This window comes from Rattus norvegicus, chromosome 4, assembly GCF_021556685.1.
Source record: "Rattus norvegicus strain SHRSP/BbbUtx chromosome 4, alternate assembly SHRSP_T2T, whole genome shotgun sequence".
Taxonomy (NCBI): domain Eukaryota; kingdom Metazoa; phylum Chordata; class Mammalia; order Rodentia; family Muridae; genus Rattus; species Rattus norvegicus.
The window spans coordinates 89,400,369-89,472,457 of NC_141537.1; the positions used below are offsets into that span (position 1 = coordinate 89,400,369).

General features: G+C 39.9%; 1 protein-coding gene and 1 long non-coding RNA gene across 2 annotated transcripts; both read left to right on the forward strand.

Moving 5' to 3' along the window:
• The first annotated feature begins 17,631 nt into the window (after nucleotides 1-17,631).
• Tigd2 (tigger transposable element derived 2) lies at nucleotides 17,632-20,723 on the forward strand. The gene is given in 2 exon segments (NM_001305180.1): nucleotides 17,632-17,896; nucleotides 18,054-20,723. A coding segment is annotated over 1 exon segment (1,581 nt). The 5' UTR covers nucleotides 17,632-17,896; nucleotides 18,054-18,834; the 3' UTR covers nucleotides 20,416-20,723.
• Nucleotides 20,724-27,022: 6,299 nt separating this feature from the next.
• LOC147994879 (uncharacterized) lies at nucleotides 27,023-40,788 on the forward strand. Its single transcript, XR_015686627.1, has 4 exons — nucleotides 27,023-27,089; nucleotides 35,652-35,759; nucleotides 36,711-36,855; nucleotides 38,410-40,788. It is a non-coding gene; the product is annotated as an uncharacterized LOC147994879 (long non-coding RNA).
• The last annotated feature ends 31,301 nt before the right edge of the window (nucleotides 40,789-72,089 follow it).

A 72,089-nucleotide genomic window follows, 5' to 3' on the forward strand; every position in this document is an offset into this window, starting at 1 on the left:
ATACCAATATTATCCAAACTATTCCACAAAATTGAAACAGATGGATCACTACCGAATACCTTCTATGAAGCCACAATTACTCTTATACCTAAACTACACAAAGACACAACAAAGAAAGAGAACTTCAGACCAATTTCCCTTATGAATATCGACGCAAAAATACTCAACAAAATTCTGGCAAACCGAATCCAAGAGCACATCAAAACAATCATAGACCATGACCAAGTAGGCTTCATCCCAGGCATGCAGGGATGGTTTAATATACGGAAAAGCTTCAACGTGATCCATTATATAAACAAACTGAAAGAAGAAAACCACATGATCATTTCATTAGACGCTGAGAAAGCATTTGACAAAATTCAACACCCCTTCATGATAAAAGTCCTGGAAAGAATAGGAATTCAAGGCCCATACCTGAACATAGTAAAAGCCATATACAACAAACCAGTTGCTAACATTAAACTAAATGGAGAGAAACTTGAAGCAATCCCACTAAAATCAGGGACTAGACAAGGCTGCCCACTCTCTCCCTACGTATTCAATATAGTTCTTGAAGTTCTAGCCAGAGCAATCAGACAACAAAAGGAGGTCAAGGGGATACAGATCGGAAAAGAAGAAGTCAAAATATCACTATTTGCAGATGATATGATAGTATATTTAAGTGATCCCAAAAGTTCCACCAGAGAACTACTAAAGCTGATAGACAACTTCAGCAAAGTGGCTGGGTATAAAATTAACTCAAATAAATCAGTTGCCTTCCTCTATACAAAAGAGAAACAAGCCGAGAAAGAAATTAGGGAAACGACACCCTTCATAATAGACCCAAATAATATAAAGTACCTCGGTGTGACTTTAACAAAGCAAGTAAAAGATCTGTACAATAAGAACTTCAAGACACTGAAGAAGGAAATTGAAGAAGACCTCAGAAGATGGAAAGATCTCCCATGCTCATGGATTGGCAGGATTAATATAGTAAAAATGGCCATTTTACCAAAAGCAATCTACAGATTCAATGCAATCCCCATCAAAATACCAATCCAATTCTTCAAAGAGTTAGACAGAACAATTTGGAAATTCATCTGGAATAACAAAAAACCCAGGATAGCTAAAGCTATCCTCAACAATAAAAGGACTTCAGGGGGAATCACTATCCCTGAACTCAAGCAGTATTACAGAGCAATAGTGATAAAAACTGCATGGTATTGGTACAGAGACAGACAGATAGACCAATGGAATAGAATTGAAGACCCAGAAATGAACCCACACACCTATGGTCACTTGATTTTTGACAAAGGAGCCAAAACCATCCAATGGAAAAAAGATAGCATTTTCAGCAAATGGTGCTGGTTCAACTGGAGGTCAACATGTAGAAGAATGCAGATCGATCCATGCTTATCACCCTGTACAAAGCTTAAGTCCAAGTGGATCAAGGACCTCCACATCAAACCAGACACACTCAAACTAATAGAAGAAAAACTAGGGAAGCATCTGGAACACATGGGCACTGGAAAAAATTTCCTAAACAAAACACCAATGGCTTATGCTCTAAGATCAAGAATCGACAAATGGGATCTCATAAAACTGCAAAGCTTCTGTAAGGCAAAGGACACTGTGGTTAGGACAAAACGGCAACCAACAGATTGGGAAAAGATCTTTACCAATCCTACAACAGATAGAGGCCTTATATCCAAAATATACAAAGAACTCAAGAAGTTAGACCGCAGAGAAACAAATAACCCTATTAAAAAATGGGGTTCAGAGCTAAACAAAGAATTCACAGCTGAGGAATGCCAAATGGCTGAGAAACACCTAAAGAAATGTTCAACATCTTTAGTCATAAGGGAAATGCAAATCAAAACAACCCTGAGATTTCACCTCACACCAGTGAGAATGGCTATGATCAAAAACTCAGGGGACAACAGATGCTGGCGAGGATGTGGAGAAAGAGGAACACTCCTCCATTGTTGGTGGGATTGCAAACTGGTACAACCATTCTGGAAATCAGTCTGGAGGTTCCTCAGAAAATTGGACATTGAACTGCCTGAGGTTCCAGCTATATCTCTCTTGGGCATATACCCAAAAGATGCCCCAACATATAAAAAAGACACGTGCTCCACTATGTTCATTGCAGCCTTATTTATAATAGCCAGAAAATGGAAAGAACCCAGATGCCCTTCAACAGAGGAATGGATACAGAAAATGTGGTACATCTACACAATGGAATATTACTCAGCTATCAAAAACAACGACTTTATGAAATTCGTAGGCAAATGGTTGGCACTGGAAAATATCATCCTGAGTGAGCTAACCCAATCACAGAAAGACATACATGGTATGCACTCATTGATAAGTGGCTATTAGCCCAAATGCTTGAATTACCCTAGATACCTAGAACAAATGAAACTCAAGACGGATGATCAAAATGTGAATGCTTCACTCCTTCTTTAAAAGGGGAACAAGAATACCCTTGGCAGGGAAGAGAGAGGCAAAGATTAAAACAGAGACTGAAGGAACACCCATTCAGAGCCTGCCCCACATGTGGCCCATACATATACAGCCACCCAATTAGACAAGATGGATGAAGCAAAGAAGTGCAGACCGACAGGAGCCGGATGTAGATCGCTCCTGAGAGACACAGCCAGAATACAGCAAATACAGAGGCGAATGCCAGCAGCAAACCACTGAACTGAGAATAGGACCCCCGTTGAAGGAATCAGAGAAAGAACTGGAAGAGCTTGAAGGGGCTCGAGACTCCATATGTACAACAATGCTAAGCAACCAGAGCTTCCAGGGACTAAGCCACTACCTAAAGACTATACATGGACTGACCCTGGACTCTGACCTCATAGGTAGCAATGAATATCCTAGTAAGAGCACTAGTGGAAGGAGAAGCCCTGGGTCCTGCTAAGACTGAACCCCCAGTGAACTAGACTGTTGGGGGGAGGGAGGCAATGGGGGGAGGGTTGGGAGGGGAACACCCATAAGGAAGGGGAGGGGGGAGGGGGATGTTTGCCCGGATACCGGGAAAGGGAATAACACTCGAAATGTATATAAGAAATACTCAAGTTAATAAAAAAAAAAAAGAAAAGAAAAAAAAAAGAAAAAAGTTTGCATAGCAAATAGTACGCACAAGCACATCTAATCTATGCTTAAAATTGTTTGAAATAACATTTTTATTAATAAAATTACAATACAGTAGATGTTAACTGAAGTTTTCCTTTTCAGTGCAGGTTCCCCAGACCTAGTGTTTCTTGTGAGACTCTGAGATGGCCTTCATTTCTAAAGTGGCAGAGTATCTGCATATTACTTAGAAACATCTTTCTTCAACATATGAAGTTCTCTTAGGTCTAATTTAACATTGATAAAGTTTAAACACTAGGTAAAATGTTGTCACAAGAAGAACAAAAGCCTGCAAATGTTTAATATGACATCTTCCCCTAACATGTTTGACTCAAGGGCAGCTAAGTCCATGATGTGGAACCTGTGCCTCTGTGGATGGCAGCTGTTTGCTTTGGAAAAACTCTGATTTAGAGTTTTCTGTTGCTAGAAAGGAAAAAAAAAGCTAACTCCAGTTTGCAGCTAGGGTGGCTTAGCTCACAGCAGTGGGCATATGCACAGTAGTTTGCATCCTGGTGGCTACCAGAACATGCTATGAATAGAAGAGACTATGCCCTGGAAGTGGAGAGAATCTCACTATACCTGTATATCTCTAGATGTTGGTCATCTCTCCTGTGCTCCACTAATGCCTCAGTACTCTGGCTACCTTCTGGCAAACCATAGTCTTCAGATTGCCTTTTCTTTGTCCCAACATATACCGCCCCCACACACAGAAACCGATGGCATTATCAGCCTACTGAATATAAAACTTGAGACAACATGGAGATTCATGTAAGTAGCCAGACAGCTGCAGCTTCCTGGTCCCCTTTTCTTTCTTTTTCTGTAAAAAGGTAGGTTGTACCAACAAGTTTTCTGGACAGTGTTTACATTTTTCTATAGGTAACACTCTGTAGCAGCTGGACTTGCCTGTGATGTGAGGATGATAGTTAAGGGAAGATAGGTAACTTTTGTGTTCTTGGAAGCACTGAAGACCTCCTGTTGAATGGTGCCTCAATGCCTTAAACGCATCTTCAAATGCTTGATCCGGGTTGTACAGCTCAATGCAAATCATTCTTTATTAGTTAGCTGAAGCATCTGTTTAGGATGAAGCGCAGTGGGAAAGTACGTCATGGCATAAAGAAAAGCTCTAGGTTTAATAGCAAGTTCAGAGCATCCATGTTCAAGGCAGATAACCATGCTCCTTCAAGGTCAAATATTTGTAATGAAGTTTAGTTGTTTCCTTTCTGTTTCCCCCTTTACTTTCCCTTTCTTTAACATCCCCTCCTTCCTTTCCCTTCCCATTCACCTCCCCTTCCCTTTCTTATGTTGGGGACAGAGCCTTGTAACATATTATTGACCTGTGTTCTGTCACTAAGTTATATCCTCAGCCCAACAGAAGATAATTTTGTATGTAGGAAGAGAGATTTATATATCATCTGGATAAACATAATACTCTGGGGGACTCAGGCCTGGACTGGCCCTACAGAGAGCAGAGATCACCAGACTTTAACTACATCTGCTCCCAGACTTTTGGGTGGAAAACAGGTACACATCCCTTCTATTGAAGAGACAGTCTGTGTGTTTAACATTTCCGGTTTCCCTGGTGCTCATCTGTGACCTCCTGCCCTCACAGTGAAGTGTCCTAAGAAAAATCCTAGTATAAATGGAAGTTTATACTATTTATAACATAGTTATATTATTTATACCATTAAAGTAACCACAGTTTAATATGACTACAATATGTTCTTTTCAATAAGTAACAGGAACTATTTGGTAGTCATAGAAAAATAGAACTTACTTAGAAGTAAAAAAATAATAATTTATTTAAAGAATACAAAATTGGTTTATATTCTAAAATAATAGTAACATCACTATCTCTTTGTAAACTTGAATATCAAAGGGATGTTAGTCTTATAATTATTTCATTCACAGAAACTAAAATAAGAGGAAAGAACCACTTAAGCTTGAAATAGGAGCTATATTAGGTGTGTGCATCTGTGTACACATATGGATAAAATAACACATGCTTCCATAGTATTTGAGGACAAACCTTGGGGGTCAGTCAGAGCTTACATGTCATGGGAGCAATAATCAAGTGTCCAAAATGCTGTAGAGAAGTGAGGAAGGGCAGGAGCTGGACCCAGACCTACTGAGTGTTTTGGCAGTATTCTCTTTTATCTTTGTACAAAGGATAGAACAATTATAGTAGGTAACGAATACCCAGTCCTGCTCCACAGTGTTCAGGGTCACTGGACCTTCACCTGTTCTGTCCTATATGTCTATGGATGTCATTACTTTACTGTAAAGCACTTGGTGAAGCCACTCCTCCAAGTGACTGTTCTGCCTCCACCTAGACTTGCCTTCTTTTGTGCTCCCACTATTTGTGCACTTCCTCCATGTCCTTGTCCTAAGTGGTTAGTCACAAAGAGAACTGATCAGAAGACAGTTGCTAACTCTGACCACCTATATTCAGAGACTCTATGGCCCTTACTTTGTCTGACCTTGCCCTTCTTCAGTTGTGCTGATGAGTGTACTGCCCTAAGAATTCCCAGTAAAAACAGCTCTGGGCTGATCCTGGGCAGGTCCACTTCTGTGCTGCAAGAAGATACACTAAGGGGTTGAAAAATACCTTGAAAAGCAGTAATCAGTGTAAACAGAAAATAAGGATCTTAGAAAATAGTGTAAAGTGAATAAAAACATTCATAAAAAAAAGAAAAAAGGATTGGGGATTTAGCTCAGTGGTAGAGCGCTTGCCTAGCAAGCGCAAGGCCCTGGGTTCGGTCCCCAGCTCCGAAACAAAGAAAAAAAAAGAAAAGAAAAAAGAAAATCAAGACTAGGGGTGTAACAGTTTAATGATGGAGGATTTGCCTGGCACATTTGGTACCATGGTTTGATTCTCAGTAATGATAAAAAGGAAGAGGAAACTCTTTTAGCTGGGCACTGGAGGCTGGGGTAGGAAAGTTATAAGTTTTAGGGAAAAGAGCCACATAGCAAGCCATTATCCTAAAATATGGAACACACACACACACACACACACACACACACACACACACACACACACACACACAGAGAGAGAGAGAGAGAGAGAGAGAGAGAGAGAGAGAGAGAGAGAGAGAGAGAGAGAGACAGACAGAGAGAGAAACGGGGGGGGGAGAGAGAGAGAAAGAGAGAGAGACAGAGAGAGACAGAGAGAGACAGAGAGAGACACAGAGAGAGAGACAGAGAGAGACAGAGAGAGAGAAGGATTTCAGGGGCTTCACTTGTCAAATCCTAATAAAAACTACTAGGAAAGCAGGTACCTCAGTGGAGCTCAGTGATCCTCCACTTTGCAAAAGGCACACGATGCAGAGGAGCCAGAATGTGTGCCTGGCGCCCTCAGAGGCAGGAGTAACACTCAGGAAGGCCCATACAGAGGACACAGTTTTAATTCCTCATCCAAGTAGAAATCGGTAAAAATCAAAACAGGCTCTGCAGAGATCAGTATAGATAATACAATTGGAAACAAACTCCATGTCCTTGTGGGCACAATGCCTGTTTCTATGTCTGCTTTTCTGTCTGTCTAGCTGAAATGTAGACTCTTCATGCTTCCCAGGCTTATTTGGAATTCCTTCTACCTCAGCTTCTCAAATACATGTGACCACAGGTGAGCACTTGTGGAGAGGATATCTTGTGTATTGTATGGATTCATCACTTGTCAATTAAAAGGTTCATGGTTTATGGCTTAGGCAGGAAAGAGAGGTGGGGCATCTGTGAGCAGAAAGGATTCTGGGAGGGAATTCTGACAGGAGATTCACAGGGAGGAAGTGACTAGATGGATGCATGGTACCTGAGTACCAGTAACCAGCCACGTGGCAAAATGTAGGCTAGAATAAACAGGATGTTTCCAGTTATATCTAGTCAAGAAAGAGCCTAACTATGTGACCAAGGTATCTGTAAATATATTTTGAGTCTGAGTCTTATTTTTGGGAGCATGGGGCTGGACGGAAGAACCAGATATAATTACAACAAGGATCATTATGCCCAGCTTTCTTGGTCTTTTTAAAACAGACATTCACTCAGAAGTGTGGCTCTGGTTTCTGATATTTGGACCTGAAGGTTTTTATGAATACAGTAAACAGAATGAGTCTCAAAAGCTTTGAGTGGTGATTCAGTCATTGACGCTCTCACAAGTAAAAAAGAATGTCTTTGCATATGGCACACAGAATCAACTGACCAGGTCTCATGAGAACTTGAGAGATCAGAGAACCTGTAGGGCTCTGACCTTTGTTCTCTGTATATTTTATGGCTGAGTAGTTTGGTATTTTTGTGGGACTTCTAACAGCAGGAGTGGGGGATAACCCTTATTCTTTTGCTTACTTGTGGGACCGTTTCCCCCCTACTGAGTTGCCTTGTACAGTCTTGATATGATGGGATGCACCTGGTGTAGTTGTACCGTGCTATGCCATGTTTGACTGATGTCCTTGAGAGGTCTGCCATTTTCTGAGGGTCTAAGGGAGTGAAGGGGTATGAGGGATAAAGATAGGAGAGGTGGGGAGAGGTTGGGGGAGAGGAGAGAGGAAACTGATCAGGATGTAATATGGGAGAATAATAAAAAAATTACCAAGAAAAGAATGTCTTTGCTTTCAAAGCCATCTGTCAATAGGACCAGCTAAGTAAAGGCACACAAGTAAGAAAACCTCCATACTGAAGGTTAGTAGTAATCTGTAGATTGGCATACAAGGGCCACCCTCAGGCTTAAGCTCTTGGTCCCTCAATACTATGTACCTTCTTCAGTGCTGGCAGTTTTAGAAGGCCCAGGAGGACACTAATCAGGAGCAGCTGTTTGTTAAGATCCTTCCATCTTCATTTGTAACTGCTAAAATCAGAGGTCTTGTATTTCCTTGAGGCAATCCTCTATAAAAATAAATGCCTTGAGCTTAAGGCACTGGGAAGGATACTCAGACCATACGGCTATTCCAGTCAGAGCTTCTACTCAGTGCTTTGACCTGGAGCTAATCCTACAACATCTAAGAAAGAATGCACAGAGTAAAAACCACCCCTTATCAAATCAAAGGTGTGTGTGTGTGTGTGTGTGTGTGTGTGTGTGTGTGTGAGAGAGAGAGAGAGAGAGAGAGAGAGAGAAAGAGAGAGAGAGAGCCTGAGATGGAAAGACATCCTGAGATGTGTCCTTCTAGCAAACGAGACCATGTTCAAAGACAAAGGGGTTGTGTCAGAGCCTGTGGACAAGTTTAAATCAAGTCTCCATAGGAGTAACAAGTGTAAATGATATCAATCTGTATATACAAATTCAAGTCCTTAGTGTCTGAGAAAGGGATAGAGGCATGAAAGGTTCTTGTTCCAGAAGAATTAGAAAACTGTAATAGTAAATTATCTAAGTACAGTTGGTCAGTGGATACAAGAATTCAAGTGAAAGACTATTGGGACAATGAGATTTTTAGTTGTCAAAAGGAAAATGAAAGTTATTTTATTTTAAAAGTTTCCCTTTACTGGTACGTCTGCCTTTAATCAGCTAATCCTTTGCTCTGATCAAGTTTCTCATCAGAAATCCCGAGGAAGTTGGCACTGCATGTTCCTGACAGGATGCAGAATAAACAGCTCATTATTTACAGAGTGTTCTTTCCAAACATGTTGAGGCTGATAACAACCAGCCTCTACACGGAACCTCCAGTCACAGGAAACACTCCAACTAGGGGAGTAGGTTAGAACAAACCCCAGATACATATCATTATATATTTGTCCAAAACCATAGAAAGCTAAACTAAAAGTGAACCCTAATATTAAGCATGGAATCCAGCATTAGCTATTATAACAAATGTATGATGATCTGAACAGGAAAGGTAGACATATAGTATATACAGTAACTGTGTACTTTCTGTTCATTTTCCATAAACAATCACTACTCAAAACAGTAAAGCTTACTAACTAAAACAAAAGCCGATTGCTTTCCAACTCATTTTAGCAAATTTGAAATTTTTTTTTGTATTACAAGGACTACGATTGTTTTTGTTATAGAAGAAATATAATGAAAGAGCTAATGTGGTCCGCATGCAACAACAGTCCTTTTCCTACGTGCAGGCTCATGTAGCTTGCCCAGATCTTTCTGCGTAACTTAGACAAACTCGAACTTCTTGAAGTTTTGACTTTCCTCCCTCCATCTTCAGTAGTATTCTATATCTTCATAAGGAGCATACTTGGGATAGGAAAAATGTAATAGCAATGATCGTGCCTTCAAATATTTCATTATAAACACAGAGTATGTATAAAACACACATAGAAAGGCACACAAGCACAGACACACTGGTGCAGAGATGCCCACAGACTCAATGATGTTGACTTTCATATTCAAGTGTTTAGCACAGAAATTTCACTTTACTAGTCTTTCAATTTTTGTGAGAATGACAGTGTTTTCATTAGTAAAACTTTAGAAATAATGGGTAGCTCTTGAAAGAGACTTCCTGATAGCAGAGTTGTGTCAAGATTGCTGTTGTCCGGCAACAAGCAGGAAGGAAGGGAACACATTTTTCTCAAATAGGAGGAAAAACCATTATGGAAATATTCTCCCAGAGAGGCACAGCCAGACTAGCCTCATAGGGCTGACATCTTCGGAACATCCTAATATCTGAAATTATGAAGCCTTCCTTGGCCAATGTTCATAACAGAACATTAGCCTTGCTGATCAAGTATGTATCTTTAGAAAGATTCAGAGACAACAGTAAGGAAGGCTGGCTCATACCCAACACAATCACTTCATCAGAGTCAAGCAGGGGGCACATAGAAGCCAGAGAATACAATCAGATCCTTCTCACGCTCAGCCTGCTGACTTACAAAAGTTTATGCCTATAAAGTCCATATCATTGACTGATATATTTCAATGACAACACACACATTGAACTTATTCTATATCTTATCTTATTCTATAAGATAATGCATAGAGGCACGTCTTTCACACAGGAAGCAGGTCAGTGCAGAAATTTTTTGGACTGGCTGATGTAGGATCTGCCACTACCCTTATCTCCTCCTCCTGCCCCATAATAGCATACCTATGGTTCTTTTTGAGAGGGTGAGAAACAAAGTGCCCTACTCGTCTGTATTCCTTGTTGTGTATCCTTGCAGACCAGATGGCTGAGGGTATGAGTTTGGTCAGCCAATTGTAAGTGGCAGGTGTTGGAGCTGTCATCACAATCCTTAAAACTGACCATTGGTGCAGTAGAGGCATGACTGACTGTTGTGGATAACTGATCCCTTTCTGGTTGGATAAGAAGCCTCCCCCAGATAGATGACTGCATAGCTGACACTGTAAAGCTAGCTAAAATGTCATGGCTGGGGAGGAAAGACTTTGGTGTGGGGAAAAAAGCAAAACAGAAGAAAAGGAGCTGAGTGGCATCATTCATGAGTTTCTGCTCAGGCTCAGTGTGAGCGGCTGCTTCATGCTCTTGCTGCTGTGCTTCCCTGCTGGAGTGGATTGCACATCCAAACTGTTGACTGAAACAAACTTGATATTTCTTAATGTCAATTTAATTCCATAATTCCATAAATAGCTTTTGTTAGAGCATGTTGCCACAGCAGGTAAATAGTATACAAGTTAACTCTGCACTTCATCGCACACATAAACAGACTGATAATTCATTCCTGAAAGTAAAATGGGTATCACGTCATGAATTTGTCAAGCAAATCTAGACTATTTAAGCATGTGCAAAGACACTCCAGACTAAAGAAATGGTGCAATATCTCGCCTAACACGGCAATGGCTAAGGCCCCACTGTTCTGTCCTTTGTACACAGAGATCTTCTAACTGCCCCAGGAGCTTTGTGTTGGCTGTTACCACTGCTGATGTTACTGACTTGAATTTTTATCCACCCATCTTTCCATTCATCAATCTAAGACATAGTTCTACACAGCTCTTGCATGACTTCATAGGACCACACCTCCCTTCTGCAGTCCAATTTGACACCAAGGCAAAGCTCAAGCCTGTGATCAGGAAATTGGCTGGTGCCCCCAGTAGATATCCAGTAAAGTTCATTATCTAACTCCCCTGGAGATTTTTGCATCTCTCAGCTGTCTACTTCTCAAAGAGGTTGGAACTCTGAGAATTCCTTGAACCTCGCTGCCATCTCTTTAATCATGTATCCATTCTTCAACCTATGCATACAGAGATATATTTCTCTGTGATGTATGAGCTGAGTTTACAATTAAGAATGGAATAAAAGAGCCTGTGTTTGCTAATTGTCAGTTATCAAGGAAAATCATAACTATATGTCAAATTGCAGCCAATGAACCAATATGCGTTATGAAATCATTGTTATTGAATAATTTTTTACTCTGTGGAAAGACAATACATGACTAAGCTTCTGACGTAGCATGCCCATGACAGTTTGTGTGTGTGCATGTACATTAGCATGCATTTTGTAGCTATATCCTACCAGTTTGGCACTGCAGTTGTCATCTTGAAGAGAGCAGCTACACACGACCCTCATGAAGTTGGGACCACTAAAATTCATTCATAGTGGATCATCCATAGTGGAGATTGCTCACCAGGCTCATGAAGCTCTCACAAGCTAGGACTCTTAGAGGGTAGTTCATAGGGTTCACAGGTCTCATGGAAGTCTAGAGACTTGAAAGTCTTAGAGTCTTTTTTTTAAAGATTTATTTTATTTATATGAGTACACTGTAGCTGTCTTCAGACACACAGAAGAGGGCATCAGATCCCATTTCAGATGGTTGTGAGCCACCATGTGGTTGCTGGGAATTGAACTCAGGACCTCTGGAAGAGCAGTCAGTGCTCTTAACCACTGAGTCAACTCTCCAGTCCAAGTCTTAGAGTCTTTATGAGATCCACACTAGGCTTTTTCCCCACCTTCATGACATTATAGAAGGGGTAAACAATCGACTGGGAGCAAACATTGCTCTTTGGAACTGCACTGTCTGGAAGTTGTCTGGAGGGCTTGCTGACCTTTGTACAGCCTGAGCCTTTATAAGTAACTCAAATCAATTCATTAGTTTACCATGCTGGACTTGGGCATTTTGTTGCTCCCCTTCTTTCTGGAGTGAACAGATATTTCTTTGTTTCGTGAGGAGAAGATATGAGGAGAAGATAAACAATATATTTCACAGTTTAAGCAAAACTGTAATGCTTATACCCCGCCTTATAGGTCTTAGAATTGTAATAGGTAGATGTTGTGCATTTTCTGCGTGTTCTTGAAATGAGAAATTAAAATTATATTTTAGGAAACCTGTAGGGGAAATAAAATCTACCCTTTATCCCCCTGCACCAAATTCTTTTGTTTACCAAGCTGGAGCTTTGGGTGTTTATCAGTGAGCAATACTCAATAATTCTCCAGACAACACTCTTGCCCACTTACCAGGGACTAAGCTCTGATTCTTCATGGTATCAGTGCCAGGAGTAGCCATGTCACATAGAATGACTGAAAAATAAAGGAGATGACAGACTTCAAAGAGTCTTTACTGAAGGACGAGACAGCTGACACAGAGGCAATGAAGCTTGTTACAGAAGATTTTAAGGACCCCAGGTGGAGAGCTTTGATTGTATAGAACTTAGCTGCAGAGCATAGCCACAGGGTGGAGTGCAGAGCTAAGCAGTCAAGTAGAATCATCCAGGTAGAGCACAGGGTCAGGGGCAGGGCCAGGGCCAGGTCTGGATGGATGGAGAGAAGGAAGGGCATATAGCTGTTAGAGTGGTCCCATATAAAGTAATTGGGAACTATGCTGAGCTAATGCTCTGAGGACAGATTTCTCTGCCTGTTGGTTTCTTGGCACATACCCTGACATTGGGTGTTGAATTACAGGCCACTGTGGCCATTACCATCATGGTGTTAGACATCCTTCCTTTTATAGTAATAGCCATAATAACAGTAAAATGTTTTTATAGCTTTCAGAAATAGTGAGAAGGCATGGGTTGTTGCTGTCTATAATCTGTATCTACATAACAGTTTTGACACCAAATTCATGTTACTGTTTCCCCTCCATGCAAAACAATTCTCCAATCCTAGATGAATGGCCCATGGTCCAGTGGAACTCAGATGTCTCCATCTGAGTTCATGTCTAATCCCAGAATTTAAGGGCTCAGTCTCACAGCTCTGACTACTACAGATGCTAAGCACAAGTCCTGGGTTTCTCTATTTGTTTGGACTTGATGATTTGCTGTAATGGCTCAGCTCACATAACTCATAACAACAGTATATTTACAATGACTCGCTTGTTCTAAAGGATACAAGTTTAGAACAACAGATGAGAATAGGGCAAGGAAGATAGCAAAAAAGTGAAGTTCTCATATATTCACCAAGCCAGAATGAAACCAAATCCCCTTGTCAGGAGTAATGGAAGATTCATTATGTACCCATGATTGGCTAAATAAATGGAATTTGTGATTAACTAAAGCTATAGTTATATCTTCCTAAGAGACCAGGGAATGTGTCAAAAGTTCCAGTAAAATAACTTTAGCAACAATAGGAACTTCAAAGAGCAAACATTTGTTTTACTGATGAGAAATATCTATATTCTGTTTGCCAATGAACACAAATCCAGAATAAATCCAAATTACCCTTCAACTGGAAAAGTCCCCTTGGTCATTTTTAAACTGAAAGCATGCAACAGGACTTGGATTCTGTAGAAACTGCTGATTTTCTATTGGTAGTGGCTGTGTGAATATAAGTGGGTTTAATATCCAGAATAACAGTATTATCATAAAGAATTTCATGATTTTATGTTTATTCAAATAATTAATTTAGTATCAGGCGAAAAGTTTCTTAGTAAATTAGAATCACAAACAAAAGAAAAACAAGTTAAAACAAGAACATAGGAGACCCCTTAAAATTCAGAACTTAGGTTCCTAGAGGCATCCCCTCTATTACAAAACTATTTATAATGTGTGAAGAAAAACAGATAACAGGTCCATAGATACTAGCTCAGTGGAAGATGAATCAGAGATTATTGGCTCGAGTAATTTCAGAATGTCCAGTTTAAATGAACTATGTTCATTGCCTGGTGATCACTGGGTTATAGTATTCTAATGATTAAGAAGTCATTGCTTGGCTGATGTAAAATATTTTGAATCAGTAAAGACATTTAAATATTCAGGTGAAAATAATCTCAGTACATATTTTTCTCCTTTTTATGTCTTTGAGTTGAGAATTTCCACTTGGTAGTATGGCGGTGTAGGCAGAGCACCCTGTTTTAAAGCCAGAATGATGTAGAGCCAACTTTCCTTTCTGTCCATGATGTTTAATATATTCACATACTTGTCAAAGGCTGGTCTACGGCTGCTTGTATTCAAATGCTAATTTGATTCCCCAAAACTGTTTTCATGAGAGAGTCTGCATTTAAGACACTGAGCAACCCTGCCTCCAATGAATTCTGATTGGTAAATAAAGATGCCAGCCCCTAATAGCTGGGGAAAAGAGACATAGGCAGGGTTTAGGTTTCTCAGGCTTGGGACCCTGAGGAAGGAGGGAGTAGAAGAGAGAGAGATGCTGTGGAAGGAGAAGAATGTGCAGGAGGAAGGAGGAGTGCCACCATGTGAAACAGCCAAGACAACATGGCCTAGAGGGCTGCTCAGTTGGGTCAAGAGCGGCCAAGACAGAACATAGAAATTACTAAGTAGTAACTCGGAGTTATTGGTCAGAAAGTGGATTGTAACAGCACAAAGGGTAGGTAGTTGACCAGCAACTGTGCTTTTTAAGGCATATTAAAATAGAAGGCCGAGGGTGTCTTTCATTCAGGAACATAAATCATTGAGGTGGGTAGTGACCAAGTGCTGTGATTTATTAAAATCTTAACTATACATATTATGTTAGCCCTTTCCCCCATATATCAACAGAGATCACACTATCTCACAAAGTGTTTAATGGGTTAAGAGATGATGCATATTTGAGAGGGAAAGAAATAATAAGGAAAGGCAAAATGTCTATTTATTAATTGTTTGAGACAGGGTTCCATTATGCATCCCAGGCTAGCTTGGAACTTGCTAGTAGCCCAGACTGGATTTCCTGATCCTCTTATTGTTTGGGTGCTGAGATTACAAGTGTGGACCATGATTTATGTCTTTTGATTGCAAGATAGGTTACAATACATTTTAAAAAGACTAAGTACACAATTACTCCTATAATAAAGAAAAAAAGAATCTGATGCTTCCCAAAGCATTTGCAAAGGAATGAAAGAAATCTGAGACTTGGGAAATGAGAAGATAATTGGAGTATACCAAGAGGAAGAGAAGCTGTGACCCAAAGAGAAGAGATCTGGCTATGAGAAATTCCCTGGGGCCCACAGGGCTTTTAGGAAAGAAGGGTGTGGAACTTGCTTACTTGTTTTTCTTCCTTCCTTCCTTCCTTCCTTCCTTCCTTCCTTCCTTCCCTCCCTCCCTCCTTTCTTCCTTCCTTCCTTTCTTTCTTCCTTTCTTCCTTCCTTTCTTTCTTTCTTTCTTTCTTTCTTTCTTTCTTTCTTTCTTTCTTTCTTTCTTTCTTTCTTTCTTTCTTAATTAGAGTCTCCTACAGCCCAGACTGGTCTCAAACTTGATATGTCACCTAGGATGACCTTAAATTTCTGGTCCTTCTGTTTCCATATCCCAAGTGCTATATTAAAGCCATGTCCTAAAATACCCCATTTTATGCAGTGCTTCGAGACAGAGCCCAGCGCTCTATGCATGCTAGATAAGAACTTTTTTCTAATGATATATTTTTAAAAATACACTTATTGTTTCCTTGTTGGAGATAAGTCTCCCAGGGGTGCTCAGGCTGGCCCCAAAGCTCTGAGCTCAATCAATCATCCTGTCCCAGGTTTCCTAAGTAACTAAGACTGCAAATGTCTAGCACCACACTCATCTGGGCCAGGCTACTTTTGTTTTGAGCAATTTTAGGTTCACCGTAATTTGAATACAAGACAGATTTCCTGTCTTCATGCTGCTGCTCCATTATCAACACCCTTACCAGTGTGGTACTACCTGTCACAACTATGAACCTCCCATTACCTCCTATCCATACCTGACTCGAAAGTTCACTTTTGATAGTATGCCTTCTACATGTTAGACAAATGTATGTCACATGCACAATTACAGAAACACACATTTTACTTAGTGTTTTAAATCCTGAGTCTGCCACAGTTCACAACTTATCATACCTCCATAACCACAGACCAAAAGGAGAGACACCAGAAAGAACTAAACCTTTTTTTTTTTTTTTTTTTTTTGGTTCTTTTTCGGAGCTGGGGACCGAACCCAGGGCCTTGCGCTTCCTAGGCAAGCGCTCTACCACTGAGCTAAATCCCCAACCCAGAACTAAACCTTTTAAAGACACTGCTACCTTAAAAATGTTGTTAAAGGCCTGTAAATAGAATTGTTTTGAGTGACAGAGAACAGCTATAAAATGAAACCCCAACCACATTATGGGAAAGGAAATTAGCTTCCAGAAAGTGGGATGGGCAAGCAAGGCAGGAGTTATTTTCCTTTTGTAATATCATAGGCCACAGTGACCCCAGGAGGCTGGAAGAGGAAAGAAATGCCAGGCAAGCAAAGTACAGCCTGATTTCCATGAGGTTGGCCTCTGTGAAAGCTAGCTCTCCTCTGTTAAGAGACGAGCAGGTGGTGCAGTGTTTTTGCTCACTCCTTAGGAATGAGAAGGGACAAGAGAACTTTTTAAAAGCAATAGAAATGAAATTGTACTTTACTAGAAATGGTCATTCAGAACTGCCCAGATTGCTTCGTTGGAGGCTTGAAGCAGGTAAGAGCTGTGAGAAGTCTACTTTCAGGCAAAATTAGGCCTTGCCCAACAACGTCATTCCAATGATAGCACAGATAGATCAAAGATCAAAGGATTTCTATTTAATAGGCCAGACAGTGGAAGGCTGGAACTCAGGACGACAGCACAGATATGACTTGGGAGACAGAAGGGGGCCTGGAATCAACATTCCTTCTCTGCAGAGTGAATGCTCAGTTTGATTTCGCTTTCCTGGTACTAGAATTCTATGGGGGGAAAAAAAAAACCCGTCTGTCTTGAGAAACAGAAGTTAGAATACTCCAGATCAGGTTGTGGTTTATGGAAGAAGGATTTAAAAACAATAACAACATCCAAAAAACGATTGTGCTAGAGAGGGGTCTCTGGGACTGATTCAGGTGGAAGTCTTGAAATTCTGCTTTGACAGCAGGTGGTGATCCTTACATTCCTGCTCCAGCGTAAGGTCCTCTGTGCCCAGTGTCTTTCTGGCTCGCCCCTGCTATCTGGCTCTGTGTCGCCGCAGTCGCAGAAGAAGGCACGCAGGCTCTGTGCACTCCCTGGGGTCTTACCTGAATGAAAACCTTGCAATTGCTACTCCTACCTCATTTGCAGTCCGGCCACTTGGAATGACCCTGCGTCGCCCTCTGCTGGCTTCAGCTGTGAGTCACAAGCTGAGTGTCCGGAGGCGGAGCATTGACCAAGTCCCGCCCCTCCTCCAAGAAGCCACGCCCCTCAGCGGGCTCGCCCGCGCATCCCCGCCCCCTCGCCGACAACACGTTCCTGCGGGGGCGCGCGCGCGCACCTAATCCCCTGCCTTCCGGCTTGGCCGCGCAGCTCCGTTGCGCGCTCACTCTGCGGCGGCTGGCGGGGTCGGCTTCGCTGGGGACTTCCATTGCTGGCTCTGTTTTCTGGCCGGTCAGGCAGAACGATGCCCGCTCCCTGCTTCCCGGCGTCCCGCGCGCCCGGTGACCATTAGCCCGCTGCAGGGTTGTGGCGGTGATCCCCTGCCTCCGACTTTCACCCAGCGTCCGGCTCGGAGCTTGCTGGCCGGCGGGGAGAGGCCCTGGTAGTGTCAGGAGGTAGGCTCTCAGCTCCCGGGTGGTGCCTGCGAGCGTTATTTGTCTATTACCTGTCAGGTTGATAGGTGGAGATGACCTAGCCACAGTTGCAGGGGTAGGTATGAGTAATATCGTGGACTGATACTGAAAAGAAAACGTGTTTGATATTTTCCTATAGGTTTCAAAGGCTCGAGTACCTCTACAGCCCCAGCAGCTACTTCTGTGGTCATGGAGATCATCTTCTACCAGGATTAATGTACGATCTTCACCCAGCTTATCACCCCCTAGTTGCAGCGTTGGGTCCTGATTTCCACCAATGAAGTTTTTTTATCCTTTCTTGAATCATGTGACATTACTTCTTGTCCGCTGTTTCCCTTTCAGTTGCCAAATCCATTAGCTATAAGTTCTTGTTGATTTAAAGTACTGAATTGTTTGCCTGTCCCCTTACACTGACAGCTCACCTCTGCTAGCTATGACTTTCATAGGTACTCACCAGGAGTCCTTGCCTTGAATCGGGCAGAATCGACAGAGACAACAACAGTCAGGCAGTGAGTCGTCCTGCTCTGTTTTTCTGTCTGTTAAGTGTGCAAGCCCGAGTAAAACTGTATTCTTGAACATAGCATAAGAAAAACGAAAAATAATCCCGCGGTAATGGCAAAAGTTGATGGTCATGAGAATATTTTAGAAACCTCGGTGGCAGGGCAGTATTGATTCAGCTTCCAGTAAGGCTGCAATTCAAGAAAAGAGCAAGGAGGAAGAAGAGAAAATAGGGTTCACTTGAGCTATTCCTTGTTGTAGGAACAGGTTAAGTTCTAAATGAAATGAAAAAATCAGACTTTCTTTGAAAATTGTTATACCATCCAAGTCCTAGGGTACAGCTGAGGACTCTTAAGCCTCCATTTTCTGGTCTCTTTGTGTTCACATCCAAGTTGTTAATTGTCTAAAATAATTAGGCTAAAATGTTGGGAAAACGTAAACGTGTGGTATTGACAATTAAAGACAAACTTGACATTATTAAGAAGCTTGAAGAAGGCAACTCCTTCAAAAAACTCTCTGTCCTGTATGGAATTGGTGAATCCACAGTTCGTGACATTAAAAAAAACAAAGAGAGAATTATAAACTATGCCAACAATTCAGATCCTACTAGTGGGGTATCCAAGCGTAAGTCTATGAAGTCATCAACATATGAGGAGCTTGACAGAGTTATGATAGAATGGTTTAATCAACAGAAAACAAATGGGATTCCAGTGTCTGGAACTATTTGCGCAAAGCAGGCTAGGTTCTTTTTCGATGCCTTGGGTATGGAAGGTGATTTTAATGCCTCTTCTGGTTGGCTTACTAGGTTTAAGCAGCGTCATGGTATTCCAAAGGCTGCTGGTAAAGGCACAAAGTTAAAAGGGGATGAAACTGCTGCCAGTGAATTTTGTGGTAACTTTCAGGAATTTGTGGAAAGAGAAAATCTCCTACCAGAACAAATTTATGGTGCTGATCAAACTGGATTGTTCTGGAAATGTCTACCAACAAGGACATTGGCTTTTGACACTGACCAGAGTACTTGTGAGTATAGGACAAGCAGAGAAAGAATCATTATTATGTGTTGTGCAAATGCCACAGGTTTACACAAGCTTAATCTTTGTGTGGTGGGAAAAGCAAAAAGACCCCGTGCGTTCAAAGGAACTGACCTTTCAAACCTTCCTGTCACGTACTTCAGTCAAAAAAGTGCGTGGATCGAGCCCTCTGTTCTCAAACAGTGGTTTGAGAAGTGCTTTGTGCCACAGGTGCAGAAGCATCTGAAATCCAAAGGGCTTCGAGAAAAGGCAGTACTACTTTTAGATTTTCCTGCAGCACATCCTGCCGAAGAACTGTTGAACTCAGATGATGGCAGAATAATTGTGAAATATTTGCCGCCAAATGTCACAAGTCTAATTCAACCTATGAGCCAAGGAGTTCTAACCACTGTCAAAAGATATTACAGAGCAGGACTTATCCAAAAATACATGGATGAAGGAAATGACCCTAAATTGTTTTGGAAGAATTTGACAGTGTTGGATGCAATTTATGAGGCATCCAGAGCCTGGAACCAGATAAGATCGAGTACCATAACCAGAGCGTGGAGAAAACTTTTCCCTGGCAATGAGGAAAATCCAAGTGTGAGCATTGACGAAGGAGCCATTTTAGCAGCTAATTTAGCAACGGTTTTACAGAATACCGAAGATTGTGAACATGTTAACATTGAAAATATTGGGCAGTGGTTTGACTCCCGGAGTAGTGGCTCCAACTGTCAGGTGTTAGCTGACCTTGTAGGTGCTGCGGACCGGGCAAAGGCTGGTGAGCAAAAACAGCCCTCCAGGAAGACTCGGAAAGCAGAACTGAATCCAGAGAAGCTTATCAGCCACAGAGCTGCACTTGAGTGGACTGAAAATTTGCTGGATTATCTAGAACAACAGGATGACATGCTACTCTCTGATAAGCTGGTCTTGCGGAGGCTTCGGACCATTATAAGAAGAAAACAGAGAATACAAACTAAAAGTCATCTATAGTCCTCTCTTCTGTCGCTGTGCATTTTCATCTTTGTGACTTTTGTCTGCAGTGGAATTTACCTAAAGCCAAATAAATGTTACACATGACTTTAGGATTAGATGCTGTTCTGGATTAATTAAACTACAGCTCTTTAATGTTGGTTCTGATTGAGCCATGACATGGAATTCACTTGTCAATGTCTAAACTGTGTTATACTAATTAGATCCTAATATACTGGCAGCTGGGAGGTGGTGTGTGCTGAATGTCAACATGTCTAGTGATGGGCAGTGCACACTGTAGGCGCTCAATAAATCTTACTCAAATTGAACTTTGATGACTTTTCCTGAATATCATTTGTAAAGTAAAAAATGTCAGGGAAGAGTTCACATTTCCATGTGTGAGACTCTTAAGAGAGGTCAGCGAAGATTGTACTTGAAGGATTTTGCTGTGACTCCATTAAACTAGATAACAGTAGTGCCAAGCCTTGGAAACAGCATTGCTTTCTGGCAAAAAGTGGGCAGCTAGCTATTGAGATGGACCATTTGTGAGGATAGTGAAGGACAAGGTTAAGGTAAAACAGTCCAAGAGAAAGGCCTGGGATGTCAGCCTTTCTCTCTGAGACAAAAGTTCTTTACTCATATGGAAGGTAAGCCAGTCTTTGTCACAAATTTTAACTTCTTAAAGAATTGAGTTTCGAAAAATTAAAAGGTAAGCTTTATTCTTTATTCTTTAAAGGGTGTCAGAAGTTATTAATAAACTCATAGGCATTTATGCAACACTATAAAGCTTTGTCTTCATGGGTTGTATGTTTTGTGAAGTGCTGAAAATATGAGCATATCTACAGACTGTGGGACCAGCCCATGAACAGTGAGCTGATATTCGATGGAACATGAGGGAAATACGGTGGAAAGGCCTCAAGTCAGTATGTAAACTGACCACAGCCATGTTATTCTCACATCTTTAAAACAGGAAAATAGCCCATTTCTGAGTTTAAAAAGATTAAATGAGTTAATACATGACTTTTACTACTTGGGCCCTAGAAAAGAGTGATCTTGAGTGTTACCTAAGGTTCCTGCCCTGCAGATATTGTGTTTCATAAATAGGCTGAACAGATTAAGTGTGGAACCCAGAGTGGTATTTCTGCAGTAAGAAACTCCTTCCATAGGAAGTAAGATGAACAAGGCATGTGTATGTAGTTTTAGCAGAATATGATAATTACTTCAATGTAAGCTAAAGGGTTAATCCTACTTAACTCAGGATCCATTGGTTCCGTGTGGAGCGTTCTCTATAGACAGGTAAGTTGCAATAGGGAATGGAACTGGAATTGCTCCTGGCTGCTAGCACATTGTAAATGAAATACATGTTAGGCTTGTTTCTAGAAGAAAAACTCTGAATGTTGGCATATCCACTGAAACAACGCAGTGCCTTTAAAGTACATAAGCTAGCAGGAGGCAACGCACATAGTGAATTTTATCTAGCTACATTAACAGGATCGGTGTGACAAACCAAAGAAATATCGCAGGAGACTGATTCTAACAGGTTCCATCATTCACATTAAAATTCCTTTAATCAGAGAGGAATTTGAAGCTTTCATAGAACAATGTATTTTCCTGAGAGTCTTGTGTTTAATATTCTGCCTTTTCCTTTTTTTTTTTTTTTGAGGTTTTGGATTCTAGAATACCTATGCTAGAAAACTTCTGGAATCCACTCTCTGACAAGTCTTATATTATTATCAACACACTTTCCTCCAACTGTACAGTTTCACCTACCTGAGGAAATGGAATTCTATACAGAGAGTACTGAAGCTGGAGCCATGCACCAAGTCCTAGAAACCAGTGAGGTTTAGCACTGTTCAGGAGAGCTGTATCTTCTAATTACCTCAGAAATACCTAGTTCATTTTCTAGGGCTGGCCATTTACAAGATACACATTTCGTATCTTGAGGAATAATATCTGCAGGTTCTTTAGAGCTGGCTTAAAAAAAATACAAGTAAAATCGATGTTAAAACATTTAGAAAACCTTTTCCACTAAATCATCCACTAAAATCATCTTGCATATCTTTTCTGAACACACCGAAAGCAAGAATAAGGTGGTTGTAGCTCAGCAGATTGAAGCACAAAGAGATAGCTTCTCTGCTTTCTGTATGAGACCATCGCAGCTTTCTCTCTATCTCAGTCTCTTCAAGCATAAAGGGTGGAAGGTTAAATATGCACACTGTAGACGTTCATAAACACCAGCCATTATGTAACCCAATGGTTCTGTTTCTAGGCTCTTCCTAAAAAATGAGTTACAGTCTTCTCTCATGGTGTTTAGGTCTCTGAGGGAGCCTGAGGACCATGGTTGAGGCTCCAGGCTTAGATGCATCTCTGGAAATACTGCCTGGGGTATGTGCATGTTGGGAGGGCATTGTTTTCTGCAAACCAGTTAATTAAAGACAGGCAGAGGTTACCCTTGCTGCTGTCCAAGAAAACTGGGCTAAAGGAGATTTTTTCCCCAAGTGGTAGTAGGTAGATGTTAGCCCACGTACTATAAGCAGAAATATTGTCAGCTGTGGAAATGCCAAAGGGGAAGCAAAAGAGCAAGTATAGACCAAGACCGTAAGTGGCATTTGCAGCAGCAAGCACTGATCTCTGGAAATGATGAGCTTGAGTACTGCAGCTGACCAGTTCAGCATTTGCTGACTTTACACCTGTCTCCTGTGTCCCGGAGTGACTGTTGAAGATCCCTGTCACTTCTAGATATCACACATTACAGGACCCACTGGATAATTTCCCCAAAGATTAGTGAAGGAAGGTAAGTTGCCCAAGACCACAGTTAACAGGGGCCAGGGAAGGAAGAGAAGTTGGGTGATGTGGCTTACTCAGCCATGCTGAGTGCATGACTGCCCCCATGTGTGCCTCTGAGGGTTGAACTGAAATCATCTCACTGCCCAGCATGACAACTGGCTCCTTTTAGGACCCTTTCCTAAAAGTGTATTCTCTGAGGAACTAGGCATGTACCCAGGCATAAGTCTGGGTACTGTCTAAATAAACATTTACTTTGTGATCATTAACACCCTTCCTGTGAAATACAGTAACCCTTTTCAAAGGAAACTCAAATGTAGCTGGCTGAGATCCAACCAAGCATTCACATCTAAGATGAGACAGTTTTCAGCTCTTGGAAAAAAAACTAATGCTCCATGTCTGAAGGATACCTAGGCTTCATGAACCTATGAGTCACGCAGCCAAGGCTGTTAAAATCAGCTTTTCATTTCCAATCTAGTTATGTAGCTACACTTGGAATCCTAGCATTTATGAAGCAGAAACAGGAGAATCTCACTTTCAAGGCCAGCTTGCGCATCATAGTTAGACCTTGTTTTCACAAAACAGAGAGTAGACCTGTAGCTAATTGGTAAAGTACTTGTCAAGCATACACAAAACCCAAGGTGTGGTCTTCCTATCACCAAACAAAGTCAGAAACAAAGCAATAAAAAGAAACACTTTCCGTGACTGATAACATGCCAATGTATATAGTTGAAGGGAAAGCCGTCTTCACTATTATACAACCCAGGCAGCCAAATGCCATTGTAGATCCACTAGGCTTACAAAATCCTTGCAACGTCCAGGTCCATGCCTCTCATGGTAAATAGTTTCTGTTTCCCTCAGATAAAGAGGAGTGGCTCTGCGTTAGAAGGTGTTTCTAGCCACTTTTCCCAGCGGGAATCTGTTCAAGGTGTGCTGGGAATACTAGAGTCTGTCCACAGGTGGCGTTGAAGAATATGCTAGAATAGTATAATATGGAAAGCTAGAAATGACAGATGTTTTAAGCACATAATGAAAGGAATAAAGTATAGTGTTTTCCTCTCTACTAGCCAATGTACAGATTTGTATGAACATGTTTGTTAAGGATCCTTGCTGCAGTTTTCATTGTGATTTTCCTAGACTTCTAGACATACACCTCAGAGGATTTTTAATTTCACACTAATTCTGTAATGAAATTATCAGACATCAGCACTGTCACTAATTAAATTACTGGGAAATATAAATAAGGTTCCTTTTTTCCCCTAAGTGACAGGAGGTAATGTGAAGTTCGATCCTAATAACCTGTGAAGTTCACCTCCACCCAACATGCTTGATTCTCAAGGGAATCATAATTGTTAGCAAAACATGTGGCATTCATTTTTTTCTAAGACTACCAAAAATGTTAGTTACCTTGTCCTACAGTTCAGAATTTTTGATCTTCTGAGACTTTTTTATTCACAAAACAATTAATTACCCTTAGCTCGCCCCATCCCCCAAATAAACAGGTTTTTAAAATGTATTAAAGTAATTGATATAAAAAGTCAGATAATCTTTAAAAATAGGAGTTTTCTTCATAAATGCCTAAAGTTATGGACATAGAATTCATGTGTTAATTTAATGACATTGGTTATGTTTCCATTGTAATCGGTTCATAGGGTATGAACCCAGGGCGTCATGCATGTGAGGAAAGTGTTCTACTCTTCCAGTTCCAAAATTATTTTGTAATTTCATTAAAAAAAAAAACTAGTCAAACACTACAATGCAATTTTTTGAGCACAGCTTTTTTTTTTAAAGATTTATTTACTTCATGTGTGTGAGTACACTGTAGGTGTCTTCAGACGCACCAGAAGGAGGCATCGGATCCCATTACAGATGGTTGTGAGCTACCATGTGGTTGCTGGGAATTGAAGTCAGGACCTCTGGAACAGCAGTCAGTGCTCTTAACTACTGACTCATCTCTACAGCTGTAATTTCAGTTTAGGCTTTAAAAATAAACAATGAAATTGACTTCAAATTTTCATGGTCTATGTGACATAAATCGAACAAATACTTATAGTTACTTAAAGTTGTGACTTCACCATTCACTACTAAATGTCAGAATAAGTAGCTAAATTGGCACACTAATTTTTAAAAACATTTTCACTGGGGAAAAACACTACTGTATTTCCTCACCTTTGAGATATTTGTGTAATTAGGATATTTCTTATAAATGGAACAATACATTTTTTAATGGTACATAGTAATTTAAGTTCTCTGAAGTGTGATCTTAAAACTGTATGAAGCTAGAATCCTTTAATTCCAGCACTTGAGCGTCAGAGTCAGGAAGATCTCTTTATGATTGAGGACAGTCTGGTCTACACAGCAAGTTCTAGGTCATCCAGGTCTACATGATAACCTTGTCACTTAAAATTATGAATTAATTAATTAGTTAATTAAAAACTGCTTGTCTTGTCTTTTAAAACTAAAGTCAGATGCAAATATTTCCAACTAGTCCAAATTATATTGACAAAATATATAACATACGAATATGCAACACTTAAATCTTTTTAAAAACAACCTGTTTTCAGGGTTTGTGGAGCGGAAACTGGGAAGGGGGTAACATTTGAAATGTAAATAAATAAAAAACCAATTAAAACAAAAACTTAGCTGTATTTTTGGTAGGGATACTGGGGCAGTACAGTCAAGAAATGTTTTAATAATTAATATGACTGAAATGTGATATAATTTAATGTGTAATCAGAAGGTGTGTTTAAAGTTTGATAGGTACCTGTGGAATTACAGTTTTTTGTTTGATTTTTGTTTGTTTGTTTTGCCTTCTGATTCCCAAAGGTGCCATGTTTTTTCCAACACCAGTTCTCTAGTTCTGTTATCAGCTAGCTGTCCCATAATTCTAACACTACTCACAATTAGCGTCTGACTTCCCAAGTTTAAGAGCTTAGGCCCACAAGATGGCCCTAACTTTAAGTACCAGTTGTAAGCATCAAGTCCTCAGGTTAGAATACCCTTATCTCACCCAAGCCTCAGTAGTTTGCTACAGTCACTCAGAATGCAGTAACATGAGTGTTAACTTTCACAGTTTATTACAAAGAGCCCAAACAGTCAAACCATAGTGCACACAGGGTAAGGTCTAGAAGGTTACTAACTGCATACCTTGTCTCTGTGGAGTTGACTTACACTGCCCTCAGCACATGAATGGCTCCAATCAAAGCTCCTAAACCTCATTGCTTATGGATTTATGGGTTTTTCTTTTGTGCAGGTATGATCAATGAAATCATTGGCATTGGCCACTGACTCAATCTGCAGCCCCTCTCTCCTTTCTGGATGTTTGGAGCAGGACTAAAACTCTGACCTTCTAATCTATATGTAGTCTTTTTCCCAGCCATCCTCTATCTTGAAGCCATCTAGGAGCCACCAAGTGTGGCCTCGCTATAGCAAAAGATGTCCTCATTGCCTTTTATCATTTAGAAACTTCCAAGACATTTTTAGTTGTCTGCTAAAACCAGCAGTAAGACTAAGACTACAGGTAATATTTCTTCTTATATCTAAAGGTCAAATTGTATAGAATATTGTCAAACTGAGACTCGATAGAGGAATTTTTGTATATACCTTTTAAAACTCAATGGAAATTTGAATTATTAGAAAAGTTATACAGCATTTTATAATGAGAGAGATGAAAAAAAATCAAAGGTATGGACAAAGAAGCCAGGTGAGGTAAGGTATCTAGAACTTTGATAGCTCACCCAGGAGAAGGTAGGGCTTTCATTTACACTGGTCCTGAAAAAGAACCAGAGTTGCAGACATGCTGCCCGTTTTGAGCATGCTTGTATTCTGCCCGTTTTCCTTACAGCTTGCATGACCTTTCCCTCCAGGACTCAGTGATGCAATATGATCCTTATTCCTTGATGGACAGAAAGGTAATTTTCTTTCCTTATTCCATTTCACAGATAATTTCAACTGTTCACAGCAAATTATTTCTACTCCTGCTAACAGGAAAACAAAATTTTTCAAATTGATCTGAACCAGCAACTGTCCCGTTTTAGATATATTGTCTTTCAAGTGAATATTTAAATCAACATTCAGAAAGTCAGTTTGAAGCAAGCGTCATATAATCTTGGTTCTTTTAAGGGTTTTACCCCTAGGGAAGAGTTATATGACCTTTAGCCCCAGATAAGAGGTCTCTGGTTCATGTTCTTTTTCTGACAGCTCCTTTGGTTTAGGGAAGCTCTTTCCCCTGACAGCTTAGGGACTAGCTGTGTCAGTTGCCTTATGGTGTGAAGCTGATGGTTTTCTGTAGTCTTAGCAAGGAAGATTTACAGGCAGGGAGTCGTGGAGCAGTAACCATGCAGCCCCATTATTACTTATCCCCCTCCTTGTATGTTTCTAATGAGATCACCTGTTTGTTCAAACCCCTTTTGTCAAAAAGAATGAGTGCTCTGTTCCCTTGAACACTTTTCTGGAACTTCAAACCCCCATGTAACCACAAAACCAAACATGCTAGGCAAGAATTCTACCACCGAGTTACAGTCTCAATCCAATCGCTAACTCTTAATGCTTCACAAAGCAAGGTTTATATTTCACCCTTCGTGCCAGTAGTTCAGACTTCACCCTTCATGCTAGTAGTTCAGACATGTCTATTTGTTGTTGTTGTTGTTCATCCTTTCCTCTTCCTCCTTCTTTACCTTCATATCTTCCTCCTCCTCCTAAATTTTCTTAGTAAAGAGAGTAAAAAAATAATTCTAGAGATAGCTATTAAAAACAGACACACAAACTAAAAGCTTTCCTGCTTCAGTTTCTTGCTCAGTGGGTAAAGGCCCCTCTACCAAGCCTGCATACTTGAGTTCGAACTCTGTGACTCATTGGTAGGAGAGAACTTCTTCTGCAAGTTGTCCTTTGACATCCACACATGCTAGTGGTGTACACACACACACACACACACACACACACACACACACACACACACAAACACACGCACAAACACACACACAAACACACACAAATACTCACACACAAAATAAATATAAAAAGAAATGCTTTCTTGTCTCATGAATGCAATAACCTAAGGTCTAGAGTTGCTGGATCTCTTGGTATAGGATGGTACTGATACTTACCTGGTTTTCTTTTCAGTGTTCAGACTCAAAATCAGGACCACGTACATGTTAGGCAAGCACATCATCACTGTATACATTAGGCCTCATATTTGTGTCTCCACAAGTCTAAATAATATGAGTGAAAAATCTATCCAAAAACGTCTTCTATGTCCTTTTCTTTCATATTAAAATACTAAATATTAAATTATTCTCAAACAGGAAACAAGGCAACAACTTTTTATGATCTCTAGAAGTGAAAACTGTTTCAAACATGATGAAACTGTTTCTTTTAACAGTAGTGCAGTTGATGCTGAGTTAAGAAATACGGTAGTCACTTAAAGCAGTACTTCATAACAGAAGTGGATATGAAAGAGGAAGTGGATATGAAAAAAGTCAGACCCTCTCCAAAATCTACCCCGATTTCTAGTTGTACAAGTCAGAAAATAGAACTGTTTCCCAAATATGAGTCTTGACTTTGAAGTGTTTGCTCACACCTGTACTTCTTCCTAGTAACCCCTTTCAGCCTTTCCCTCTAGCCTGCCTCCTATTCTGTGACACCCTGATAAACTGCAGTACAGTTCTCTACCAGAAAACCCAAAGCCACCACACTTAGGTAGGACTCAAAGAAACCAAAGCTGCCATGCAGGGTTAGGACCCAGATTGGGTAGCAGCAACCAAGGAATAGAGCACCTACTATACTGGCTTGTTTTGTGTGTCAACTTGACACAGGCTGAGGTGATCACAGAGAAAGGAGCCTCACTTGAGAAAATGTTTCCATGAGATCCAGCTCTAATGTATTTTCTTAACTAGTGATCAAGGGGGGCAGGAAGGACGCAGGCCCTTGTGGATGGTTCCAACCTGGGCTGGTAGTCTTGGGTTCTATAAGAAAGCAAGCTGAGAAAGGGAGGAGAAGCAAGCCAGTAAGTAACATCCCTCCATGGCCTCTGCATCAGCTCTTGCTTCTTGACCTGTGTGAGTTCCCATCCTGACTTCCTTTAGTGATGAACAGCAATGTGACTGTGTAAGCTGAATAAACCCTTTTCTCCTTTTTGGTTATGATGTTTGTACAAGAATAGAAACCCAGACTAAGACACCTACCAAAAAAGATGAAATACTACTGGGGACCATGGTGGTGTCCTGGCCTGTGCTGCTGCAAGGGGCCACCTCTAGGTCCATGGCCCTGTAGCAGCAGGGGTTTGCTACCCCCAAAGATCTGGTGGACATCCCTGGACACGTTGATATCTGAGGATGTGAAGAACTGATCCCAGCCACTGGATCAATTCTTCACTGGGCACTGTGAGAGAGCTGGCTCTGGCAGCAGGAGAGCAGAGAGATGACCTCACCCCCAGGCAGCTGCAGTATTTAGGAGAGCAGCCCTGCCCATTGTGGAAGTTGTAGGTGAAACAGTCCAGGTCCCGGCCTAGAGGATATAACCATGGAAGAGTTGACCCTACCACTGGTTTTCCATGCAGTGGCACAGACAATGGAGAGATACCCTCATTTCTCCTCTCCCTTCACCACCTGCAGCAGGCACAAGGCCTGGTCCTGGGACTAGGAGAGCAGGAGAGCTGGTCCTGCCCCTCAGCAGCTGCAACACTCTTGAGAGTGGGCCATGTACCTCTCTGGGCAGCACAGTAGAGCTGACCCTGATGGCAGGGGTGTGGGTAAGCTGGACTTGAGGGGTTGAAAATGGGACTTGTTTGTAATGTGATATTGGCAAGGGAGAGATGCCCTCCAACTTGCCCCTTGCCACTTATGGGCAAGCAGAAGAGCTGGCCTCAAGGTCATCAGAATGGGAGAGTTGTCCCTATCCTTTCCTTACTGAAGCACTCAGGAGAGCAGGCCCTGCACTTCATCTGGGCAACAGCACAGTAGAGCTGGCCTAGGATGTGGTGTTTGGGGGTGAGCCAACCCCATGATCATGAGTATGGGAGAACGCTCCCTGCCTCTTGTCTGCTGTGCAGCTGTGTCATCGAGGGAGAGATTCCCTGCTCTTCCCTTTTGCCCACTGGCAGCAGCTGAGAGAGTTATCCCTGATGTAGTTATGAGAGCAGGAGAGCTGTCCCTGCTCATTGCCAGGTTGAGGGGGCAAGCATGGGAGAGCTAGCCCTAGCTTCTCTGCTGTGCAGCAGCATTGGCAAGAGAGAGATCTCCTCCACACCCTCACCCCTTCCCACATAAGGCAGGCAGGGGAGCTGGCCCTGAGGTCATGACAGCAGTAGATCTGGTCCTGTCTCTCACCTACTGCAGCAGTTGGATGAGAGGGCCCTGGATATGGGGGTTGCAGATGAGTGTGCCATGTAGGTGTGAACTCAGAAGACTCAACCACTTGTCTATTGGGAGGTGGTGCAGATGAGGGAGAGATCCCCTCCCTGCCATCCCTTGACAGCTATGGTAGACAGGAGAGCTAGCTCCTGGGTCATGAGAGTGAGAGAACTGCCTTGTCCTTCATCAGCTGCAACACTTGGGAAAGCAGGCCCTGGACCTTTTCTGGGAAGCTACCTCTGGTTACCTGCTGGTGAGCCAGCCCGGAGGGTGTGGGAGGAGTGGAAAAGCCAGTAGGCTGACCAGTTCAGATACCTCTCAGGCCCAGATCCAGGGCTTTGAATTGGTCCAACACAACATCTACACCATCAACGAACTGTTGGAGTGCCAAGTCTTACAGACCCAAAACTAAAGGATCTCCATGACACAGGGCAACATCAGAATACCTAAAGGAGTCCCAGTGAGGTTCCAGTATTGACAGAGTAGCAGAAGTCACAGGCCTTATACCAGACCAGTGAATTATTCCACTGAACATTTGCAAGCAAAGAAGTATGAATCAAAGGGTATATTGTGAGACACGATGTGACAAACTACAGCTTCCACAATGAGACCTTTTGTTTTCTTGTCTATTGGAGCAGAGGAAGCAAGAGTGGAAGGCATGTATAAGAGGAGGGGGAAACAAAAATAAGTAAAAAAAAAGGGGGGGTTACAATAGGAAGGAAGTTCAAAGAATCAAAAGGATGTACTTTAAAATTTTGCTCTTAAAACTGGAAAACCTAAAAGAAATGAATGTGTTCATGATATTTTCAACCTAACAGATGGACCCACAATCTCTAGTGAAAAATAAACAGTAATTTAAAATGTTCCAGCAGCACCAAAAGCCTGGGGCTAGATTGTTTTAGCCCCAGGAATTCTACAGTACCTTCAAGAAGAACTAATACAATAATCCTCAAATTATTTTTCAAAATAAAAACTGTAGAAATGTTTCCTAATTTTTCTATGAATCCACTATTATCATGATACCAAAACTGTACAAAGACTCAGCAAAAAAGAAAGTTATAGACTAATATCTCTTAAGAACATAGATCTAAAAATTCCAATAAATGCTTCCAAACCAAATTCATGAACACATTAAATATATTATTAACACTGATCAAGTTGGCTACATCTCAAAGATGGTCCAGCATACATAAATTAAAAAATAATCTATCACATAAGGAGACTAAAAGACAGGAACACTGAGATCAAATCATTAAATGCAGAAAAGGTCTTTGGCAAAAATCCAACATCTCTTCTTGATAATAGCCATAGACACCTAGGATATAAGGGGCACACTGCAATATAATAAAGACAATTACGGCAAGCCCACAGGCAACATCATTCTAGATGAAGAGAAACTAAAAATTTCCATTAAAATTAGGAACAAGACAAGGACATCCATTTTCCCTATTCAGTACAACATTTGAAATCTAGCTAAAGCAATAAGACAACTGAAGGACATCAAGGGAATACAAATAGAAAAGGGAGGATTTGATGTATTTTTATTTGTAGACAATATAATTTTATAATTAAAGACCATGAAGACTCCAGGAAACTTCTACAGCTGATAAACACACCTTTGGCAAAGTAACAATACAGCTATCTTCTTACATAAAATTGAGAAGTATATTTCAAAAAGAAGTCAAAGAAACAATATCTTTCACAATAATCTCAAACATATTTTGGTATAGCTCTAACTGAGCAAGTAACAGACTTGTATAATAGAAACTTTAAGTCACTAAGGGAAGAAATCGGACACCAGAAAGTGAAAAGCTGCCCCAGTGTCAAAAATGGCCATCCTGCCAAAAGCAAACTATAGATTTAATTCAATCCCCTTCAAAATTACAGAAATTATATAGAAATTTATAGAAATTAGAAAACTTATTTTCAACTTTATTTGGAAACATAAAATCCTGGGATAGCTAAAACAACCCTGGATAATAAAACTACTAGAGACATCACCACATCGGACTTAAATTTCATTGCAGAGCTGTAGTATTAAAAAAAAACACATAGTATTGGCATAAAAAACATACTAATCAATGAAATCAACCTGAAATAAAGCCAGAAATACATATCAAAGAAAGCGATATTTTCATAAAATGTGCTTGCCAAACAGGAAAACTGCATGTGGAATGAAAATAGATTTATATCTACCACTGTACACAATAGTCAAGGATGTTAACCTAAGACCAGATACGCTGAACCTTATGAAAGAGAAAGTAGAGAATAGCTATGAATTCACTGGTTCAGGAAAGGACCTTCTGAGTAGGATACTGGTAGAACAGGCATTATGATCAGCAGTTAATAAATAGGAGCTCATAAAGTTAAAAAGTATTCTGTATAGAAAATGATAGCATTCAAACAAAGTAGCAGCCAACAGAAAAAGAAAATAATCTTTACTAATTACACGGTGGGCAGAGTTCGGGTCTAAAATTATATGTTTTAGAACCTGATATAATTTTTTAAATTGTGTATTTAAAAACCTGTTCATCAATCCCCCTTCCCAAAGCCCAAATAGCCCAGTTAAAATGGCATATAGAGCAAAGTAGAGAGTATTGAAAGGTGTAAAACAGATAGCTGAGAAACATTTTAAAATTTTTCAGTATCCTTAGCCTTGAGGGAACTACCAATTATTTTGAAACTTTATCTTACCATAATCAGAATGCCCAAGATCAATAAAACAAATGACAGCACATGCTGTTGAGGCTGGGGAGAAAGCAGAACACTTACTGACTGCTGATGGGATGCAAAGTGCTACAGCCTCTGTGGAAATCAATTTGAAAGGTTTTCAAGAATTGATCTACACCAAGATCCAGTGATTCCACTTGGGTAGACACCCAAAAGACCACATATTACAACAGAGATAATTGTTCAACCACGTTCATTGTTGTTTTGTTCATGGTAGCTAGCCAGAAATCAAAACAGCTGAAATGTTCATCAACTGATGGGCAGATAATGAAAATGTATATATACACAAATCTTATTCAGCTGTTAAGAAAAATGAAATGATGAAATTTGCTGATAAATAAATGGAGCTAAACAAAACCCATCCCAAGTAAGGTAATTCAGACCACTAAAACAAGTGTTAAATGTTTTCTTTTATATGTGAATGCTAGCTTTTAAGCTTTAGATATGGGTGCTTGGATCCAAATAACCACAGAGGTTAGGTAGGTAATAAGAGACTAGGAAGGGAGGAGGAAATCTTGTAAGAAAGAGGAACTAAAATATAACTTTATAAACAGATAATGGAGAAAGAAGGAAAAGTGGTAAGGGACAGCTAACACTAAAGGTCTTTGGAAAAAACATATGTCAAAACTTCCTAAAATATATACATATAAAAAGGAATTTAAATGGAGTCACCATACAATGGGGGGGAAAATGCCTCAACTAGCCATCTTATGCCACTAAATAAAATCCTGCCAGGAATGAGTTTAGTCATTGGTCAAAATGGTCTCATAGGCGACCCCTAACCCCCATATCACAGGCTACTACCAGGGTTCTTGGTTCTTTTCATGATCTAATGATAAATTCCTATTGCTGAAGACATAACTTATATTATTGAATATAGGAAAAACAGAGCTGGTCCCCAACTAGAAGCTTCAGTCCTACTGGCTTGTGTTCATGGTGTTGCAAATTACTTGTGTGCTACCAGAGGAGAAACATAATCATTGATTTTACTCAGCTGCACATTCTGTGACCTACAACAGAGACTGGACTGCAAGATACACTGTTGTGATAATGCCACAAATTTTGAAGTAACCAAGCACTTTTTGATTGGATTTAAGGCCTACTCTATGAGATGGAACTCATATATGACACTGCTAGTGTAGTCAAAAACCTGAGACTAGATGGTTCAGTGGCCTAGGGGAAAAACTACTACTATTATTTTGCTTAAAGAACAGATTGACTAAGCGAATCCTGATGGCATATTGCTATACTGATAGACTAGAACAGTACTCAGTTCTCATCAGAGATGTTTCTTGCAGTTGATGGTAATTAACAGAGATCTACAGATGCACAACATGCAGACAGTGAGAGACTTTGGAGACCATATAAGTAGACTTTGAAGGGATGTTCAGTTCTTCTCCATAAGGCTTAGGGATCTATGTAGGAGAGGAAACAGATTATAGGGGCCAGAGATATTGGATCTTTTACAGACATAATAGATAGGACTGATATAAATATGAGCTCACAGAGACTCTTGTAGCATATACAAGACTGTGTACATTTAAGCCAGACAAAATCTTAGTACTGGGAAGGGGGAAATGGATGCATATTATCATACCTAGAAACTATTTTCAATATATATCTACTGGGAAGTGAAAAAAATAATTTTCTTAATGGAGTGCCACTAAATATATCAGACAAACTCTAGGACTTGCCCCAATTCCAGGAGGAGTGGTAAACATAAAACAGACTCTCTCTCTCTCTCTCTCTCTCTCTCTCTCTCTCTCTCTCTTTCTCTCATTCTCTCTCTCTTTCTCTCTCCCTCTTTCTCTCATTCTCTCTCTCTTTCTCTCTCTCTCTTTCTCTCATTCTCTCTCTTTCTCTCTCTCTCTCTCTGATGGATTATTTGTTCTGTTTTGGTAATTTTTGTATTATTGATTTTTTCATTTTGTTTCATCTGTTTTTTTGTTTTGTTATTTTCTCAGTTTTTTGGTTGTTTTTGTTTTGCTTGTTGAAACAAAAACAAAGTTTTGTTTATAGAGAGGTGAGGACTATATGGGAGGATTTGGGGGAGGGGAAGAATATGAACAAAATACATGATAAAATAAAAATTAACTAATTTATTAGAGAGAAGCTAATAAAAGATATAAAATTAGAACATTAGTTGCTAAGCATCCTGCAATTCTTTTTAGAGATGACAAGACTCAAGTTATAGTCAAAGAAAAATTATATTTTCTTTCATCATTCTGTCTTCAGACTCTTCTGTACCACTTCTTTTCCTTTGATTAAATGGAAAAGAAAGAGGGGAGGAAGATAGAGAGAGGAAGTAAAAAGAAGAATAAAAAAGAATTGAAATAAAAAAAGGTGGGGCTCAGTGCACTCAAATTGCACTAAGCCATCTTCTGTCCCTTGCAGAACATCATGGAGATAGAAAAACGTCGTAAGGAGAGATGAAGGATCCACAGCACAGATTCCAAGCCCATCACTCTCTTAGTCAATATTCTAAGAGACACCATGACCAAGGTAACTCTTACTTATTGTTGTTCTTCCTGTGGGGTGGCAAACCCTCTCAGTTAACTCAGACCTTTCTCTAACTCCTCCATCGGGTACCCTATTCTCAGTACAATGGTTGACTTCGAGCATCCACCTCTGTATTTGTCAGGCCCTGGCAGAGCCTCCCAGGAGAGAGCTATATCAGGCTCCTATCAGCATGCACCTCTTGGCATTCCCAATAGTGACTGGGTTTGGTGACTGCATGTGGGATGGATCCTCTTATAAAGGAAAGCATTTAGTTGAGGCTTGCTTACAGTTTCAGAGATGTAGTCTATTATCATCATGGTGGGGTGCATGCTGGCAGGCATGTAGACACAGTGCTGGAGAAGTTGCTCAGAACTACGTCTTGATCTGCAGGTAACAGAAAGAGAAACATGTGAGAACTGGGCTTTCCCTAGTTGCTTGATAATTGTAGCTGATCACTCCTGTGTGTTATCTACCATCTTGAAGTCAACCATAAAGCCCATTTAATAACATTGTTATTCAGTGAATAGTGTCCTGTTTGGATTTTCACTATTAAGATGCAAAGAACATTTATTAAAGTATTTGTTCTGATTGTAATGAGTGTTGGTAGTCATCTCAAGAATTGATAAACTCATTCCATAGGTTGTTCAAATAACTGGAAATCATGGAAAACCAGCAGACATATTCATAAAGAAAGCAAAAGTAACAACTTTATTGAAAATAGTTCCCTTAAGAATGAGAGAGATTCCAGAGCTGGTAGTTTTGGGTGTTGAAACTAATTCTGGGTTGGTGTTTTATAGGGCTCTGGGGTCCCCCCTTTTCTTCTATTGATCCTCTTTATAGCCCCATATTTTTTTCAGTCTTCTCAGAACAAGAAGCCACCATGTTAGAGTGGATAGTCTCATGTTCCCTGTCTACTTATGTACTCTAACCCTTGCTTCATCTCTCCTTTCACAGATAGACACTGAACGTCTTTCTAAGGTCGTCTCATTCCCTACCCTCCTTGGTCCTGGTTGATGTAAAGTCTGAATTGGGTTTCTGATCATGCTAGCCATGGCTGGGGGTTCCCTTTTCTCAAAAGGGGTCCTCAAGAGTTTTGGAAGTAAGTGTCATAAGATCATAGTCACTTTGGAGCCTTTGGGACTTCCATTCAGTTATACTGATATCGAGAAGGGAATCTTTTCAAGTCCTGGATGATTCTTTAAGGGCTGTAACAAAGATACTGGTTTTTATCTAGAGGATCACAACATATATTCCATGAGATGGACAAATCATCAAATGTCTGAGAAAGTCAGAGATCAATAAATAGATAAAGCCAAAGTAGTGGGCTTATTTTAAACAGCTTCCTTTAGGATGGGAGAAGCCTCAGAAGTGGGAGTCTATTAAATTGATTCTGGGTTGGTTATAGGACCCTTGCATTTTCCTTTTTCTCCTAATGGTCCTGTTTATGTCCTTGTCTAAGAGTTATTATTATTTTTTCTCTCCCAATATCTTCTGGGAACAAGAAGCAGTCATCTTAGAGAATCTGTTTTCACTTTTCCCTATCTACCCATGTCCTTCTTAAATAATGTATTGCATATGTTTTTCCAGAAGTATAAAACCAATCAGATCAAATTCAATGAGTAGGGAATTGTGCTCATTACAGAAATGCAAGAAAAGTGATATGAGTTTAAGAGATTTATCAACAGATTTTATTTCCACTCCCCCAGCTAATAACTGGGTAAGCTGTCATTAAGAATTCCTGTTAAGGGCTAGAGAGATGGCTCCACGGTTAAGAGGAGAACCTCTGCTCTTCCAGAGGTTCTGAGTTCAATTCCCGGTAATCACATGGTGGCTCACAAACATCTATAATGGGATCCAATGGCCTCTTCTGGTGTGTCAGAAAACAGCTACAGTGTACTCACATACATAAAATAAATAACTCTTTAAAAAATAATTCCTGTTAATTTCCTTGATAATTATGAGGATTTGGGTAAATAAATGTTGACTAATATTTGAAAACAAATTAATACAAAGATTTTTGATAAGTCATTGCAAGATTACCATTATCATAGGTTTCTGGGCATCAATTTTCTTTTTTACATTTTGTAACTTCTTGCATAGGTTTTATGGCTTCTCTACAGGCACAAGCCAATGTGTGCACATACACACAAAACTGTTACTACCTAAAGCATCTTACTGGTATGTAGCGGGGGAAAAATACTCTGGGAAACTAAAGTGTTGTTAACCCCATAGGTACCTATTACATTCACAGAACACACAGTGTTGACCTCTCAGGAGTTAACAATGAGCAAGGCCAGCTGCTTCATTTCTGAGGAAGAAACTCATGTCAGGAGAGGCTAAGCAGTAACTGAGACTTCTGACACAGTCTTCAGATTGTCTTCACTATAGGTGTCCTTTCTGTAGCACAGAGCAAGACATTGGAGCATGTTGGAGCATGCTTTGACTTACAGCTTGTAATATCAGAGTTTTAAAAAAATCCTTTGTGCATTACCAAAACTTATAGCATAGTGACCTTTTGAAGTGAAACAGTTTCTCTCAGATCGAAACCTATCCTGCAGGGAAGCAGGTCATTTAAGACAAAAAGTAAACAACTTAAGATAGTATCAGGAAGTCTGTGAAACTGACTAGATTCCCTAAACTTCTTTCTCACAAGAGAAATGGTGTAAACTATTGAGAGAAGTTCCCAGACAAGTCAAGCCGCTAAGGAGACCGGTCCAGCAGGCTGAAGAAAGCAAGAGACCAACAAAGTTGCCTGGAAGAAACAGAGACCAGCAGAGCCATCTGGGAGAGGTTTAGTGCAATGGAACCACTTGGAAAGGACATTTCCAATCTGTTGCGCTACCTTCAGGCTTTGCAGTATGTTCCAGTTTCCAGTTTTTGTGAAGATGTCACCCATGCTAGGGAGGGCTTTGGTGTTGCAGCTAGCTGTCTTTGAGACAGTAAACCATCTCCTCAGGAAAAGTTTCATCACAGAACACCTTTCAAAGTTTGGTCACAGGATACCTTTAAAAGAACTACAAATAACTCTTGGAGATGATGGTCACTTTCCAATCATTATGAAGCTGTGACAAGATTGCCGCTGCTATTTATGTAGGAGACAGTTGCACCCAGCACATCCCTCGTTGTTTTTGGCACAGTGTCATTAAGCGTATTCTTTCTTCTTAAAGCCTTCCACATGGCAGCAAGGTAGTTACGGAGCATTCCTAAGTCAGGCATCAAGCTGAAGTTAGTGCAGAGTTCCTCAAGAACATATACATTTTCTGTTTTAATTTTTCAATCCTACAACGAGCTGTCTACAAACAGGAGATAAGTTTCAGACCCAAGTCATAAATCAAAATACAGTGTTTATGAAGGCCTAAGACACAAAAATACAAGTCATAACTCTTCAATAAAGGACATTGATGATGCTTTACTCATTTCCCTGCCGTATTTCCCATGGTAGCTTAGTTTAACTAAAATGTCTCTTCATTTAATAATATTCACATCAATTAATAATGTTTGTGAATAAGCAGACATTGCTGGCCAAAGGGTACAAAGTTACATCTAGACAAAATCAGTAAGTTTTTAGATTTATTGAACAGTGTTGTTTATAAAAATAAGGTGTAAAAATCCCAGTGAATTTTAGATATTTGTATCACCATAAAAGGTATGTTAATTAACTTGGCTTGATAATTCATAAAAATATGCATCAGGATATCAATACATCACATTGTGCATAACAACTATATTTGTCATTATTTCTCCATTAAAATGTGAAAACCTTTCTTCCAGGATTCATGCTAATCCCTCTCTTGATGTTATCTTTTCCATGCAACAAAATAATAAGAAATTAGAGTTATAATTATTATTATACTTACAGTAATGAAAACTGAATAGCTTAGATCACCTGTCTAAAGTTGAACTACTAATAAATGGTTTGCCCTAAATTTCCTCTCAATCCAGTTCAATGTGCACTTGCTGTTATGTAGTCGTGGGTTGCTAGAATTCCTGATTGGGCATCCTTCTGTCTTCCCCTGGTTAAGGAACATATAGGCTCTTCTGGGGTCTCACTTTGGTCACCTTCATGTCGTGTCACCTTTTATGGTCATCTTTTCTTCCCGCTGTCCCTAGAACTGTAGTCTGTTCACCTTTCATCTTTGCAGTGGTGGTCACCCATTCTCCTGTATATGATTCATCTCTTGCTTTAAGTCTGGCATTCTCTCTTTTCTACCTTTTGTCATTTGTCATAAAAGCAATCATGTCACCTCAAAATTTCAGTGAAGAGCCAAGAAGCAACTTTAACTTGTCATATAATGATATTAATACTGTTATAAAACATTATTTTTGCTGTTTATCTTACTATTCATAAGTAATTTTGCCTGAATTCTTGGACATTTGCATAGCAATGAGTGAATTTTAGTGTAACTCACCATTGTGCTTTCTTAACCTCTGCTATTGTTGCAGGCTTAAAGCCATCCTGACTTATCTCCCTATAGATTATGATTAGAATAAAAACTAAAAACCACAGAAATTAAAATTTTTATTTGGAGAAAAAACTAAAAAGGAGTGACCTAGTATGAATTTTAGAGAAAGTGCTCTCTATTTTTTAAAGTTGAAAATCACATTTATTGGTGTGTGTGTGTGTGTGTGTGTGTGTGTGTGTGTGTGTGTGTGTGCATGCATGCATGTGTGGTTTACTCTTTCTACAATGTGTCCTGGTGGACTGAACTCATGCTGTGAGGCTCAATGGTAATTATCTTTACCAATTGAGCCATCTCTAAGACTCAGAAAAGTTCTTCATGTTAGCCAATCGAGATAATGACTACTATCTATTGATTATTTAATGTTCTAGTGTTTTCCATGTACAATTTCATGCCAATCCCATTGACCAGTGAAGAAATGGAAACACAGATTGTGTTCTGGAATTCCAGTCACAGTCCTGGTGTCAAACCCATATATACAGATGCAGACATATTAATCTGCTTCTCAAAGATGCAGCCCAGGAACACAATCATGTGCATTATGAAGAAATAAAAGTATAACTATGCTTTTATTCTGACTTATTCTTTTATTCTTTGACTCTTACAATGGTTTTGTACTGCTAGTATTATTTAATGTTATTGAAAAATAGAATTCATTTCACTCTGAAAAGCCTATAATTTATTCTTTAATTGTTGTACATGTAATATTCTTAGTCAACGTAAGGCCAGTTGATTAGCTAATTATTTTCAGGTGATTAGCTCAAATTAGTCACTCTATGTTTCTATACCTTTAAATACTATATTCTGTTTGGATTATTTGATAAATACAAATGAAATAATATATAAGTTATTTTATACTAAAGTTATAACTGTTACTACAGCTTGGGTTTTAGTGTTCTTCTATGAACTTTTCAAAGTGAAACGTTGTGCACTGTAGCAAGTAATATCTTTTATTATTAGAACCCTTAAGATAGTAGCCATCTTAATAAATTAATAATTTATGTTGAGAATTTTTGTTAATTTCTTCTTTTCCAATGGAGATTCTTTGTTAAATAACAGAATATTTTATCATATGTTATCATACTGAGAATTATAAACGTTTTCCTCTCTACTTCTATGTTTACATGAAAGTGAGATGTGTTGTTTAGCCCTGAGTTTGGAGTGGGCTACGAAAGATTCTGGAGTAGGAGGAATAGTCCTGGCTCCTGCTCCAGAGCAGCCTGTGAGGTGCAGACAGGACCTCACACAGGAGACTCTCAGTGATCTCTAGTGAGAAACACACAGGAAAAATGTTCTGAGACATAGCTCCCATTCTAGTTAAGTTGGCATATGACAGACTCCTGCTGTGGAGTGATGTTTTCAGTCACTCTCGACCATCCTTAATAACGTCATGAACAATTTGTTAAGGTTTGAGAGACCTTAAGTACTGTGTTAATTGATTTTTTTCTTGATAGAATGTGCTGACATGACAGTTAATAAAGGAAGGATTTATTTGACTCCATTTGACTTCATCAGAGTGTAGAAGTTATATCAGTAGGAAATGGAGGTGGCTGGTCACACTGCACTACACTCAGGAAGAAGAAAGCTGTGAATGCAGGGGTTCGGCTGGTTTCCCACTATTTATGGAGCCTAAGAACCCAACCCATGGAATGGCGATGTCTACTTTTAGTATGTATGTGTAACTATTTATATTGTTACCATTCATGTCTTCTGATATTTCTAGGAAACACAATCTCACAACAGACATTCTGGACCTCTGGCACCTACAATTTTTCTTCCTCTTCTCCTGTGATGTCCTCTGAGCCTTAAACACAGGAATTACACTGGCAATGTATCCACTAGGTATGAGATTCCCCAAATTAATTGATATCTGCATTCTGATCAACTGTGTTGTTCTGTAATAGTCTCCATTTGCTGCAAAGAAAAGCTTCTTTGATGTGTCTGAGAATTTTACTTATCTATGGGTATTAAGGTATGTTTTAGATTGCAATTAGCTTGTCCAATTGCTAAAACATCCCAGTGATGAGGTTTAGATTGCAATTAGCAATTATGCAGTCTAGTAAGTTGGTAGTAGTAGTTGCTTTTCTAAGGTCCATCACCTCCCTAGCCCTGGGTTTGTGGGAATGCCAACTGTTACTGTCACTCTGGAAATCAGGATGGAGAATCCTCTAAAAGGTAAATAAATGTGACTCGACTCTACCACTTGTCATCATATGACCAAAGGACTTAACATCCTATGATTAACATCCTATGACACAGATACTTGCTCAGCGTGTTAATTGCAACTTATTCCATGATAGCTAGGAAATGGAATCAACCCAAGTGCTCATCAAATAGACGAATGTATAAGGAGAATGTGGAGCACTCTCCAGATGTAAAGCAACATGGAACCATTGGATTTGCAGGTAAATGGATGGGCTTAGAAGAGATTTTATTGAGTGATATAACCCAGACCCAGAAAGACAAACATTGTGTGTTCTTTCTCATTTGTAGTTCCTAACTCCAAATTTCTTATATGAGTATATAACCTAGAGCTACTGCAGAAACCAAGGAAATAGGAAGGAACTGTGGCAGGGATAAATGATAGGAATAGAGAAAGAGACTAGCAGGATAGCAGTGATATGGAAGGGAAAATGGAAAATAATGGCAAGGAACTGTGATTGGGAAGGGGATAAGAATGGACAAATAACTATGACTGAAAATCCATCAGAATTCATATTATTTTATATTTACCTAAATGTATTCATGTATGAATGTTTGTGTGTACATATATACATATGTATGTATGTATGTATGTATGTATGTATGTATGTATGTATGTATGTATGTATATGTGTATGCCATGCCACAGTCTATCAACAAATACCTAAAATGTGAAATCTCCATTCAGGTTATTTGTAAGGGGCATCCAAGAAACTATCCAAACAATATAATATACTGTTATTAAATTGCCCAATTATTCCTCTCAGTGACCGAAAGCAAACCCCTATTGCTGAGGACACTGCACATGACAAAGTTTGAGCTGGATCTAATCTAAAAGCTTTCTTTATTCTTCTATTTTTCATTGTGCCAGAGGTGCTTCTTAAGCTGCCAAGAGAAGAAAGCAGTCATTAGTCCCAGCTAGCTGTGATGCCAATGCAGGGAACTGTAATTATAAGCAGCATAGAAAGTTATCACAAAGATCCTACAGCATCACTCATGTCTGGGTGGTACCGATGTGCCTAATTGGAGTCAAGACTTGTCAGTAGGAGGGAGATGATGCCTGACCATAGTAATCGTTAACAGACCTAAAAGGCTTGTCTTCTAGGTGACTCTAGATCCTGTCAAGTTTATAAAATTAACCATCACGGGGTATTTACTGGGAGAAATACTTAAATGAATTGAATTCTCACTACTTTTGTCAAGACTGTGGTATCTAGCATAGGGAAAAGCAGATATATATCTCTTCTTAAAGAATTTTATTTTGGTTACAAAAGTACCTGTGAAGTATTAGCTTTCACAGCTACAAAGACTTAGCTATTACCTTCCAAAATCATGAAATTAGATGCAGATCACTTATAAGTATGTAAACGTTACCTACATAATGGAAAATTAGTTGAATTCCTTATTTATTATTGTATAATCATGAGGTTAAGCAAGTCCTCTATGGATTAAAACGAATATGATCCATGGAAATCCAGTTTACCAAACTCAACCTAAATTATCCGCACCCTTAGTTCTCTCTGCAAGACAGTCAAATCTATAATAACCAGGAACTCCTCAATCAAGAGAAAGTGAGATATGGGAGAGATGATGGATTTAGTTGGTTGTGGCAAATGTCTCTCACTTTTGCAAAGTTAAAAAAATCCTAAAAGCACAAATTACTGTCGAGTCCCTTTGTAGAGTGCCACAGATAATGGGGCGTGTGGAAGCTTATGTTCTCCAGCAGTGCGACCGACCGTTGGGGCCAGGCACATGGGCTGGAATGGTGAGCCGTGCTATTCATTCATTCATTTCTTACAAAATATATACTGAAGGAAAAATAAAATTGGGTGAAAAGAGGAGAGAGGGAGAAAGAAGAATAGTGAAGGGATAAGGAAAAACAGAAAAAGAAAAAAATGGAAAGAAGAAAAGTAGGAAGAGAGGAAACACAGCCATGATCATTCAAATAAGCCTTGAACTAGAATTCACACTTTAGTGCGGCAATTAGGAAATCAAAGGAAGCCACACATATTTGATACCTCTATACAGAGTAAGTCATAATTACAAAATATTAGAAATATACATTACCTCCACTATCATGACTCTTACCTGGCACCTAGAAGTTTTTATGAGAGTAAAATAACTGCTTTGTTATTTCTAGATTGCTACAGCCTTATGGTAATTATTTCACGTTGGATGATCAAATTTACAGAAGGGTTATCAGATGGATAACTTGATGTCTATAGATCCTATAGTTTCGTGGGTAGAGTTCATGCAGCCTCTGCATTGAGAAAGAAAACAGTGACGATATTTCTCGGTCAACCCCTGACTGAAATTTAGCTTTCCCTCTGATTGAGAGAATGTGACCGTGTCATCACATCCTTATGCATTGTCTTGTCATCATACATTCTGCAGATGCCTCAACTTACCCTCTTGTCCAAATCCATAGTCAACTTGACCCTGGTTCTAGATTTTGTCATCTCTGTGTTAAAACGTATTCAACCAACCTCATCTTTGTTATTAGAAAAAGCTCTATAATACCTATATTTTATTCCTTTTATTTAAAAAATTCTTATGAAATGCTTTCAACAAATTCCATGGGCACAAAAGGGATTAAGAAACTGTTATTTGCAAGGACAAGATATCTCCATTGCAGGATTCCTCTGGTCTACACATAGAAGAAAAATGGTGGTGCTTACAGGCATTGTACAGCAGGTGGCAGAATATCACTAACAAAATTTTCAACATTTTCCTTGACTGGCTTAAAATAAAATGCATTTTCAGAATGTAGATTTTGGTGCATTATAGTCTTCTAACTGATGTACTATGCTCTTTTTAAATATAATACATGGCACCCAAAGATATTTCTCTGATAAAAACCTTTGTCAGTCCAGGAGTAACAAAGGGAAATTAAAGTATGCCTCAGGGTTTCCTAAATATATATTTTAAATTACTCAAAAGTCAGAAATGTGGGGGAAAAAAGAACAAAAAAAGAAGATGAAACTTTCTAACTAAAACTCCATGTGCTAGTTCAAATAAATTTTCATTGTGTATTTGATGGGTAACTTCTGAACTGTATGAAACATTTCTCTCAAACATATTTATAAGCCCAGTCTTTCTCTAAGTAAACTTTGTAATATTTTAATTTACATTTTTTGAGATTTTCATACATAAGTACGTACGTTTGTAGTCACTCTTCCCTCTCCCTCTTTCCAAATCTTCCTATGTCACCCATTCTCTCTCAAATTCATTACTCCTTTTTTATAATATTGTGTGTGTGTGTGTGTGTGTGTGTGTGTGTGTGTGTGTGTGTGTGTGTGTGTGTGTTAGGGCTGATCACATAGTATTGGGTAATCTAGCAAGTGATTTGTCTTCAGCTCTTGACCCTTCCCTCAACATTTGCACGTCAACTGGTATTCTCATTATGCAGTCACATTGTGGAGATGTCATGGGTGCTGCTTCCTTTTCCCATCTAGAAGATACCATCTTGTAATGGAATGCCTGATCCTCCAGGACTTACGTTTCTTTCTTTCCCCTCTTCTGTGATTTTCCCTTGGGTGTAGGGTTTGCATGGCTTGCCCCCCTGGGGCTGGGAACACTATCAAAGCTTGTTCTTTGTCTGTAGGCCAGTTGTGAATTTCTGCAATGGTCTCTATCCACTGCCAAAAGAAGCCTCTTTGGAAAGAGGTGAGAGCTACACTTATTTGGGTATCAAGATAGATATTTAGAATAAGTAAGCAATTATAATAGCTTTAAAATGGCAGGCTGCCAGGTGTAGTGGTAAATGCCTTTGATCCCAGCACTTGGCCACAAAGATGTACAGATTTCTGTATGTATAAGACTATCCTGGTTTACCCAGTGAGTTCCTGGGTTAGTTACATAGTGAGATCTTGCCTTAAAATAACTTAAAAAAATTAAGCAAGCAAGAAAAGGAAAGCATTTTCTTTTTGGGTCTATGACTTCTCCAGCCACAGCTTTATTGTTATTATTATTATTTATTATTATTATTATTTATTATTGTTAGGCTAGGTTTATTGTACCAGGTATCATTTACCTCCTGCTAAGGGAGACTTAAGTCTACTTAGACACCTGTTAGTTATTTCCAAGATAAAGGTACCATTATTGTGCCACTAGCATATGTTACCAGGCTGGTCATTATTGTGGTCTGTAGGCTTAACAGCTGTGTAGTACCACTGATTGGTTTTCTGTCCTTGCAGGTAGCACAGTACCTTCCAATACTACCAAGTTAGTCTTCAATGAAAAGGCTTCAAAATCAGGCCTAGCTTGATTCCTAAGTGTGAGGTGTCTTCAGCAATAGGCTTCAACTTTGGGAGACAGCTAAAGGCAATGGCAATAGCTTGTATTATTTTGAAAGTCTCTTTGGACCGCAATCAGCAACTCAAAGGGAAATTTCCCATGCCTCACACTGGAAATTTTTAGTCTGGATCTTGGGAGAGCATTATCAATTAGTGTAGTGTAACTATCTGTCTATCTATCTATCCATCTCATCTATCTATCTATCTATCTATCTATCTATCTATCTATCTATCTATCTATCATCTATCTACATATTATCTGTCTAGTCTATCTAGCAGTATAGGTATAGATTATATATACACACACAAACTATATGTAAACATATAAATAAATTATATATAATATAATAAATAGAAATATATTTATATACATAATCTGTTTCTATTTATATTGGCTTGTTTTGTATTAATTGTTATTTAATGCATAAGAATATGTGTATATACACATATGTTCCCAAATATTAGCTGTTGAATCCATGTAATACTATACCTGTTTGGGTAGTCATGTTTGTGAGTGTCTGGTTTATGGGTATAGCTTCTAATAATACTATGAGACACAATCTTACAGCAAACACCCTGACATTCTAGTTTATATAATCTTCTTGTCTTCTCTTTTGCAGGAGCATTTTGTAGATGAATATATAGTTTTAGTAATCTTATAAAATAACATTTTCCTGTGGCTTTTATAGTATTCTAGTGTTATCTATTTTTCCTCCTTCCTCTCCTTCTGATTGCTTCTTCTTACCTCTCTCCATTAGTTTTCTTTCCCCATATTTTCCTTCATAGAACCTATGTCCCATTATTGTTCTCTAGAGAGCCATCCTTCTGTAGGCCCCAACCACTAATGGATCCTTTCTACTTTCCTGGCTTTGGAGTTATTTCAGGTCACATGCTCACATCTAAATATTTGGAGCTAGAATCGATACATGAGGGTGTTTGTGACATTTGTCTTTCTGAGTCCAGGTTACTTCACTCAGTGTAATGTTTTTCTATTCCTCATTTAGCTGCCAACTTTATTATTTAAATTTCCTTTACAGCTAAATAACATTACACATTGTATGCCATTTTATTATCCCTCATCCATTGAAGTACACAGTTTCCATTTCCTAACTATTTTGAACAGAGTCATAGTGAACATGGCTGCGTATCTCTAGTGAGACATCAAGTCCTTTAGGTATGTAAGCCAAGGAACAGCACAGCTGGCTCACCTGGAAGATGTACATTGAGCTTCTTGAGAATTCTGCGTGCTGATTTCCAGAGCGTGTACATCAGCAGCGGATGAAGATTCGAACCTTTCTCCCACATCCCTTCCAGAACTTCCTGTAAACGCTATTGTTGGTCATAGCCAGTCTCATTGGATAAGATGAAATCTCAAAGTAATCTCAATTTTCATTTTTATAATTGCTAAGGATGTTGAATTGTTTTAAGGAAAGATATCTAAGCTGTTTTTAATTCTTTTTTGAGATCTTTCCATTCAGATGCATGGCCTAATTTTAAATCCAGTCAACTGTTTTCTTGATATTTGTTTTACTTTTTTGGGGTGGGTATATTTTCTTTCTTTTTCTTTTTTCTCCATCTTTATTAACTTGGGTATTTCTTATTTACATTTCAATTATTATTCCCTTTCCCAGTTTCCGGACCAACGTCACCCAAACCCCTTCCCCTCCCCTTCTAAATGGGTGTTCCCCTCCCCATACTCCTCTCATTACCGCCCTCCCCCAAACAATCCCGTTCACGGGGGGGGGGTTCAGTCTTGGCAGGACCAAGGGCTTCCCTGTCCACTGGTGCCCTTACTAGGCTATTCATTGCTACCTAGGCAGTTGGAGCGCAGGGTCAGTCTTTGGGTAGTGGCTTAGTCCCTGGAAGCTCTGGTTGGTTGGCATTGTTGTTCATATGGGGTCTCAAGCCCCTTCAAGCTCTTTCAGTCCTTTCTCTGATTCCTTCAACAGGGGTCCCGTTCTCAGTTCAGTGGTTTGCTGCTGGAATTCCCCTGTGTATTTGCCATATTCTGGCTGTGTCTCTCAGGAGAGATCTACATCCAGTTCCTGTCAGCCTGCACTTCTTTGCTTCATCCATCTTATCTAGTTTGGTGGCTCTATATGTATGGGCCAATGTGGGGCAGGCTCTGAATGGGTGTTCCTTCTGCCTCTGTTCTACACTTTGCCTCCCTATTCCCTCCCAAGGGTATTCTTGTTCCCCTTTTTAAAGAAGGAGTGAAGCATTCGCATTTTGGTCATCCTTCTTGAGTTTCATGTGTTCTGTGCATCTAGGGTAATTCGAGCATTTGAGCTAATATCCACTTATCAATGAGTGCATACCATGTGAGTTTTTCCGTGATTGGGTTACCTCACTCAGGAGGATATTTTCCTGTTCCATCCATGAATTTTGTAAAGTCATTGTTTTTGATAGCTGAGTAGTATTCCACTGTGTAGATGTACCACGTTTTCTCTATCCATTCCTCTGTTGAAGGGCATCTGGATTCTTTCCAGCTTCTGGCTATTATAAATAAGGCTGCTGTGGACATAGTGGAGCATGTGTCTTTGTTATGTGTTGGGGCATCTTTTGGGTATATGCCCAAGAGAGGTATAGCTGGATCCTCAGGCAGTTCAATGTCCAATTTTCTGAGGAACCTCCAGACTGATTTCCAGAATGGTTGTACCAGTCTGTAATCCCACCAGCAATGTCTTCCTCTTTCGCCACATCCTCGCCAGCATCTGCTGTCACCTGAGTTTTTGATCTTAGCATTCTGACTGGTGTGATGTGGAATCTCAGGGTTGTTTTGATTTGCATTTCCCTTATGACTAAAGATGTTGAATATTTCTTTAGGTGTTTCTCAGCCATTCTGCATTCCTCAACTGTGAATTCCTTGTTTAGCTCTGAACCCCATTTTTAATAGGGTTATTTGTCTCCCTGCAGTTTAACTTCTTGAGTTCTTTGTATATTTTGGATATTAGCCAGCTATCAGTTGTAGGATTGGTAAAGATCTTTTCCCAATCTGTTGGTTGCCATTTTGTCCTAACCACAGTGTCCTTTGCCTTACAGAAGCTTTGCAGTTTTATGAGATCTCATTTGTCGATTCTTGATCTTAGAGCATAAGCCATTGGTGTTCTGTTCCAGAAATTTTCTCCAGTGCCCACGTGTTCGAGACTCTTCCCACTTTTTCTTCTATTAGTTTGAGTGTATCTGGTTTGATGTGGAGGTCCTTGATCCATTTGGACTTAAGCTTTGTACAGGGTGATAAGAATGGATCAATCTGCATTCTTCTACATGTTGACCTCCAGTTGAACCAGCACCATTTGTTGATGCTTTTTTTTTTTTATTAACTTGAGTATTTCTTATATACATTTCGAGTGTTATTCCCTTTCCTGGTTTCCGGGCAAACATCCCCCTCCCCCCTCCCCTTCCTTATGGGTGTTCCCCTCCCAACCCTCCCCCCATTGCCGCCCTCCCCCCCATAGTCTAGTTCACTGGGGGTTCAGTCTTAAAATGCTATCTTTTTTCCATTGGATGGTTTTGGCTCCTTTGTCAGAAATCAAGTGACCATAGGTGTGTGGGTTCATTTCTGGGTCTTCAATTCTATTCCACTTGTCTATCTGTCTCTCTCTGTACCAATACCATGCAGTTTTTATCACTATTGCTCTGTAATACTACTTGAGTTCAGGGATAGTGATTTCCCAGGAAGGCCTTTTATTGTTGAGTGTAGTTTTAGCTTCCTGGGTTTTTTGTTATTCCAAATGAATTTTCAAATTGTTCTGTCTAACTCTATAAAGAATTGGGTTGGAATTTTGATGGGGATTGCATTGAATCTGTAGATCGCTTTTGGTAAAATGGCCATTTTTACTATATTAATCCTGCCAATCCATGAGCATGGGAGATCTTTCCATCTTCTGAGATCTTCTTCAATTTCTTTCTTCAGAGGCTTGAAGTTCTTACCATACAGATCTTTTACTTGCTTGGTTAGAGTCATAGCAAGGTATTTTATATTATTTGTGACTATTATGAAGGGTGTCGTTTCCCTAATTTCTTTTTCGGCTTGTTTCTCTTTTGTGTAGAGGAGGCTATTGATTTATTTGACTTAATTTTATACCCAGCCACTTTCCTGAAGGTGTTTTATCAGGTTTAATAGTTCTCTGGTGGAACTATTGGGATCACTTAAATATACTATCATATCATCTGCAAATACAGATATTTTGACTTCTTCCTTTCCAATCTGTATCCCTTTGATCTCCTTTTGATGTCTAATTGCTATGGCTAGAACTTCGAGAACTATATTGAATAGGTAGGGAGAGAGTGGGCAGCCTTGTCTAGTCCATGATTTTAGTGGATTGCTTCAAGTTTCTCTTCATTTAGATTGATATTAGCTACTGGTTTGCTGTATATGGCTTTTACTATGTTTAGGTATGGGCCTTGAATTCCTATTCTTTACAGGACTTTTATTATGAAGGGGTGTTGAATTTTGTCAAATGCTTTCTCAGCATCTAATGAAATGATCATGTGGTTTTTATCTTTCAGTTTATTTATTTTTTTTACAATTGTTCTATTTTTAATATAGGTTTGTAATGGTATTAATGTTAACATTGTAAATACTTTCTAAAATGATAGAGTACCTTACCCCCATGCCACCACCACACAATCAAGATACAATGTCACTTCATTGGCCATTTCCAGATCAGCATTTTGAAATAGTAACTGTATGTCGATTCGCTCACAAAACAATTTTTTTTTAATTATTGAATACATTTAAATCTGTAGCCTGGAAAGTCATGAGTTTGAACTCATAAATTTGAGAGCCATGAATTTTAAGGCAATCTAGAGTTCAGTCATAAATTTTGGAGTCATGGACTTGGCACTGGTCTTAGTCTTTTTTTTTTTTTTCTTTTTTCTTTTTTTTTATTAACTTGAGTATTTCTTATATACATTTCGAGTGTTATTCCCTTTCCCGGTTTCCGGGCAAACATCCCCCTCCCCCCTCCCCTTCCTTATGGGTGTTCCCCTCCCAACCCTCCCCGCATTGCCGCCCTCCCCCCATAGACTAGTTCACTGGGGGTTCAGTCTTAGCAGGACCCAGGGCTTCCCCTTCCACTGGTGCTCTTACTAGGATATTCATTGCTACCTATGGGGTCAGAGTCCAGGGTCAGTCCATGTATAGTCTTTAGGTAGTGGCTTAGTCCCTGGAAGCTCTGGTTGCTTGGCATTGTTGTACTTTTGGGGTCTCGAGCCCCTTCAAGCTCTTCCAGTTCTTTCTCTGATTCCTTCAATAGGGGACCTATTCTCAGTTCAGTGGTTTGCTGCTGGCATTCGCCTCTATATTTGCTGTATTCTGGCTGTGTCTCTCAGGAGCGATCTACATCCGGCTCCTGTCGGTCTGCACTTCTTTGCTTCATCCATCTTGTCTAATTGGGTGGCTGTATATGTATGGGCCACATGTGGGGCAGGCTCTGAATGGGTGTTCCTTCAGTCTCTGTTTTAATCTTTGCCTCTCTCTTCCCTGCCAAGGGTATTCTTTTTCCTCATTTAAAGAAGGAGTGAAGCATTCACATTTTGATCATCCGTCTTGAGTTTCGTTTGTTCTAGGGATCTAGGGTAATTCAAGCATTTGGGCTAATAGCCACTTATCAATGAGTGCATACCGTGTATGTCTTTCTGTGATTGGGTTAGCTCACTCAGGATGATATTTTCCAGTTCCAACCATTTGCCTACGAATTTCATAAACTCGTTGTTTTTGATAGCTGAGTAATATTCCATTGTGTAGATGTACCACATTTTCTGTATCCATTCCTCTGTTGAAGGGCATCTGGGTTCTTTCCATTTTCTGGCTATTATAAATAAGGCTGCGATGAACATAGTGGAGCACGTGTCTCTTTTATATGTTGAGGCATCTTTTGGGTATATGCCCAAGAGAGGTAGAGCTGGATCCTCAGGCAGTTCAATGTCCAATTTTCTGAGGAACCTCCAGACTGATTTCCAGAATGGTTTTACCAGTCTGCAATCCCACCAACAATGGAGGAGTGTTCCTCTTTCTCCACATCCTCGCCAGCATCTGCTGTCACCTGAGTTTTTGATCTTAGCCAATCGCACTGGTGTGAGGTGAAATCTCAGGGTTGTTTTGATTTGCATTTCCCTTATGACTAAAGATGTTGAACATTTCTTTAGGTGTTTCTCAGCCATTCGGCATTCCTCAGCTGTGAATTCTTTGTTTAGCTCTGAACCCCATTTTTTAATAGGATTATTTGTTTCCCTGTGGTCTAACTTCTTGAGTTCTTTGTATATTTTGGATATAAGGCCTCTATCTGTTGTAGGATTGGTAAAGATCTTTTCCCAATCTGTTGGTTGCCGTTTTGTCCTAACCACAGTGTCCTTTGCCTTACAGAAGCTTTGCAGTTTTATGAGATCCCATTTGTCGATTCTTGATCTTAGAGCATAAGCCATTGGTGTTTTGTTCAGGAAATTTTTTCCAGTGCCCATGTGTTCCAGATGCTTCCCTAGTTTTTCTTCTATTAGTTTGAGTGTGTCTGGTTTGATGTGGAGGTCCTTGATCCACTTGGACTTAAGCTTTGTACAGTGTGATAAGCATGGATCGATCTGCATTCTTCTACATGTTGACCTCCAGTTGAACCAGCACCATTTGCTGAAAATGCTATCTTTTTTCCATTGGATGGTTTTGGCTCCTTTGTCAAAAATCAAGTGACCATAGGTGTGTGGGTTCATTTCTGGGTCTTCAATTCTATTCCATTGGTCTATCTGTCTGTCTCTGTACCAATACCATGCAGTTTTTATCACTATTGCTCTGTAATACTGCTTGAGTTCAGGGATAGTGATTCCCCCTGAAGTCCTTTTATTGTTGAGGATAGCTTTAGCTATCCTGGGTTTTTTGTTATTCCAGATGAATTTGCAAATTGTTCTGTCTAACTCTTTGAAGAATTGGATTGGTATTTTGATGGGGATTGCATTGAATCTGTAGATTGCTTTTGGTAAAATGGCCATTTTTACTATATTAATCCTGCCAATCCATGAGCATGGGAGATCTTTCCATCTTCTGAGGTCTTCTTCAATTTCTTTCCTCATTGTCTTGAAGTTCTTATTGTACAGATCTTTTACTTGCTTGGTTAAAGTCACACCGAGGTACTTTATATTATTTGGGTCTATTATGAAGGGTGTCGTTTCCCTAATTTCTTTCTCGGCTTGTTTCTCTTTTGTATAGAGGAAGGCAACTGATTTATTTGAGTTAATTTTATACCCAGCCACTTTGCTGAAGTTGTTTATCAGCTTTAGTAGTTCTCTGGTGGAACTTTTGGGATCACTTAAATATACTATCATGTCATCTGCAAATAGTGATATTTTGACCTCTTCTTTTCTGATCTGTATCCCTTTGATCTCCTTTTGTTGTCTGATTGCTCTGGCTAGAACTTCAAGAACTATATTGAATAAGTAGGGAGAGAGTGGGCAGCCTTGTCTAGTCCCTGATTTTAGTGGGATTGCTTCAAGTTTCTCTCCATTTAGTTTAATGTTAGCAACTGGTTTGCTGTATATGGCTTTTACTATGTTTAGGTATGGGCCTTGAATTCCTATTCTTTCCAGGACTTTTATCATGAAGGGGTGTTGAATTTTGTCAAATGCTTTCTCAGCATCTAATGAAATGATCATGTGGTTCTGTTCTTTCAGTTTGTTTATATAATGGATCACGTTGATGGTTTTCCGTATATTAAACCATCCCTGCATGCCTGGGATGAAGCCTACTTGATCATGGTGGATGATTGTTTTGATGTGCTCTTGAATTCGGTTTGCCAGAATTTTATTGAGTATTTTTGCGTCGATATTCATAAGGGAAATTGGTCTGAAGTTCTCTTTCTTTGTTGTGTCTTTGTGTGGTTTAGGTATAAAAGTAATTGTGGCTTCGTAGAAGGAATTAGGTAGTGCTCCATCTGTTTCAATTTTGTGGAATAGTTTGGATAATATTGGTATGAGGTCTTCTATGAAGGTTTGATAGAATTCTGCACTAAACCCGTCTGGACCTGGGCTCTTTTTGGTTGGGAGACCTTTAATGACTGCTTCTATTTCCTTAGGAGTTATGGGGTTGTTTAACTGGTTTATCTGTTCCTGATTTAACTTCGATACCTGGTATCTGTCTAGGAAATTGTCCATTTCCTGAAGATTTTCAAATTTTGTTGAATATAGGTTTTTATAGTAAGATCTGATGATTTTTTGAATTTCCTCTGAATCTGTTGTTATGTCTCCCTTTTCATTTCTGATTTTGTTAATTTGGACACACTCTCTGTGTCCTCTCATTAGTCTGGCTAAGGGTTTATCTATCTTGTTGATTTTCTCAAAGAACCAACTTTTGGTTCTGTTGATTCTTTCTATGGTCCTTTTTGTTTCTACTTGGTTGATTTCAGCTCTGAGTTTGATTATTTCCTGCCTTCTACTCCTCCTGGATGTATTTGCTTCTTTTTGTTCTAGAGCTTTTAGGTGTGCTGTCAAGCTGCTGACATATGCTCTTTCCTGTTTCTTTCTGCAGGCACTCAGCGCTATGAGTTTTCCTCTTAGCACAGCTTTCATTGTGTCCCATAAGTTTGAGTATGTTGTATCTTCATTTTCATTAAATTCTAAAAAGTTTTTAATTTCTTTCTTTATTTCTTCCTTGACCAGGTTATCATTGAGTAGAGCATTGTTCAATTTCCACGTATATGTGGGCATTCTTCCCTTATTGTTATTGAAGACCAGTTTTAGGCCGTGGTGGTCCGATAGCACGCATGGGATTATTTCTATCTTTCTGTACCTGTTGAGGCCCGTTTTTTGACCAATTATATGGTCAATTTTGGAGAAAGTACCATGAGGAGCTGAGAAGAAGGTATATCCTTTTGCTTTAGGATAGAATGTTCTATAAATATCCGTTAAGTCCATTTGGCTCATGACTTCTCTTAGTCTGTCGACATCACTGTTTAATTTCTGTTTCCATGATCTGTCCATTGATGAGAGTGGGGTGTTGAAATCTCCCACTATTATTGTGTGAGGTGCAATGTGTGTTTTGAGCTTTAGTAAGGTTTCTTTTACGTATGTAGGTGCCCTTGTATTTGGGGCATAGATATTTAGGATTGAGTGTTCATCTTGGTTGATTTTTCCTTTGATGAATATGAAGTGTCCTTCCTTATCTTTTTTTGATGACGTTTAGTTGGAAATTGATTTTATTTGATATTAGAATGGCTACTCCAGCTTGCTTCTTCTGACCATTTGCTTGGAAAGTTGTTTTCCAGCCTTACACTCTGAGGTAGTGGCTGTCTTTGTCTCTGAGGTGTGTTTCCTGTAGGCAGCAGAGTGCAGGGTCCTCGTTGCGTATCCAGTTTGTTAATCTATGTCTTTTTATTGGGGAGTTGAGGCCATTGATATTGAGAGATATTAAGGAATAGTGATTATTGCTTCCCGTTATATTCATATTTGGATGTGAGGTTATGTTTGTGTGCTTTCATTCTCTTTGTTTTGTTGCCAAGACGATTAGTTTCTTGCTTCTTCTAGGGTATAGCTTGCCTCCTTATGTTGGGCTTTACCATTTATTATCCTTTGTAGTGCTGGATTTGTAGAAAGATATTGTGTAAATTTGGTTTTGTCATGGAATATCTTGGTTTCTCCATCAATGTTAATTAAGAGTTTTGCTGGATACAGTAACCTGGGCTGGCATTTGTGTTCTCTTAGGGTCTGTATGACATCAGTCCAGGATCTTCTGGCCTTCATAGTTTCTGGCGAGAAGTCTGGTGTGATTCTGATAGGTCTCCCTTTATATGTTACTTGACCTTTTTCCCTTACTGCTTTTAATATTCTTTCTTTATTTTGTGCGTTTGGTGTTTTGACAATTATGTGACGGGAGGTGTTTCTTTTCTGGTCCAATCTATTTGGAGTTCTGTAGGCTTCTTGTATGTCTATGGGTATCTCTTTTTTTAGGTTAGGGAAGTTTTCTTCTATGATTTTGTTGAAGATATTTACTGGTCCTTTGAGCTGGGAGTCTTCACTCTCTTCTATACCTATTATCCTTAGGTTTGATCTTCTCATTGAGTCCTGAATTTCCTGTATGTTTTGGACCAGTAGCTTTTTCCGCTTTACATTATCTTTGACAGTTGAGTCAATGATTTCTATGGAATCTTCTGCTCCTGAGATTCTCTCTTCCATCTCTTGTATTCTGTTGGTGAAGCTTGTATCTACAGCTCCTTGTCTCTTCTTTTGGTTTTCTATATCCAGGGTTGTTTCCATGTGTTCTTTCTTGATTGCTTCTATTTCCATTTTTAATTCCTTCAACTGTTTGATTGTGTTTTCCTGGAATTCTTTCAGGGATTTTTGCGATTCCTCTCTGTAGGCTTTTACTTGTTTATTAATGTTTTCCTGTGCTTCCCTAAGTGTGTTCATGTCTTTCTTGAAGTCCTCCAGCATCATGATCAAATATGATTTGGAACTAGATCTTGCTTTTCTGGTGTGTTTGGATATTCCATGTTTGTTTTGGTGGGAGAATTGGGCTCCGATGATGGCATGTAGTCTTGGTTTCTGTTGCTTGGGTTCCTGCGCTTGCCTCTCGCCATCAGATTATCTCTAGTGTTACTTTGTTCTGCTATTTCTGACAGTGGCTAGACTGTCCCATAAGCCTGTGTGTCAGGAGTGCTGTAGACCTGTTTTCCTCTCTTTCAGTCAGTTATGGGGACAGAGTGTTCTGCTTTCGGGCGTGTAGTTTTTCCTCTCTACAGGTCTTCAGCTGTTCCTGTGGGCCTGTGTCTTGAGTTCACCAGGCAGCTTTCTTGCAGCAGAAAATTTGGTCTTACCTGTGGTCCCGAGGCTCAGGTTTGTTCGTGGGGTGCTGCCCAGGGGCTCTCTGCAGCGGCAGCAACCAGGAAGACCTGTGTCGCCCCTTTCGGGAGCTTCAGTGCACCAGGGTTCCAGATGGTCTTTGGCTTTTTCCTCTGGCGTCTGAGATGTGTGTGCAGGGAGCAGTCTCTTCTGGTTTCCCAGGCTTGTCTGCCTCTCTGAAGGTTTAGCTTTCCCTCCCACGGGATTTGGGTGCACAGAACTGTTTATCCGGTCTGTTTCCTTCAGGGTCCGGCGGTGTCTCTGGCAGGGGTCCTGCCGCTCCCCCACGGGAGCCCAGAGGCCTTATACAGTTTCCTCTTGGGCCAGGGATGTGGGCAGGAGTGAGCAGTGTTGGTGGTCTCTTCCGCTCTGCAGCCTGAGGAGTGCCCACCTGACCAGGCGGTTGGGTCTCTGTCTCACCGGGTCTGGGAGCAGAGAGCTGCTGCGGGCCGGGATCCGCGGGTGTGGGACTTCTGGTAAACACAGAACGTGCCCGGTCCTAGAGAAATTCTGCTTCCGTGTGTCCCAAGCTCACCAGGCAGCTTTCTTGCAGCAGAAAATTTGGTCTTACCTGTGGTCCCGAGGCTCAGGTTTGTTCGTGGGGTGCTGCCCAGGGGCTCTCTGCAGCGGCAGCAACCAGGAAGACCTGTGCCGCCCCTTCCGGGAGCTTCAGTGCACCAGGGTTCCAGATGGTCTTTGGCTTTTTCCTCTGGCGTCCGAGATATGTGTGCAGGGAGCAGTCTCTTCTGGTTTCCCAGGCTTGTCCGCCTCTCTGAAGGTTTAGCTCTCCCTCCCACGGGATTTGGGTGCAGAGAACTGTTTATCCGGTCTGTTTCCTTCAGGGTCCGGCGGTGTCTCTGGCAGGGGTCCTGCCGCTCCCCCACGGGAGCCCAGAGGCCTTATACAGTTTCCTCTTGGGCCAGGGATGTGGGCAGGGGTGAGCAGTGTTGGTGGTCTCTTCCGCTCTGCAGCCTGAGGAGTGCCCACCTGACCAGGCGGTTGGGTCTCTGTCTCACCGGGTCTGGGAGCAGAGAGCTGCTGTGGGCCGGGATCCGCGGGTGTGGGACTTCTGGTAAACACAGAACGTGCCCGGTCCTAGAGAAATTCTGCTTCTGTGTGTCCCAAGCTCACCAGGCAGCTTTCTTGCAGCAGAAAATTTGGTCTTACCTGTGGTCCCGAGGCTCAGGTTCGCTCGTGGGGTGCTGCCCAGGGGCTCTCTGCAGCGGCAGCAACCAGGAAGACCTGTGCCGCCCCTTCCGGGAGCTTCAGTGCACCAGGGTTCCAGATGGTCTTTGGCTTTTTCCTCTGGCGTCCGAGATATGTGTGCAGGGAGCAGTCTCTTCTGGTTTCCCAGGCTTGTCTGCCTCTCTGAAGGTTTAGCTCTCCCTCCCACGGGATTTGGGTGCAGAGAACTGTTTATCCGGTCTGTTTCCTTCAGGGTCCGGCGGTGTCTCTGGCAGGGGTCCTGCCGCTCCTGGGCCCTGATCTTTCAGTTTATTTATATAGTGAATTGCGTTGATAGTTTTCCGTATATTAAACCATCCCTGCATCCTTGGAATGAAGCCTACTTGATCACGGTGGATGATTGTTTTTATGTGCTCTTCGATTCGGTTTGTAAGAATTTTATTGAGTATTTTTGCATCGATATTCATAAGGGAAATTGGTCTGAAGTTCTATATCTTGTTGGGTCTTTGTGTGGTTTAGGTGTAAGAGTAATTGTCTTTGACAGTTAAGTCATTGTTTTCTATGGCATATTATGCCTCTGAGATTCTCTTTTAAATATCTTATATTCTGTTGTTAATGGTAATGTTGCATCTATGACTCCTGATCTCTTTCTCAGGTTTTCTATCTTCAGGGTTGTCTTTCCTTGTGATTTTGTTATTGTTTCTATTTCCATTTTTAGATCCTGAATGGTTTTGTTCAGTTCATTCATTCGGTTGTGTTTCCTATAATTCCTAAATGGATTTTTGTGTCTCCTCTTTAACAGATTCTATTTGTTTAACTGTGTTCTCCTGTATTTTTTAAGTGAGTCATTTATGTCCCTCTTAAAGTCCTCTATCTTCATTATGAGATGTGATTTGAAATCTGAATTTTGCTTTTCTGGTGTGTTGGGGTATCCAGTACTTGCTTTGTTGGGAGAACTGTGTTCTGATTATGCCAAGTAGTCTTGGTTTCTGTTGCTTAGGTTCCTGTGCTTGTCCTCTCATTATCTGTGATGTTATTTTGTCTTGCTGTCTCTTACTGGAGCTTGTCCTTCCTGTGTGCCTGTGAGCTTGTTGTCTTAGGAGTGAAAGCACTTCTGTGAGACCAGCTCTGTCCGGGCAGGTTTTGGGTCCAGAGGACTGTGAGACAGCCTTCGCTGTGGGCACAGATGGAGACTGGAAGTGTCCTCTCCCAGACTGCTCTGTGGTTCCTGTGCTCTGTTCGCTCCTGGTGGGTTGCTCTTTGGACAGTTAGTATAGTGAAATTGGCATCTCATCTGTGAGCTTAGGAGTGAGACGACTGCTGGAGACCACCTCCCTCTAGGCAGGTTTTGGGTCTGAACGGCTGTGGGACAATCTTAGCTCTGGGCACCGAAGGAGACCAGGAGCTAGCATCTCTTTTCTATTCTGATGATTATCCTGTTCTTTTACTCTCTCTATGTATGTTTTAGAAGAGCACAGTGGTTCAAAGTCTGATCACTTCACTGGGAGATGGAGAGAAGACTTGGGAGCTTCTGGGACTCTTCTGTACTCTCGGTTATTCAGTTTTTGATCCAATGTTTGCTTCAGCATTTCTATTTCTTTATCGAATATAGTTTTGAAATACTCGGTTTTTATTCTGCAGTATATCCCAATCCTCTGTAAATTCATTTGGGTTTTTCCTGTTTTTCATGCCTTTGTCTCTTTTAATCTCTATGAATTTTTGACTGTGTTTATAGTGTTTCTTTTAAATTATGTGTCTTGGATTTTATGTAGGTAATTCTCCTTGGATAAGGTAGGACTACTTGATTATGCAGAAGGCATATCATCCTAGTCTTTCATTGTGATTTTAAAATTTCATCTATGCATATTGCTTCTTTGAGTGACACTTTCTTTCTGACATATTGTTTCTGAGTTGAGGCTCTAGCTTGGTTTCTTTGAGTAGGAGCTTGCTTCTTCTTCTTCTTCTTCTTCTTCTTCTTCTTCTTCTTCTTCTTCTTCTTCCTCCTCCTCCTCCTCCTCCTCCTCCTCCTCCTCCTCCTCCTCCTTCTCCTCTTCTTCCTCTCCCTACTTCTTTGCTGTTGCCCAAGTTATGTTGATTTCAAATTAAGTATAGGAATGTTTAGATTAATCTTTTGGTTGCTTATTGTTTATTTTTAATTATAGGGATGGGAGTGATTTTAATTCATTGCTAGCCAAGAAAGTATACAAATAAGACTCATGTCTGTGCCTGCACAGCCGATGCTATTGAAACTAGCCCTATGAGTATTATGTATTGAAAGTAACCCTGAGAGGGATGCTGGACATAATGGTCTTTGTATAATTGATTGCAAACTAGCTTTACCTTTTTTTTTGTCTCATGAAGAGAGGAAGAGCTGTTTCTCATGTTGAGTCTCATCTATTCCTAGCAGTTTCTTGGGCCAGTAGAATATGAGGGCAGTTGTGTCACTTTTAGGATTCAGATGCTCTTTCTTTCTTTTCTTTTTTTCTCTGCTTCTAAGCCTCCCACTGCCATGCTTATTCTTGCTCCTTCTGAAAGAATATTTTTGAATTAATCTTCTGTAGTTAGGTCAGAGACAGAAGGTAGATAGCATCTTGGCATATCCCCATCCACTGGAAATGGCACAAGTCATGAAGCCAGCACAGCTGTTTGAGACAGTTCCAGTGACACTGAGCCAAATGCTGTGATCACCGTCAGTCTGGCTCTCACTTTTAGGTTTGGTCTTTGCAAGTTCCATTTTAGGGGATGCTCTGCCGTGTGATTCATTTTATGTCTTTTCCTGAGAAAATTATGTCTGAGTGTTTTTAGGTAAAGTTATAAAATTACTATGCATTCAGCTTTTTTGAGACACACCTTTATATGACCATATGTGGAAGTCTTTCTTATTCCCTGGAGATTTTTAAGCACAGATAAACACATAGTTATAAATTTGTTCATGAGGCCATTACTCCATAAGTCTTCTTGGGGTATCTGCCCCAATAAAACTCAAACACTATAATTGAAACAAAGTAAGCTTAGACATAGTTGACAAAGTCTGACTGACCAGGACAATTAGTAACAGTTCAAAGGCCTCCTTTTACAATATGTTTATAGCTCTTGGAAAATGTAGTACAAAGAGAGGGGATTTTGCTTGGTATACCCCTGAAAGAATAGAACTTAGAAATAAGATAGATGAAGAAAAATAACCTTTTCCTATATAGATGATGAAAGGCTATAATGTAAAGAGTTAGGCATTAGTATTTGTTATTAATAAAAAGACTGAATCAGATATTTTTGTTTGGGTGCTTTAAAATAACAAGCAATGCCAGCCTAAAAGCTGTCATACAGTAAGGAGAGACATACATATCATACTGTGGAGGAGATATTCTTTAGATTCTTCGAATTAAGAATTATAGGGCTAATAATAAAAATAAAATCTGTTCTATTTGCCCTTCCTAGTTGTGACTGAATTTGTAACCCTGAACATGTAGTAAATAATCAAACATAAGTTTCAAGATGAAATGATAAAATCTATACCTTTTGGATAATCATTACTCTGTCTTTGTTCTATGAAACCTGTATGAATAAAAAAAGCACCTGATTGCTAGTCAATCACAGTTGCAAGATTCTCCTGACCTCCACACCTGACTCATTTTTCTCTCACCGGGTCCTTATCTCCTCTCAGGCCACACTGCCAACAACTGCAAAGGTTTGGGACTTAGTTGGACCTACAGACAGAACTGATTTGCTCCAGTTAGTCAAATCCAAGAGTCAGTTTGCTTCCAGCTAGATGAGAGAAGCATAAGGAAGACAAAAAATTACCCAGGCCTAAGTCTCTGTCTCACAAGTGGAGCTAGATGTGTGAGCAGGGTACACTTACTATTTCTAGACAAATATTTGATATGAACAATTTAAAAGAGGTGTGTGTGTGTGTGTGTGTGTGTGTATGTGTGTGTGTGTATGTGTGTCTTTGTGTCTGTGTCTGTGTTTGTATGTCTCTGTGTTGTTAATTTTAGAGGTTTTGGTTCATGGTTTCTTGGCCTCATTGCTTTGGGCATCTGGCAGGGGGTACACAAGAGAGTGTAGAAGACAAAAGCTGCTGTCATTAGAGAAGTCCAAAATTGAGGAAAAAGATAAAGAGGAAAAGAAAGGGGAATGAGGGAGATGGGAGAGGAGAGAGACAATAAATAAGTATGACCCTTCAAGTAGTTCAGAATTTGTGCATTTTTTCACCTCAATGGCCTATTAAATTATGAATCCACCAATGGATTAATCTGTGGATGAACTCATGATCCAATCATGTCTCCAAATCTTTAACTGTGAAGAGTGCTCCATCTGGGATCAAACTTCAACATAGGAGGCTTTCAGAAAAATCTCTGATACAAACAACAGCAGGTGGTGGTATTTGGTGCAATGCAACCAGAATAAGAAATAGTCACAAACTGTTCTTTAATTCTGACTATAAGTAAGCTCATGAGTGTTCCAACTATCTTTTAACAGAATGTTCATATGTCTTAGCATTTTACTGCATGAAATCCCTTGGCAGCCATGACATTTGGTCTGTTTCTAATCACTTAGTAAATATAGTTTGAGCTTTAGATATGGAAAGCCAGGGCCTTAAAAGAAATTTGGGTTAGGGAAGTGTTAGGTAAAAAATTTTGAATCTCCTGCAGTTGCCTGATATAAAGTTTATAGATGAAGCTCCTGGAAGTAATAAGTATTAAATTCAATAATGTACTAAAGATAATCCAGCACAATGGGATGATGGAATTTGAGGAAGAGTGGCTATAGCATGCTCTCGCTTGAAGTGTGCCCTCAGAAGAGGCCATTTGAAAGTAAAGGAAATTAACAGCTTCCTTACAAGAAGTCAACCGCACAGACCTCAGAACAAAATCTACCTCATGGCATCCTGATTTGGGGCTTCTAACCCATCAGAATTGTGGCACTACATTTGTAGTGTCTGAGTCTCCAGTTGGCAGGATTTTGTGATAGCAGTCTGCTCTGAGAAATTCAGGCCTAATTGATAGAAAAAAGGAGAATGATGACTAATACTTCCCAATCTTCCCACCATCCTAAGGAAAAGGGACTTTTTCAGTTTTGTTCAACACACCAAGCCTCATTGAATTGACTAATAAAAAACTAGGACAGAGGAAGTCTACACAGAGTAGGTTACACTGTCAGAATTTGAAGCAATGATATCTATCTCTCCCAGCTACCTTTTTTTTTAAATGGATCATTTCTTTACTTACATGTCAAATGTTATCCCCTTCTCTGATTTCCCCTCTGGAATCCACCTATCCGTGCCCCTATTCCCCTGCCTTTATGAGAATGTTCCCCCACCAACCTACCCACTCCCTCCCTTCTCTGGCATTCCCCTACACAGGAGCATTGAACCTTCACAGGGCCAGGGGCTTCTCCTCCCACTGATATCCGACAAGGCCATTCTCTGCTGTATATGCAGCTAGAGCCATCCATCCCTACATATGTACTCTTTGGCTGGTGGTTTAGTCCCTGTGAGTTCTGGGTGGTCTGGTTGCTTGATATTGCTGTTCTTCCTACAGGGTTGAAAACCCCTTCAGCTCCTTCAGTCCTTTTCTAACTCCTCTATTGGAGGCCCAGTTTTCAGTCCAATGGTTGGTTGAGAGCATCTGACTTTGTATTTCTCAGCCTCTGGCAGAGCTTCTCAGGTGACAGCTATATCTGGTTTCTGTCAGCATGCACTTCTTGGTATTCACAATAGTGTCTGGGTTTGGTGTCAGTATATGGGATGGATCCCTGGGTGGAGCAGTCTCTGGATGACCTTTCCCTCAGTCTCTGCTCCACACTTTGTCTGTGTATTTTCTCCTGTCAATATTTTGTTCTTCCTTCTAAAAAGGACTGAAGCACCCACTCTTTGCTCTTGCAACTTCTTGAGCTTTATGTGGTCTGTGGATTGTATCTTGAGTGTTCTGAGTTTTTGAGCTAATATCCACTTACCAATGAATGCATACCATGTATGATTCTCTTGTGATTGGGTTGTCTCACTCAGGATATTTTCTAATTCCATCCATTTGCCTAAGAATTTCAAGAAATAATTGTTTTTAATATCTGTATACTACTGCATTGTGTAAATGTACCACATTTTCTCTATTCATTCCTCTGTTGAAGGACATCTGGATCCATTTCAGCTTCTGGCTATTCTAAATAAGGCTGCTATGAACATAGTGGAGCATGTGTCTTTGTTATATGTTGGAGAATCTTTTAGATTAGGGCCAGAAGTGGTATAGCTGGGTCCTAAGGTAGGAAAATGTACAATTTTCTGAGGAAACTTGAGACTTATTTCCAGAGTGTTTGTATCAGCTTGCAATCCCGCCAACAAAGGAGGAGTGTTCCCTTTTCTTCACATCCTCACCAGCATCTACTGTTACCTGAGGTATGATCTTAGCCATTCTGATTGGTGTGAGGTAGAATCTCAGAGTTGTTTTGATTTGTATTTCTCTGATGACTAAGGATGCCGAACATTTCTTTAGGTGCTTCTTAGCCATTCGATATTCTTCAGTTGATAATTCTTTGTTTAACTCTGTCCCCCTTTAAAAATAGGGTTATTTGATTCTCTGGAGTCTAACTTCTTGAGTTCTTTGTGTATAGTAAATATTAGTCCTCTATCGAATGTAGGATTTGTAAAGATCTTTCCCCAATCTGATGGTGACCATTTTGTCCTATTCACAATGTCCTTTGTCTTACAGAAGCTTTGCAATTTTATGAAGTCCAATTTGTTCATTCTTGATCTTAGAGCATATGCCATTGGTGTTCTGTTCAGGAAATTTTCTCCTGTGCCTGTGTTTTTGAGGCTCTTCCTCACTTTCGCTTTATTAATTTCAGTGTATTGGCTTTTATGTGGAAGTCCTTTATCCAAGTGGACTTGAGCTTTGTACAAGGTGATAAGAGTGGACCGAATTGCATTCTTCTACATGCTGACCTCCAGTAGAACCAGCACCATTTGTTGAAAATGCTGTCTTTTCCCCACTGGATGGTTTTAGCTCCTTTGTCAAATATCAAGTGACCATAGGTGTATGGGTTCATTTCTGGGTCTTCAATTCTATTCCATTGATCTACCTTACTTTTCTGTATCAATACCTTACAGGTTTTTTTTTTTAAATCAGGATTGCCCTGTAATACAGCTTGAGGCCCAGGATGGTGATTCCCCTAGCAGTTCTTTATTATTGAGAATAGTTTTCACTATCCTGGCTTTTTAAAGTTATTCCAAATGAATTTGCAAATTGCTCTTTCCAACTCTATGAAGAATTGAGTTGGAATTTTGATGGAAATTGCATTGAATCTGTAGATTGCTTTTGGTAAAATGGCCATTTTTACTATATTAAACTTGCCAATCCATGAGCATGGGAGGTCTTTCCATCTCCTGAGATCTTTTTCAATTTCTTTCTTCAGAGACTTAAAGTTCCTGTCATACAAATCTTTCACTTGCTTGTTTAGAGTTACACCAAGGTATTTTATATTGTTTGTGACTTTTGTGATTAGTGTTGTTTCTCTTATTTCTTTCTCAGCCTGTTTGTCCTTTGAGTAGAGGAAGGCTACTGATTTGTTTGAGTTAATTTTATATCCAGTCCCTTTGCTAAAGTTGTTTATCAGGTTTAGGAGTTCTCTGGTGGAATTTTTGGCGTCATGTAAATATACTATCATATCATCTTCAAATAGTGATATTTTGACTTCTTCCTTTCCAATTTGTATCCCTTTGACCTATTTTTGTTTTCTAATTGCTCTGGCAGGACAAATCATCAGATTCTACTAAGAAGCCTGTATTTAACAAAACTGGAAATTCTGGAGCTAGTGGACAATTTTCTAGACAGACACCAGATACCAAAGTTAAATCATGATCATCTAAACTGTCCCATAACCCCTACAGAAATAGAAGCAGACAAAATCTCAGGGCCAAATGCATTTAGTGCAGAATTCTATGACACCTTCAGAGAAAACCTAATACCAACCAATACTTTTTAAAACTATTCCACAAAGCAGAAATGGAAGGAACATTACCCAATTTGTTCCATGAAGCCACAATTACGCTTATACCTAAACCACACAAAGACCCATCAAAGAAAGAGAACTTCAGACCAATCTCCCTTATGAATATTGATGTCAAAATACTCAATAAAATTCTTGCAAAAATGAATCTAAGAGCATATTGCAATGATCATCCATCATGGTCAAGTAGACCTAATCCCAGGGATGAAGGAATGTTTCAATATATGGAAATCCATCAATGTAATCCATGATATAAATAAACTCAAAGGGAAAAAATACATGATCACCTCATTAGATGCTGAGAAAGCACTTGACAAACTTCAACACTTCTTCATGATAAAAATCTTGGAAAGATCAGGAATTCAAGGCCCATACCTAAACATAATAAAATCAATATACAGCAAACCACTAGCCAACATCAAACTAAATGGAGAGAAGCTTGAAGCAATTCTACTAGAATCATGGACCAGACAAGGCTGCCCACTCTATACTGCTTGAAGTCCTCTCCGAGCTGTCTTGTTAGCTATGTTATTTCACTGAGAATGAACAGTAGCAAAAAGAAGTAGAGGAGTATCAGACACAGAGTGTGTCAAAAGTAGTGGTTTCGGCACTGTGATCATAGTCCTGGCTTCCTTCAGGCTTTCTTTGGACTCAGTATTTGCCTTTGGGAAGCAATTTTAAAAGTTAATAATGCAATCAGTATGAAACCTTAGTTTATGGAACTGCTATACTTTCTGTCTCACCAAACATTTTCAGAATTCTTTAGAGACCTCACACTAAAACCTGACTGACAATCAAAAGATGGCCATATAGTACTGGCACAACCTATATCTGTGGTTTCACCTGATGATTTAAACACTGCTTCAGGTGACACGCCACTTGTTAAAAACATAAATATATAGGTTTTACTGCACAGAACGGAGAAAAAATCCACTTCTAACTGTAGGCATGAATTAAAAATATAATTTTAAGGGGGAGACCGAAGAGAGGGCTCAGGGGGAAAAGTACTTTCTGTGTAAGTATGAGGACCTTAGTTTCATTCTTCACATCCATGCAAAGGTCAAGCATGGATCTATCACCCTCCCAACACTCCCCCCCCCCCCAACTAAGTGGCAGGGAAGAGACTGTTGGATGCTTGCAGGTTATCTGGCCAGTCATTCTAACCCAACTGATGAGCTCTAGATTTAGTGAGAGAATTTGTTTCAGAAAATAAGGTGGAGACTGATAGAGAAATCCAACTAAGACTGACTTTTGTCCTTTGATTTCCAAATTTACATGTGGCTGAGCAAACCACACCAAGCTCTCTCTACAGAGACATTTAAAAACATTTATTCAGTATTGTTCTATATAGAGTGTAGACAGAATAAATTTACAAATTGATCATGTAATGAACTTGCTGGGACCAATTACTTAAGTTGTTCCAGAGCAACATGATGATGATCAAACAACCTACAAGGGACTGGAAGGAAGGACTTCATAAATCTACTGAAAAGATTTCTGCTGGCTAGACAAGGAGATTGCCTCCTTTATATACATAAGAGACAACTAGAAAGTTCTTCATGCTCTAACAGAGAGAGAGAAGCCTTGCTGAAAAGAAAAAAAAAAAACTACTTCTACTATTTGTTGCAGGATATTTGGTCACACTGTGTACCTCAAGATTGTGTTATTTACTTTAAAAGCCTGTTTTTAATTGTGGTGTGGCTCATCCCCTAGTGTACACCTTTACTCTAAGAGCTTCCTGTTTATTGTAAATAGAATTAAATAAAGCCAACCATATATCAAGAAGTGGAACAAGAGAGTTGACAGGAAGTAAACATAAGATTATTATAAAACCATCACAGAGAGAAAGAAGTCTGGAGGATGGATAGAGAGGCACACAAGTAGAAGGGAGGGACAGTGAAGGAGGTTGTTTGAGATGGTATGTGAGAAAGATATTCCTTCTGGGACATTGGCTAAGGAGGAAGGCCAGCTCCAGGCTTTTTCTGCTTCTTTAAGCTAGCAGGTTTTCATTCTAGCATCTGGCTCTTGAGTCTTCATTAGTAAAGTTGAATGGTGGAGAGTTTGTTAAAAACAGCAACTATTACTGCTCTAGGACCTGAAAAAAGACCCCTCAGCTCTAGAGTAGAAAAGAGTCAAGACTATTTCTATGCTTGTTGAGAAGAATGTGGAAGGAATGGGAATAGAGGGTGACTGTGCCTGCGAGAAGGGCCATGTTTTCAGGCAAGAAGAACATGCTATGGTCATGACTCCAGGATGGCTTGAAAATATATCATAGTTTCAAAGGGTCAGTTAACCTAACATGAACTAAGGACAAGAAGAACATGGGGGTAATGTGGAAAGAGGGTTGCTAGATATTAATTTTTTAGCTATATCGCATGGCTACCCAGTAGGGACTTGACCCATACAATATCCAAGGGCAGTAGCAGATGCCAAAAGGGACCAATTGGCCCCATCCTTCACCAATAGTCAAGTAGGGAGCTGCAACTTTGAAAAGGTTGAATATAGCTATTGAAAGTACAAATATAGCTATTATTCCTGAAGACACAAAGGCCATATTTAACAATTCTCAAACTGTGCACCCCATTGTCAATGCTGCTGGTTGACCTACTTGGGTCCTGAACTAATCACTCAGAATGTCTTTATCATTTTATCTTTGTGGCAAAGGCTAGATGTTACATTGGCTTCCACTTACTAAAAGAAGAGGCTCTGATGCTTAAGTAGCCAATGTGGTAAAGATGATGAACATCTCATGATAAGCTAGAAAAAGAAGCAAGTCAGAGGTGGCCATTGAAGACAAGAGGCCAACAAAGTTAAGAAGTCAATATACAGATTGGATGTTCACCCCGGGTCCATTGCAAGACATTGCACAATCTAGATTTTTTTCTGTAGACGACAAGGGAAATGGACATCATAAAGATGCTGTCCAGGTATGAAACTTGGAGTTTGCATGGACTAACTAAATTCCAAGGTGGGTATGAAGTGGCTACATTATTTTTGATTATCAAATGATGATAAGTTTCATTCACTGTACCACTTCTCCAAGAACAACTGAGTGAAAAGCAAGCTGAGCTTCACTATGGGCAAAGTATTCTTTATCCTTATAGTTATGATGATAAAATGCAAAACTGACATATATTCCAAATACAATGTGTTTTTCTACAATGTGTTGATCTTTTATACACTTTATCATTAACTTTGCATATTTTCACAATTTGCTCTTTATAATCTACGTTGTGTAATCTTGGCAGAGATTCTGGTCACAGGACAGAGTGTGGAGATAGTTACATATACATCTAAGCTACCATTTTGAAAGGGCATTAATAAACGTACATTCATAAAAAGGCATTTTCGAAAATGTGATTACATGCTTCTAGGTGTTTAATACATTTGCATTATTTATGGCTATAGAACAAATTGCTCAATACTAAATGTTTAAAATAACCATTATTATTTTCTCAGTGAGTTGAGAGTAATAACGGGCACAGCTGCTAGGCTTGCCTCTGTTCTACAAGGAATGAGCTTCAGTGGGAAGACTTGGATACTGGAGGGTTGGTCACATGTGTGCCATGTTGGATGCTCTATAGTGCTGTTTAAGGGTCCTACCTTTCAGTCGCTTTCCTCATGGCTTGTTACAGAGTCTATAATTATTTTGAAGCTCTGTCTTCAGAAGTCTTATACCCTCCCTTCTCTGTGTTCTGCAGACTGCAGAGGCTTGATTCTGTGTGGGAGGAGCAACCTCACTTGTGTGAGACTGCAAAAGACTTGAAATTATTCATAGTCTCACACAAGTGACTTAGTCTTTGTGATCGGGTTTTACTAAGGATCATTACTTGGTCCAGTTTAATTGCCTATATAATTCTGAAAGAGTTCAAAATAAAAGATCATACGTTTTTTATCAATATCTGTACAGCCCATCATGTGCACAGTAACAATTGGCATAAATACATCTCAGAAAATGGCACCTTCACAAATTTAAATGGCATACCATTGTTCTTGACTATTGCGAAACAGAAGGCTTCATGTAAATTTTCAAAGTAAATTTTAATCTAGTCATATAAGCCACCCACTGAGATAACATAAAAAAAGATCCTTTATACTTAGATATATCTTCAATTCACCAGGCACCTAGAAAAATCTATCTTATTCAACACTATCCAAGGGCAAATGGTTGATCCTTTTTGTCACTTTTTTTTCTTTTCTTCCTATCTATGCACAAAGCTTTTTCAGTCTCAGATAATCACCCTGTCCCCTTTTGACAACTTTATTATATTGACAAGGATACTATTTATGGAGAGTCACTCTCCACATGATGACACTTTTGCACCCTTGTGTATAATCTCATCTCTAACTGGGCACATGTAGCTCTTAGAGCTGTCATTAGAGGAATCTGAAGTCACTGCAGAAAATAATGTGCTCATCAGTATATTCTATTTGTACAAGAATGAAGCAACTAAAACTTGTGAGCCACCACAGAGGAGTTAAGGTGCATGTGAGGCCGTGGAGAGGTAAGTCAGATAACCCTGAAGAAGTACTAGGGCAGTACACTGCTTCACAGCAGGCCCTCTTCCTTACTTCCTGAATTTATCAACATCCTGTCTAGTTTTTCTTGGTTTCTTACTTTCTGAGATACACATTTACATGTTTTTTATTTGCTTACTTAAGAATTTCAGAGTGTGACATACTACATGAAGAACTGAGGCAGGCAGAGGTACCTTAGCATGCCAGAACTCTTCTTGCTATACATCCCTTTCCTCACAATGCACTTGTGCACCTGCATGGCGCTGTATATGTGCCTTACTCCAAGCAATACAATAGGTCAATCTTCCTTTAGCAACTCCTGAGTAACTTCTTTTGTGATCAAACATCTTGTGGAATATTTTTTGGGGGGGGCAAAGTTTATTAATTAGCACCATAGAAATACAGACAACAGCATGAGAGGTTCTGAGAGCTCAGGCTCCAACACTAGTCAGTCTATCTCTTGTTCTTTGTGGCAGGGAGAAGGGAGGGAATTCTAAAGAAGTATTCCACTCAGGATATGACTGAAGTGAGGAAGGATACATAGAGGTGGCAGATGTGCACCACCAGACACCCTCTACTGTCCTAGAGTCTAGCAACCTGGTCTGTAAGTCTACGGAAATAAAGTGGAATCCTGACTGACACCTGGGTATTGTGTTTACAGACACTCCATAGCCTGTTTGTCTCTCCCTGTAGCATCAGGGATCTCAGAACCAGCTGTGAAGATGGGTACAGAGGGTGCAGATGGACATAATTACAGATGGTCCTGGGAGTAGAACAGAATGAGAGACCCTGCTGCAAAAACAAATGGCCATGGGTGTGGCTCAGTTGTTTGAGACCTTGCCTAGTGTGCA